The 71,156-nt window shown below is 46.6% G+C and overlaps 1 protein-coding gene across 10 annotated transcripts; it reads left to right on the top strand.

Annotated features, from left to right (window-relative positions):
* Positions 1–13,330: 13,330 nt before the first annotated feature.
* On the top strand, positions 13,331–53,523 carry RGS8 (regulator of G protein signaling 8). 10 transcript variants are annotated; one of them, XM_074322515.1, is made up of 7 exons: positions 13,331–13,598; positions 26,355–26,428; positions 28,349–28,477; positions 30,906–31,007; positions 31,856–31,920; positions 47,040–47,206; positions 48,446–53,523. In XM_074322515.1, the coding sequence occupies exons 3-7, from the start codon at positions 28,452–28,454 to the stop codon at positions 48,626–48,628; spliced, it is 543 nt and encodes a 180-aa protein (XP_074178616.1). In that variant the 5' UTR covers positions 13,331–13,598; positions 26,355–26,428; positions 28,349–28,451; the 3' UTR covers positions 48,629–53,523. The 10 variants fall into 10 exon arrangements, with proteins under 10 accessions (XP_074178616.1, XP_074178619.1, XP_074178612.1 ...); XM_074322518.1 differs by lacking the exon at positions 13,331–13,598 and adding an exon at positions 15,012–15,036; XM_074322517.1 differs by lacking the exon at positions 13,331–13,598 and adding an exon at positions 23,080–23,104.
* The last annotated feature ends 17,633 nt before the right edge of the window (positions 53,524–71,156 follow it).

The following is a 71,156-nucleotide window of genomic DNA, read 5'->3' as shown; positions in this document are numbered from 1 at the left end:
GTGATATAGTCCTGGTGCCTCATCTACTGGCTCAACTCAGGGATCCCACGCAAGGGGCTGTCTTTGCACTTCCTGCTTTGGGACCACACCTGTGGTTGCCTGACAGATGCCTTTGGTTTCCTGAGGTCTGTTGTTCTGTCCAAGGCTAGGTGCCAGGGAGGGCGACCAAAAGTACTCTGTAACCATGGAATATGCTACGGTGGGAGGTTTCTTTTCAGAGCCTTTGTTGATTTCTCTGACAATGTGGAAATAATATTGCTACTACCTACATTTTGGGGGATCACTTTTCTGATAAGGGGCAATGGTGAGATTTGCAAAAAATAAGAATTAACTTGAAAACAGTCTACAACTAGGTATCTTTTCCTTAAGGACATGGCGTAGATAGCTTTTCAGAACGTTACATCTCAACTAGGCAGAAGAGTGATTATGAAAGATAGTGTTATCCAGTGGCAATATTGCTGGCATGTCCCCTAGTCTGTGCTCATCCAGTCTTTGGCCCTACGGGGAAACTTACGTTCACCAACAGCTAAGGAAACTCAGTACCTGGGCTCTAAACACAATTAGGTATAAGGTGCCACATTGGTGTGGAGACCATCATTAGCGAGAGAAAGGCCATCACTGTAAAGTAACTGATGAGTTTGAGCCTCAGTGGGAAGTGTGTGTGTGTGTGTGTGTGTGTGTGTGTGTGTGTACTTCACAAATCAAATTCTTGAGTCTTTTCCCTCCGTCAGTACTTATACCTGGCCTTTAGTGACCAAAGAAAGAAGAACTAAGGAGAGTGAACTTGGTGAGGATGGAAATGATGAGACCCTAGGTTTTGCCACTAAATAAAACTCATAAAATTGGCAAAGTGAAGGAAGGCATACAACGCCCGAGAGAGGATTAAAAAAACCCTACACACACACAAAATCACACGTGCAGATATAGGAAGAAAATCAGGAAAAAGAGGAGCTACTGAAACCAAAACAATAGAGAAAGAGAAGTTGGTGGAAAATGAGAAAAGCCACTTCGATGAGGTCACGCTTTCTAGGTCAGAGGATACTAGCATTCTGTGCAGGCGATTCTTTCCTTCCCCTGTATTTTGACTGCTTAGGACAGCTGTGCGTCAGTTAGCAAATGTTGGAAGTAGCAGCAGTGTCTCCTTGGATGTTCAGAGGTCACCACCTCAGGCCTGTGTTTAGGGAGGAAGTGGTTTTCTGCTGGCACAGCTCTGGAGTATGGGGTGAGAGCTGATGGTAGCCCTGAGCCCTGTTCCCCACTAAGACCCAGATTTACTCCCCAGGACTAGAAGTTCATGGTTCTTAGCAGGATGTCGGGCCTCGGTGCAGAAGGACGCAGTCTGGAGGCAGCCTGCTGGCAGAAGAGACAGAGTCGTGCTAAGGCACACAGAGCTAAAATTATCCTGCCCTTATTTCTGTAGCTGAAAGACACATACTGTGAAAGTCATGGGCATTATGCTGTCAGGCCACCGATGGCTTCAAACCCTTGGTCTCAGCCATTATTTCTTCTCAGGGGTGGGGAGCCCAGGCATACCTCTGGAGAGAGGGCTGCTTTTTAGCGCAGGTCTGACAGCGGCTGTGAGCCAGCTCTGTCTCCTCTTCACACATCTCCTTGAAGGACACCCTAGGGCCCAGGCCAGGGTTTCCTTTCCACTACTCCCTGGAAAGGTAGAATAGGCCAAAATTCTTTAGTCAGGTCACATTGTTCAGGATAAAGCTGGAGTGGAAGACACACAGAAGGAAGCAGAACTTTCATGGCTGCTCGTTCCACTGACTAGCTCTTCTTCCTAAGCGTTGCTGCTGCTTCACCAATTGGTGAAGAGTTTGGAGTTAGACTGCCTTGGAATTCCAGCCTACAAGCCATGTGACCTCGGCTTAGCTTCTCTAAGCCTTAGTTGTATCACCATAAATGGGAAACTCACCTTATGGGTTGTTGGGACGGTCAAAAGAAATAATTCACATAAAAAGCTTAGCACCCATGTGGCATATAGGAACTATTTATTGGTGATGATGATGTCCAGATAGTTGTCTTAGATGCCTCTGCCCTTGGTCTTTTCCTGGCCATAGCATAGAGATCACCTGGCCCCAAGTTAGGGGGTTATCAGATGATTCTTCTGGTGGGGCGGTGGGAAGGGAAGAGCAGTTAAAGGGATAGGATGGCTTGACACATATGAAAGTCAAATTCTTAATGCTTCTGGGCACAACCTACACAGATTCCGACTTGGATTTGACTGATAGCTTCAAAGCCAAGCTCGAATGGCTGGTGTTCTTAGAAAGCTGGCTCGAACCACACTTGTTCCAGTGTTCTGAGTGGGCAGATAGCCATGGGCCAGCTCTGGGCAAAGCGTAGTAAAAAAGGTTGCTTTGCCTCTCCAGCTTCCTTCCTCCGCGCCTTTTACAATAGTAATACCTTCCAAAGTACGTGAGGTCCTCACGATCTTTCCTTGTTCCTATCAATATTCGGTTATAGAAAAGAATCTGAAACCCATTCACATAGACACGTCAATGACTGGTGGTTTAAAGCATTACCTCTTCAGGGGAATTCGGATTTTGATACAAAATTGTACACTCCCATATTAATTTTAAGAGTAGGGAAGGCATGCTGGGGGCCACAGGACTCCCTCCTTAGGTGGTTAATTCTCTCCCCTGTAGCTCATCTCTAGCAAGTGACAGGCTCAGCACCAGTTGAACAGAGGAGCCAGATTATCGTCCTGGTTTACAAGACGTCTTTCAGGAAAGTCTTTCAGAGATATCGGGGCACTGAATCTCATGTCCTCTTTCCCCAACTTGCTCCTAAAACACTTCAGTTATAGGAGAAGCGATTGAAGTTAAGTGGCTGCTTGTTTCCTTGCTGAGTCCGGGGGATGAGAGGCATTTGGGGGAACCTGACACCCACTGCAAGAATTGGGAGGGTGCGACGATTCCCCTGCACACAGCCTTGTTTAAAAAGGAGCTTCACCCTCCCCATCCCTTGTCCTTTTATTTATGTTGTTGTTTGCTTGTCTAGGATGCAACTATGTACTCTTCACCTTGGCATTGATTCAGTGAGTATTATGGGATCATTTCTAAGGCTTTCTCCTTCGTGTTCTCCCACATCAATGCTGTATGTTTTAGATAGAGTAACTTTAAAAAAAAACCAACAAAAAACTGTGACAGAGTGAGAGTATACATAAAGGATGTGTCATTTCACACAATATGTGTCAAAAACATTGTTTAACCCCCGAAACTGAGTTCAGTGATTTCATAGGTCACTTGCAGTTAGGAGGCCAGGACTCACGTTGGTACCTGGCTTGCACATACACAAATGGGCAGGTGTGGAGTGAGTGTTGGTCCTTCGTAAGCCTGGCTGTCGGTGCCTTTTCTGAATTCTTTCCTCACATCTAGCATGAGGTGACCCTCTCTCCCAGCAATATACCAAGGACATCTTGGGTCCGCCGTGGTCTCCCAGGAGTGGGGTAGTGAGGGTGGGTCTGGGACTCACACCCAGGAAGTGACGCACACATAAGCCACACCATCAGTTCTTCTGGCCGTAGTGGAAATGGCAGAGAGAGAGAGAGTGGAAAGGAACCAGTTTTTCTGGGGAGAATCTGGGGTTCGTTTTATGGAACTACATTTCTGTCCCACTTTGCATGTGAGCCCAAGGTGGCCCCTCACCCCCTTCTCTGCTTTCCCAAGTTAGCACCTATTTCTCCTGTGAATGACTGCACTGGGGAAGGCTCCTGCTCTGTGACGGTCAGTAGAACACCAATTCCAGGCACAGGGATAGAAACTGAAAGGCAGGCGGTGATGGGCCCTGACTGGAAATGGTTTAACTGAGGACAACATGAAACATTGAATATGTACTTCCTCAGTGATTAACTCAACAGTAAATCCAGACATGCATTCTCAAGAGGGAACCTCTCCAACCCATTATCCTGACCGCTCACGTACCCTGGGAAATGATTCCTCTGCTATTTTATTCAAGCTGAAAATCTTGTATTATATTCAAGCAGAAAAAGAGAGGAAATTGCAGTATGGTTACTGGAGGAATCACTGTTTATCTATTAGATCAGGAATCACCTGGACCCCATGGCTATATGGGTTAAAACAATGCTATTTAGGCTCACACTTAAAGCTCTAGTGACATCTCAATTGTATAAACGTGAAGTCTTTATATAGTCTTCCTAAGAAGATGGCAGACTTCTCTAGGGCAGAGACTGTATCTCATTCCTACTTTATGTTTCCTGCAAAAACAAGCCAAGTGCTATGCTCTACCATTTCGAGTTGTTCAATAAATATTTGTTAAATAAATGATACGTTTTGTGGTTTAACTCCTACAAATTTTTATGTCAAATCAGCTTCTCCCAACACCCACTGCATGTACCCCCTCCCCCCACCCCATTTCCCAGGCAATGTGTGCTGTGGGAATGCAAACAAACACAATTAGGAAGGTAAATCTTTGAAAAAAAAGCACTCATATAGACAAATGTAGGCCAAACGCAAATTTAAATGATTTTTCAGAATTATCTGTGGTTATTATCCATGAGCCTAGGCTGGCCCAGTTTTTACAGATAATCAGGTTATAGCTGATATTGGTTCTGCATTTCCACTTTCGGACAGAGGGGAAAAAGTAGGAGGCTGCTGTGAGCACGCATCAGGAGAAATCAAGTTATAAAAACCCTGGAGTTGTGATAAGTTGAAGACACAAAAACACCAGGGGCACTGTATTTTTCTTAGCTGAAGTCTATACAAATGTACCATTAGGCCACCCTTCCACAAGCTCTAACGACTTGCAATCTCATCAGGGCTGGGGGTGGGGTGTGGGTGGCAGATAGGATTTGTGGATTGTGAGACCAGAGCAGTTACTCAGATTGTCCTCTGGACAAGACACAACATGCCTTGCCCCCAGGGAACAGTTCTGGTTTACAGCTGTTTCTAACACGTGATCATCTCTCCCCAAAATTTGGGTTGCTGGAGAATGTGCGCCTTCTCCCTTCAGAGGGCAAGGGGCAGGGGTGTTGGAGAGGTTGAAGTCTGGAGTGTAAGGGATCTTTACAAAATGTAGGTCCGCGTGCTGACTGGGAGCTGTATACTCAGCCTGGACCATTCGGAACCCCTCTGTGTTGTCCAGCATTGCAAAGGGCACATCATAGGTTCTCAAAATGAATGGATGAGTGCATGCATGACCTTGCTGGAAATAAAACGCTCCTGCCCTTTTGTCATTTGCCTACACATTTGTGACCCATTGCCCTCCCCATTAGAGGAGGTGACTTACTGGTCTGTGTCCTCGCAGGTAGCGGACTGTGATTGAAGTATGTTAGGTGGGCACCTATTTGCTGTGAGTCAAGGAACCAAAGTTTTAATCTCCTTCAAAACATTGGGTCATCTCCCGGTGACTTATGTCTTTGACCTGGTCTGAAATTCCCATCACTATTATCTCTTAGGGGTTAGAAATCAAAGTCGAAGAATTGAATTTCTTTAGGGCATCATGGAAAAAATGCAATATTTATTTCTTTAGAAAGTCACAGATAATGTAAATATTTTGCTTAGGCTTGGACCTTTAACCCTCTCCCAGGCTAAACAAGCGCTTGAGATATAAGGCATGAGATATAAGTGCATGAGATATAAAGCAGAGAACCTAGCAATGATGAAGGAAAGATCTGAGGGTAGATAACAGCTCAGGGATTTCAGCTCAAAGGTTGACTGAACCTTGAAGGGAAGATTCCTCTGTCTATTTAAATAGAGGGTCCTGTCTCCCAATTTCATGCAGACTTTGCCCCATCCCCAGATGGAAGTCAAAATCCTTCGTAAGTAGCATTCAGTTTTCCAGGCTGCTAGATATGACAGATGCATCTAAAGAGTAATCTTAGGGTCACCCCTGTCACCTTAGCTCCTACTGGGAGCAGCAGCTACCTCTGATGTCAACTCTGCAGGAATCTCCTTTACGGTACAATTTGAGGAACAGAAAGTTGCATTTGTCCCACAGGAAGACTGGACATAAATATGTCCCAAGAAAAGTGATAACTCAGATCTGCCCTTTCTTCTGAGTCTGACACCTTGCTGCCAGATGCAGTTTCTTAAAATGCTGCTGTTGTGATGTCATGATTCTGCCGGAAGACACCCAGTGGTTGTCTATTGTTCATCCACTAAAGTCCCACTATTTCACTCTGTGCCACCAATTTCACTTATTTGCCTCATTTGGGACACAGTTACAGGTAGGGGGAGAAGAGGCCTCAATGTCACATTGGACACATTTAACAGGTTTACAAGAAAACAGGATAAACACATTGGGTAAATTTTTATGACTAATTATTAGAATGATTCACAATATATGTAATTTACTTAATAAAATTGGGAAGCTTGGAAAGAATATTCGACTGGGCTTGGGGAAACTTGAATATGAATCCCAGTTCTGCTATATCACTCACAATAAATCCTTAGCTAATTTGCTTTTCTTCTGGCGTCTCAATTTCCTGAAAGGTATTTAGCCCACTAGGTGGTTGTGGTGATCAACTTAGGTAATTGTGAACGAGTTCTTTCAAATATTAAATTTTAAATGCAAAGCACTTTCAAATACAAAATGTCATCAGTTAACAAAAATGTGAGATTGCCGTAATTTTTAAGCAAAATGCTTGATTTCAGGGTGGTTTTTTTTTTTTTTTTTTTTGCACTTGCTAAAATGAGAAATGTAATTAAAAGTATTCCGTCTTCCTAAGATGCCTATGACTTCCAGCAACTCTGCTCTTTCACAAAAACTATGGAAATTAGACGGTGGAAGATCCATCCTGCTTCTTCAGCCAGAGTCAGCCTGAGGCGGAACCTGGGGTCTCATCTAGATAGAACCAAGGACTGGCACTTCCTTTCTCTTGAAACAGGAGCCAAGACGAGTGATGCTCTGGTTACATTTAGGGGAGGAATGCTAAGGGGTCAGAGATTGGTGCTCTCATTAAAATACACAGGGATGGGGGTGGCCAGATGGCTCAGTTGGTTAGAGCGCAAGCTCTGAACAACCAGGTTGCCGGTTCAATTCCCACATGGGATGGTGGGCTGTGCCCCCTGCAACTAAAATTGAAAATGGAGACTGGACTTGGAGCTGAGCTGCGCCCTCCACAACTAGGTTGAAGGATGACTTGGATCTGATGGGCCCTGGAAAAACACAGTGTTCCCCAATAAAAAAATTTTAAGAAAAATAAATAAAATATACAGGGATGAAGTAATCCAATCAGTAGTAGAGAGTATGTGGGGGGCGTTTGGGGGTCAGGTTAGGATGAATGGTTACACTTGCTTCCTTCCATTTTCCAGGGCAAATGGTTCCAGCTGCTGCCCAGAAACAGCCGGGTCATCAAAGCCTTTGAGAGTAGCTTTGAAAATGTGTCAGCCAATAGCTGGGCAGGACAAGGACCAGCCTCACAGCTGAGCCCCCTCCCTCCGCCGCCCCCCCCACGCTCCCCCTCCTTTGGAGCAGAAAATTGGGAAGCAGCAGATGGAAGCCTTTCTCCCCTTGGCTGACTCTCCAGGCACATTGCACTCAGGACTCAGAAGCTGAGACCAAGGCAGACACTTCACATGCTTTTGCCCTTGGCCCAAAGTCCCCCAGGGAATCTTGTAAGTCCCTCCGCAATCTCTGCAGTGGGGTGTGAGAGGCCGGATCTTATCCAGGGCAGGTACCCTATAAAGGTTTGCTCTCCTATTAAATTTGCATCTGAGTCTTCTCCTGTGTCATTAAATCCAGCAGCTGAGTCGCGCTGGCACTGCTAGAGCACGTTCATTATAGTCCCCAGAGATCCCTTTCTGTAGATCCCAGACCTTTTGGCTCCTGAAATAGAGACATCCATCCTGCCAGGAAGGCCTCGAGCCTGCAGCACGTTGCAGGCCACTCGAGAGACTTCCCCTGCCTCCCCATTGCAATCCCCAGGGTTCTGGGAGTCCCCGTGGATTTCTAAGGCCCCTGCAGCAAGGTAGCTGGCTTTGCAGAACCACACACGGATCCGTATGGGCTCTTCTGAGGATGTAGCCATATGGTGTGTGTCTCGCCTGTTTTGTAAAACATTTTCCACTTTCCCCGTGGCAAACGCCTGTCCCCAGAGGCTTACAGTTGGGAAAATGCTCAGGCCTGCTTCCCTTGCCCTCTCTGCGATGGAGGCCTGCATCTCCAAGCTCGTCTTGGCTCCCAGGAGAGGGGAGATGTCCACCTTCTCCTTTTCCTACACCCCCTGCCATACACACTGTGAAAGCTCTTCCTTTGATTTCTAAATTCAGAGCCTCGCCGAGAAACACACATCGAGCTGTGCGGCCCAAGCATCCCCTTTCACATCTTTAACGCCTGGTGGAATAAATAAAGTGGAGTGAAAATCCTTATGATGTGAAAACCCTCTCGCCCAGGGGTGGGGCGCAGGGTGATGAAAGGACAGCAGGAGGAGAGGCTGCTTTTCATGTGAAATGATGAATTCAAGTATGCAAACCATCACTCCCTCTATGCAATAACTTGTCTCCTGCCTTAACCTTTTCGGGATCATAAAATAAAGTCTGTTCATCCAAATAAATAGTTTATGTCTCTCTGGGCTCTCTCTCTCTCTCTCTCTCTCTTTCTTTTTTTTTTCTTTTTTCTTTTTTTTTGCAGACATACGGTAAGTAAGTCTCTGAGCCCCTAGACATTCCTCTTGTTCTCATTTCTGAAGGAATTTCTTTGCTTCTGAAGTAAGGATTATTTCAGGGTTACACAAAATAATGATAAGCATCTGACTCCAGCTGAGATGACGCTACCCTTTTCTTATTCGGGATTAGTGAAACTTTGGACACTGAAAAAGGAGTTTGCGCTGTACAAATTCACCTTCACCTAGAAAATGATGCTGATTTTTTTTATCACCCACTAAAAGAGAAAGTCTTAGGGAGAGGTATATGTGGTTTTCATCTTAGGGGGAAAGTTATGCATCACGGAGGGACGTAGATTTCTTCCAGAACTTTATGGAATTATTTTTGGGTTTTCCAGAGAGAAGGAATTATTTTTCTTCAAGGAAATTTTAAGTAGAAGGTAGTAATACATAAATAATTTATTGAGCATTTCTATGTGGCAGACATTACCGTAAGTATACCGGTATCAACTCATTTACGACCCCTGTTTTATGGATCTGAAAACTAAGGCACAGCAGGGTTAAGTGACTTGCCTAAAGTCACACAGCTTTTAAATGGTGGATCTGGGATTCAAATCATCAGTCTGGTTCCAGAGCCTGCCCTCCTCACCTTTATGCTGGACACAATAAAGCAAAACAAAAACAAAAACAAAATACAATGATCAGATGATGCCAGTTCTTCATTCAAAGGCTATCAAATCAACTAGTTTGTAGATTTTGCGTAACTGGCTTCTTCTCTCTCTCCGATTTCATATTATTCTCCATTGTATTGTCCAGCAGCCCCTGTGCCAGACAGTGGATAGCAGGAGAAGGGGAACTGAAGCCTGTTTACTTTCAGAGATCATCGGCCATCCTAGTAAATGTCTCATGAGGAAAACGGTCGATTATTTGTGCCATCCTTCCTCGTCTTACCTGTGATGTCCAGAGTTAGAGCCATTAGCGCATTAAAGACTTCGGAAACTCTACCAGTTTTCATGACCTTCCTTCTCTTTGACTTCAGTTTGAATTGTTTTAAGCACTCAGCTGGCATTTGGCAAAGAAGAGTGGAGGCCCACTACAGTGCTTTCTCGGTTACAAGATTCCATCAATTACAAGATTGTGTTAAAAACAGCTTTATTTTTTTGAGGGGCATTGAGGAAGGGGGCGGTCACTTGACCACATTATAGGTGGTAAGACATCTTGGCTATAGAAATGCTAAAACACGAGGAAAAAAAACGTGTTTTAGAATTAAGAAAATATAGTAGTTTATTTGTCTTTCAACAAGGGATAAGCCTTGTAAAGCAGCATTTTGGAAGGGTTCTTTCTATGTGGTGTTGCCCTCTCTGGGTATCAGAAATTTGATTACAGTTGTCAGCTGGAGTTCATCCTGGTTCAGATATCTATTTTTAACAATTGCTGAAGGGTGTGTTTTTTTTTTGGTGTTTTTTTTTTCCAAGATAAGAGAAGGATTACTTAAGAATCTGGGAACTGACTCATGGAAGGAGATCTGAATTTCTTTCTTGTTAGGAAGGGGCTGACTTCAGGGGTTGTCCCCTAATGGGTTGAAAGCTGAGTGGAGACTCTTACTTAAGGCAGAAGGATTAGAAAAGTCAGAGAGCTCAGCCAGGTTGAGACCAACAGGGCAAGTAGAGAGATTCAAACTCTAGAAATCAATTCAGACCTAAGGGTTTAGCTGAAAACAGAGACTAGACCTGGAACAATAGACGTTGAAACACAAAAGAGGATTTCAGAGGGTCAGTGTTGAGACCGGCTTTGGGATGTCTTTGAGGTATCTTTCTGAATAGCTGGTGGATTCTTAAATTGGATGAGTTTTGACAGAGGGACAGAGGCAGAGTAGGGAGAATGAAAACTAAAGGAACCAAAATTGTTTTGTTTTGGGGAGTATCCCTAGCAATGGTATCCTTAGCACAGGACAGGCCCATAGGAGGTGCTAAATTAATATAAGTTGATTCAATTAATAAATAAATCATCTCAGTAATAGAAGGGCCATTTGTTCATTCACGCTGTTAACAAATTTTATACGGTGTAGACAGTCTTCGGTGGTTAGACGTGGGTGTGAGATTCTATGGAAGTTTTGAAATTCCACAGCTTCCAGACACAGAATGTATATCAATCACCTACTAAACATTTATTTCAAGCACGTGCATATGTACCTCAAACTGTGGTGTGTTCTGCTATCTACTTCCAGCCTCTCATATCTAAGGACTGGGTGTGGGTTGGAAAAAGGTGCTACTGTTCAGGCAGAAACTCCTGTTCTTTCATTTGCTTCTGCGTTGTCTATCGACCACGTCAGTCTCAAGTTCAAAGTCTGCCATCTCAGTCATCCCCCACGTGGACTTTTCTGTGGTGTTTGATTCTTCCTTCTCTAAAGTTCATCTTTCCTGGCTGCCATGGCTTTTCATACCTCCAGTTTGCCTACTGTCTCTCTCTGATCATCTTTAGTTGGCTCCTGTCTCTCGACGACTCATTTAAATGTGGTCACCTCTCAAGGTCCTGTCCTCAGCTCCTCTCTTCTTGTTTGCTGTCCTTGAGCGAGTTCATCTACTGCCATCATCTCTTATCTTCAAGTAGACAGCTCCCGGCTTTCCTCTTTGCAAAACTCCAGTGCTATATTTCCATCTCCTTTTCATCTTTTGCCCTGGGATAGCAACAGAGTTTAATCAATCCCAAACTAAACACACTAGCATTTTCTTTTACCAGCCCACACCTGCTCTACCTCCTAGGTCCCTAGCCTTTAAGCCGGTTTTCAAAGGTGAGGTTATAGAATCATTCTCAACTCCTTCCCACCCTCCCCTGGTCTGAACACCCCCTTCCCCCATCTATTACATCAAATCAAGTCCTCCTGACTTGGCCTTCCCAAATCTCTGGACTTGGTTCTTTCTTCTCAAGTTTGTTGCCTTATTTTGGCTCTCATCTTCTCTCACCTGAGGACCCAGCAATAACCTGGATTGGCGTCACTTTCTTCTAATCCCTCTCCATTCAGTGCCTTCTCGGAACACAGATCTGATCATGAAAATGATCTGACCAACATTCCTTTGTTTAAAGTGTTTTGTTTACCATCTGGTCACAACGTACCCTTTAAAGCATCTCCTCCGCTGTGGCTTCCTACCACACTTTACATTCTGCTCCAGTCTCTCTAGAAAGAACACTCATGGTTCCCCAGAACACACCAGGCACCGCTAGACTGTGCCTTTGCCGAGGTTGTTCCTCAGCCTTGAATGCTTGTCTCCTCTAAACTCCACTTGTGAAAAGCCACAGGTACCCTTCACTGCACAGGTCCAACGAGACCTCCTCTGAAAGCGCGTCTCTGATTTCTCAGGTGGACTCAATCTCTCCTCCCCCCAGTGTTTCTGGGCCACTCTTTGAGTCCTTAGTCCACTTATCCATGCATGAGAATCACGTATTTCAATCTTTCCCTCCTTCTCTGGATCGCCTGAGACATGACAAGTATGTCTTGGTCATCTTCGCATTTCCCACAGCACATGGTGGGCTCCACCAATTGTTTGCTGAATTGACCTGGTTTTGCTGAATTGGTGCAGTGTTTCACGCAGCGGTGACATGGTGATCATGAAGTCTACAGAGGACAGAGGCAGTGTCCTAAGCAGAGCCCTGGGTCACTGCTTGTCAGGACCTCGGAGATAGGCCCGAAGGAAGAGAATCAGCTTGTAAGGGGAAGGACAACTCCCTAGAAATCTGTCACCGTCTGATTCTTCGTCCCTCTGCATCCTGTCCCCTCCCTCTGGAGAGGGCCCTTATTTGAGATCTCTTTTCCCATCATTAGCTGCGCTTGTTGAGTATTCCCCAGCTGTGGCTTCTTTTGGTCTTTTCCAGCTTCCACTGTTTGTTTATTTCTGTCAGCCTCTTTCTCTGGCTGTGGTTGTAAATAGAGCCGATCACTGCCAGCTCCGAGGCCTGTGCACTGAACCCACTGCAGGTGGGTGACAGGTCGAGGAGACTCTAGAATCAGACGTGAAGTGTTACCCCTCACTCTCAGAAGCTGGCGCTCCAGCGCCCCAGCTATCCAGAAGGATTTGCTTCTGCCCATCCAAATGGAACTTTGCAGACAGAAGCATCACATGACACACTCTCTCCATTCCCTCCTGGGCCTCCCCTTGCTCCCTTGTGGCTGCCCCAGCCCCCCAGATCAGAGGTTGGGCAGATAGATGGCAGAGAGGGCACCCAGGCTTGCCTGCAGCATAGAGTGACAAATAACACTAAATATTGTATGCATTTTACTCTTTCATACCTGTTTTTTTCTCCTGTTTGAGAAAGTTGCAGCTGCACTTGTTCTAAATTACTTCCATTCCAAATCCCTAAGCCAGCATGGCCTTGCTCGTTGGTTGTGGAAGGAGAGAGAACACTGAAGACAGGCCAGAAGTAGGTGGCTTTGTCCCTCACAAAGCAGATGCTTCCAGCCTGGTCCATTTTTGAACCAAGCAGGTCATCCTCTCCCCCATGCCAGAACCTGCTTCCCCACTGTGCAACCCAGGGACTCTCCTCCCTCCCCCACCTCCACCCTCTGCCACCCTCCTGTGCACTCTGCCTCTCTCTGAATTCTCCAGAGTGGCCAGCCCCTCGGAGGCAGCTGCCAGTGAGGGAGCTGTCAGCGGGACAGCCACACACTCAGGCAGTGCCATCCTGCCTGAGTCTGTGGTCCTCCCCCGGACTCTGCCTGGCAGTGCACATCATCTGTCAGCGTGCCCCCTCCCCTCCCTCCGCCTCCCCACCTCCTCCCCTGCCGCTCACTCTTTCCCTGTTCATGAGCTACAAAGCCTGAGAGGAGACGAGCCAGACTGAGTGAGCAGCACGTTGTAGCTCCTCTGCTAGGGGCCTGAGGTGAGGTGGTCACCCCCCCTGGCCCCCCCTCACCCGCCAGCCTCTCCCATGTGCCAGGGGGTGGCTGACTGTCACTCAGGGCTTCACCAAGCCATGCCCAGCTGGGGCCTGCGCCAGCTACATCTTCTCAGCTGCACTGCCCACCGCCGGACAGGTAAGAGAGAGCAGCTCCCTCCAGTAGGACTTGAGCAGGTCCTGGAACTGGCCATCGTGAGCCACGAGTCGAGTCGTGCTGAGAGGTACAGGATGCCTCAGGGCAGAAAAGGCACTGTCCTTTTGTCATGATCCTCTGTTTATTCTCTAACAGAGCTCCTCAGAGCGGGCTAAGCCCATCACCCCTGCCAGGAGCAGGGGTGCAGGAATCCGTCCATTCTTTCCCGTCAGTGGGTGCTAAGCTGCAAATGTCCTTTCTTGTTTTTTTCTCCTCAATCCCAACTCCCCAGATTCCCTGAAACTGTTTTCTGGTCCAAAGGGATGTTGTTTCTTCCCTCAGGTGCCTTTAGGGACTCTGAAAATATCACAGCTTGATGTCTGGACTAGGACACTGTCTCTTTCAGTCTCATTCATGTTTTTTTTTCTGCTGTTGTTTTAAGTGGGTCTCCTGCACGGCAGTCTGACCGCGCACAGTGCCTGTTTTGTTTCTGGTCAGGGTGCAGGTCTCCGGTGTCATGAGAGACTAACACTAGTGACACATTCCGATGCAGAAGGACTCCCAACCAGAAGGACATTTAAATACGGTGGCGGTCACCAATTTCTTTTCTTCCCCCCAGCTTTGTTGAGGTATAATTGACAAATTAAATTATAATATGTTTAAAGTGTGCCACGTGATGACTTGGTATGTGTATACATCGTGAAAGGGCTCCCACCATGGAATGAACTAACACGTCCATTGGCAGGTCACCAATTCTTTTGCTTTAAATCTTTTTCAACTTTTTATTATTATATACAATGTGGATATAACATCATAGTTAAATGTTTGCTCACATACTGGATTGTTTTCTGAGACATATTCTTAGAAGTAGACTTGCTGGGACCAGGTTTTGTGTTTTTTGTTTTGTTTTGTTTTTTGAAATATATTTGATAGGTAATATTCTGTTAGTTTCAGGTATACAACATAATGATTTCATATATGTATATATTGCAAAATGATCTACACTAACTCTAACATCCATCACCACACATACCTAGCTACAATTTTTGGAGGGGTGGGGTACAGGTCACCAAATTCTAAGCAGTGAGCTGAGGGCACAGTTGCCACCTACAGGAGGAGATGAGACCCTAGTATCAGCTAAATGGGTTCTTCCCAGAGCTGTCCAGGTAGAGACTTTTGAGGATATAGAGGAGAGGGTAACTTTTCTCTTTCTGTGTTACAGCCACTTAATATCAGTCCATTATTTTACTATATACTGACGACCTGGCTTTCAGTTTGTTGAAGGTCCTATCTTGGGGTGTTTTCAATCTAATGAAATAAGAAGGAAAGCCTATTCTGCAACTTGGGTTATTTTTGATTGTTTGTTCCTACAGATTTGGAAAACTTCTGAGTGTTTTTGGAAGATAGAGGAGATGCTGGAAAGCAAGGGAATGAGATAACTGTTAGTATGAGATCATATAACTGCTTGGGAAAAGTTCAAAGCTCTAAGCATGCAATGTGGTATTAAGCTGTTATTATGATGGCTGTTATTATTATTTTGGGACTGATAGCGCCATGAGCCCTCAGTCAATGGCAAACTAGCTTTTATTAACCACTCATTGTCTGCTCTCTCCTTAGAGTAGCTTTCCTGGAGGGGGGCAGTGGGAGTGGGGTGAGTGGGGATTACAGTGTGGTCTGTAGCCCACTATGGCCAAGCAAGCCTTAGGGACTGGGCCCGTCGGGCATTTAAAAAAAAAAAAAATTCACACAGTGCTTAACATGCAGAGGAATCCAAAAACTTCCTGTCTTCTTTGTCCAGTTGAATTAAACCTGCTAATGAAGCCAAGGTCTTTCTCCTATGGGTCAGTGACCTCTGCCCTGCAGAACAGGGGTCCTTAGCTACGATAGCCATTTCACAGAAGCAAGGTACTCCCAGGGGACTGAGTGAGAGTGTGGGTGGATGGCTGAGCAAAACCCATCATATTTCCATTAATAAACCCTCCAAATGTGGATCTCGTGATGTGTCAGCAGCAGCAGCAGCTAAATACGTTAAGGTGTTGTATAACACGGAGAAAGCTCTGGTGGTCCCAGGTTTCAGTCTCTCTGGGCCCTTCACTCAGGGCTACTGAACAATTTTGGTTTTATCATCTGTAAAATGGGCACAGTAACAAGTGCCCAGGTTACCTCCAAAGGTTTCTGTGAGGATCAACTAATAGGAATAATGATAACTTCACATTATCAAGCTATGCTGGGCAACTGCTTACTATTTTCCTTATGTTATGCTGTTTAATCCTCTCAAATTCCCAGGACAAACTGAGACCCAAAAAGGTTAAGGAACCTGATCAAGTTCAGCTAAAGAAGTGAAAACACTTTTTAGGTTGTGACTATGCTATACAGATGCCAGTTTTGTTGTGCATAATGACATCATGGCTTAGAATTTTTGTCCCGTCAATCCTATCCCAGCATCTCTGTTTTGTGCTTTCTTATTTCCTCTTTGTCGAAACACCTACATCTCCCAAGGTGCTAGAAATGCTCCTTACTTCCCGTCTGTGCTTTCACTGTCCAAGAAGCATCAGCATTCTCATCAGGACCTTTATCAGTGCACACTGTGTGGAATTTCCAGAAGGCTTTTGAATTCTTCAACAAAAGGTCCTAGAACCAAGAGGGGCTCAGAAAAGCTAAATAGCTTAAGGTAGATTCCTACTAGAGCCTTGTCTCTCAAGGAAAAGTGCCAGAATTTGCTCAGCACCTTTGTGCATCTGATTCCACCCACACAGCTCTGGTCCCTCCTCCCGCCCCCAGTGCAGGCTTTAATGCACACCCAGCATTGCCTAAAAGCAACGCATCACATTTCCCAGAAGGCTCTGTGAAGGTAGGAGCAGAGGCCGATGGGAGAGCAGTTCCCTGGAGGCCAGGTCTCCACGCTACTATTTCCTGCCATTGTTGTTGCAGCCAGGCCCATCCCTGGGTCAGGTGGCTGTGGATTTCCTGTTTGCATGACTCTAGGTGGCTGGCTAGAATGGAGCTGGAAGGGAGGACATAAAAGCCACTGGCTGAAGTCATTAAACATGGAGGATTAGAAAGAGCTTATTTTATATGCAGAGGAGAGGGTGAGTGCTGAAGCTGCTTTCTGTCCACAGCTGTAGACCCTGATGGTAAAGCTTTTGTTACTGCCTGCAAAGGGGAAGAGATTAATAACCAGCACCCTGGCACTGCGAGATAGGAGGAGAGAGCCCCATTTCAATTGTGGCAGTGCCTCGTGTTGTCATCTCATCCCCAGGGCTTTGAAAACTCTGTCCCACTGCTTCTCCATCTCTGATCCTGCTACCCCTTTCTCTGTAGCCTCCAGCTTCACCCCCATTTGGTGTTGGGCCTCTGCTTCCTATGATTCCAATATTATCAACGTGACTTCATGTTTTCATAAGGATGAATAACTTACGACCCATGTATCCCATTGAATTCTTACAATAAGAAAAGAAGTGGGCATCGCCTTAGTAATTTTGATTTCAGAGATAAGAAAGCAAGGTCTTAAGCCAAGGTGACCCAACCATGAAGGGGCAGAACTGGAGCTTGCACCCTTGTCACCTGGCCATGGAGCCTGTGCCATTTCTGTGACTCCATGCTGCCTCTCCTGGCCAGCATCCTGCTCCAGACATGGTCTCACTCACCTACCTGCTGACTGTTCAGTTAAGTTCAACAAACATTTATTAAGCTTCTTCTTCCTGCCAGGTACTGTGCTAGGTGTTAGAAATAGACAAAAAATATATATTTTACTGATGTGATGTAATGTACCTATGCCTGGTACATTATCTGGCACATAGGAGACACTTAAATGTAAGTTGAATGAATGAATGAATGAATAAATACACATTCCTGCCCTTGATTAACTTACAGTCTAGTTAGGAAAAGAGAGTTATAGGCACCTAATCATGCCACGGGGGGAGAGGTAGAGAAGTATGCGTGGGAGCAGTGGGCACTTACAGAACGTGGATGTACGGGGGAGGCTACTTGGCGGAAGTGGTCCTGAAGTGCAGCATGAACGATGGATGGGCACAGGGAATGGCAGAAACGAGGCCCAGAGGTTTGTGTGCAAGACTGTGAACAGTGTGGAGTTGTTGGAGCATAAAGCACAAACCAGGTGAGTGGTCGGTGACTCTCAAGGTCGGCAGGACTGAGATCTTAGGGAAATTCTGTCTCCGGGTTTTTACTAACGCTTGGACTTTATCCTTAGGGCTAGCGGGGCTGATAAGCTTGTGAGAGAAGGGAACACAGTCACATTTGTGATGTCAACAGGTGGTTATGGCTGTAAAATCGAGTTGAATTTAAGGACATGGGTTGGATCACAGAGACCAAAGACCACAAGGATGTGAACCAGGGACTGTGAACCAGAGCAGTGGGAGTAAGGATGGAGAGGAGGAGACACATGAGGAAACTAGGAAGGAGACTTAATCAGTAAGATTTGGTCATTTGTTGACTAAACGAGATGAGAGAAAAAGGAGTCATCGCTGATTACTTCCCTCTTTCTTCTGGCTTGAGTTACTCAGTGGATGGTGGTGCCAGAAACTGATAACAGGAATTCTAAAGAAGGCAAGACGTGTGTGTGTGTGTGTGTGTGTGTGTGTGTGAGATGGCGGAGGGGAAGAGGGGTAGGGAGAGGAATAAAATGGGTCAGGAAAAGAAAGGGATACGATGTGCTCAATTTTTAGATATATTTGCATTTGTTGCACTTGTGAGATATCTGAGGGTTATATTCGGCTGCCCATGAGCTATAAAAACCCGTATGAGTGGGAGAGGGGCCAGAATTAGAGGGAAATATTTAGAAATGGTCAGTATTCTCAGTTGTTAAGGCTATGGGCAAGGATGAGATTAGTCCAAGAGCATTTCAGGAGGGAAGAGCAGGAAACCGAGGTTACAGGCAGGAGAATACCAGCATGTGTGGGGTGGGCAGGCAAGGAGTAGACAGTGAAGGAGCGTGTAAATAAGGCCCACAAGGTCAAGGGAATGGAGACACCAGAAGTGAATGGTCACCGTGGCAAATACAGCAAAGAGGTTCATGAGGTTGGGCCATTGGACCTCATAATATGGAGGTCACTGTTTCAGGGGAATGTGTGTGTGTGTGCCAAATTGTGAAGGATTAAGGAGGGGATAGGAAGTGTGGAAACAGGAGATTCTTTCAGGCAACTTTGCTGACAAAGGGAGGAATGCTGAAGGGGAATTTTTTTTTAATGAAAGTTATTTGTAAGTATAGAGTAACATGGGGGAAGAGAGTAGATAAAGTAGTAGCTAAAGTAAGGAAGGAAGGATGGGCTGAAGGCCAGAAGGGGAAGGATTCACCACGAGTGGACACATCTGAGAGTGGGGGGAAGGAAGGAAGGAAGAGTGTAAATGTGGAATGATTTGCAGGGGAGGCGACGGGGAAAGTGGTTGGCCACTGGGAAGCTAATTTGTAAAAACTGAGTTCACTGTTTAAGGCTGAGGTTACGATAGGAATGTGGAGGGCTGGGGAGATAAATTAAGAGGTCATCATTTGCATCCACACCCAGAGTTGACTTGTCCTGGATTCTGGATGTGTAGATGGGCAGCTCAGCAGTAGGGTGAAAGGATGTAGCTGGATTCTGCCCGGGAGCTCTGGGCTTGAGTCCTGGAGATTCCTAAAAAAAAAAAAAAAAAAAAAAAATACCTCAGGCATATTCTTAGTGTGTTTTCTGCACATGGTATCTAAGAGTCATACCCACTCTAAGCCTCCATGAATTTTATCACCTATTCCCTAGTAGTTAAATAATAAGTTTTTCTGAAAATGGATTTATACCTGAGGCAGAAAACTTACAATGGAAAATATAACAGAAATCATTTCCCATTCAAATTGCTCCCTTCTTCTATATATATCAGTTTCCTTGCACTAATAGTTTAGACTTCGATGCTCCTTTTACTGAAGCACACACTGGTTACACTATTTGAAAAAGATGTCTGCACAATTTCAAATACACATGAATCAAGTGTCTAGAATAATAAGCCCACCAAACTACCACCCAGCTTCAGCGCCCCATACACCTCACCCTAGATGATTTTGAAGCAATTCCCAAATAGCGTATCATTTCAACTCTAAATGTTTCAGAGTGTATCTCTAAACATAAGGATGCTTAAAGAAAAAACCTCAGTATCGGTATCACACAAATATTGATGTCTAATCCATGCTCAAATTTCCCCAGTTGTCTCATCATGTTCTTTTTTTATGGTTTTAAATTTGAATCAGGATCCAAAAGAAATTTCATATCTTGCATTTAATTGTGTTTCTTAAGATGTTTTTTTAACTCTGATGACGATTGCTGGAGAGAGAGTCCTTATTCGTATTGTGTCTACCTATTTTGTCATATTCCCCAGTGTTTGTATAATTCAATTTTAGGAGACCTAAGGGATAATTGCAGTTTAGACACCAAAGCCTCCTAAGTTTAATTTTAAAAATCCTTCTAGAGACTCTTAGAAGGAGAAGTATCAAGATAATGAGTAAAGAAAAGAGGATAGAAAGGAGAAAAGTTTTCAGCAAGTGTAAGAAGAAAAACGAGGGCTCAAAGAGGAAGAAAAGAAAATGGAAAAGGTAACAGAAACCGTGTAAGCCTCCTATCCACCAAGAAGCTTGAAAATCCTTTCAAGTGTGTTTCATTCATTTTTGTATCACCTCGGTTAGGAAGTGGTAAAGATGAATCTTTAAATAATAACATTCTACTTCTTTAGCGCATTTCCCCAAACAGCTTAGCAAAGCGCTGAGCAGACATCCTTCAAGTAACCCTCTTGGTAATGTAGGGAAGTGGTAGGAATTCCAATTCCCATTTTACAGACGATGAAGCAGTTAATAAGGCTAATAATAGTGGCTCACACGTTTGCCATTCGTCAAGCTTTGTGCTAACCCTCAATTACATGTTCTCATTTCATCGTTATAACAAGCCTAAGATATTGGTGCTGTGATAGTCGTTTTGCCCACGATGAAAATGACACTCAGAGAGGGAGAGAGTAACTTGCCCACATTTACAGCTATGGAAAATTAGGAATGGGGATGGGAACTCAGCGCTGTCAAACAAACCCCCTGTTCTCTTTTTCCAGGTCGGTCTACTTTCCACTAAGTCAGGCATCTTTTTTTGCAAATACTTGCTCGCCGGCAAAATTCCACTGAAAGGGAAGCTCAGAGCAGCGCCAAATAAGTGTCCAGTGTATTGGAATTCGCAAGGCATTTTTCTTCCCACAGCCTTTGTCATGTCTTTCTTACCACCGCCTTGAAAAAGAGACAGGGCAGGTGTGTGAATTTATGTTTTACAAAGGAGGAAATTGAAATACAAAGGTTTTGGTTCTGTTAGTTAGTGATCACATAGCTAGTCAGGGAAGTTACTGTCACCGAGCTAGTTAATGGCAGAGTTAGGATCACAGGCCCTGTCTTCTGACTCCAGATCCTGTGCTTCTTGGGTTGTCTTTGCAGACCTCACGGGCCCACACCTTTAGCTGCGACTTCTTTCCCTGTCCCCTTTGATGTTCCTTGTGAGAAGTTGAGCAGGCTTATTAGAAATTAAATATCCAGATGCTTGAACTGACGAACAGGAAATGAGGCTGCTAATGCTCAGAGGAATGAAATTGAGATGCTTTTTTTTTTTTTTTTTAGTAGAATTTTGGGCCAAGTGGCCTCTTTCTGTCCTTCCCTTCCCTGTGTCCTTCCAATCTCCATGGAAACCCCAAATCAATGCAGCATATGTTGATTCATGTTTCTACTGTGACTAGGAAGCCACACAAAGTGGAAATTGCTTTTAAAAGATTTGTGCAGAGCTTTAGCAAGCTGACCAGAATTCAAATCCAAATGATTTTTATTAAAAGCTTTTAATGCGAGACTATCCAAGGTGGTATGCTGAGTAAATAAACACGCAGAGGGGCATTTGGCAATAAACCTCCTTCACTATCGTGACTTTTAAAAATATTATATTGCAGACTTTAATTCCCTTTATCTTCAATTAAATTACATTTTTGTGGCCTGTTGATGATGCCAGGAGTTCCTTTTGCTCTTGATTAATTCCACCTTGCCCTGACCGGTCTGTTGGGAACAAAAATTTGCAAATGCCTTAGGTACCCAGACTGCTGCCCCTGTGTGTCACTTGCATTGGGCTGGCTTCAATCTAGACCTGGAGAGTGAGGAATTCTAACGAGTTCCTGCCATAAAGGACCCTCGGCAGTTTTTCAGACTTTTTTTTTTTTCACGAACTCAAAATCTAACATAGTCTATATTTATTCCATATCTGCTCCACCCGAGGCAAGCGGAGTGGATAGCAAGGGGAGTCAATTGTAAAATCTGTCTTTGTGGATCATGTGGTCATTTAAGAGGCTCAGCAAACATACACCACAAGGGTACACTACAGACGATGATGCTGGCTGCCAGAGAATCACGTTGGTAGGGTGGTGTTGGGATGGAGACGGTCCTTCTAATGGAGGGAGTTCTGAAAAAGCTTTGGAGAGGAGAGTTTTCAGCTTGGTGGTAGTGGGTTACGAGCAGGAGCCGGGAGTTATGAGGCAGATCCAGAGTGGCAACATTCTGGGCAGAGGAATCGAGTGGTGTGTGTGTGTGTGTGTGTGTGTGTGTGTACAATGGGATATAAGATTAAATAGGTAAATGGGACCAAATTATTGGACTGTCAGGCAGTACAAGGAGCTCAATGGAGTCCATCAAAGATTATTAGACAGATGACTTGCTTTATGGTATCTGTTCAGTGGTCGGGTATGTGCCAGGAGGTTTGTGGGGGACAGGGGTTGATGAAACGGGGCAGGAAGATGAATGATTTAGTGCTGCTGTCGAGACCAAGATGGCCAAGACTATAATTCTGACCCACCTCAGCCTCTCCGCCAAGTACGTTGCCACCAAATATGATCAACAAGGACACACCCTACAATGACACAGTGGCTGTCTGAGATGATGGGAACATGCCTGATAGGCCCAGCCACCCCCAGGACCCCCACAGCCCAAGCTTGGAGTGGCTGAAGAAACTGTGAGCAGCTCCGCTGACAGGGAGGAGGCCCCTTCCCAGTGGGCCCCAATAAAAATGTGAAAACCAGAAAAAAGAAAGAAAGATCAGTTATTTAGGAGCAGTGAAAGGTCATGCACTGCGCTGGGTACCAAATAACATCTGACATGGCAGTGGTGCTGGATGGAAAACAATGAAGTTGAGAAACACTTCAGACACATAAGGACAATGTGTAAAAATCACTGCAGCAAGGGGAATGGAGAAACAGAAGCCAAAAATGCCTGCACTTGTTACCCGGAGGGGCCAGGATGGAGTGATGTCATAAGCACACATAAGGAGCCCAGCAGGAATGCAGGATTTGGAGGGAAAGGTGGTGGTTTCTCGGAGGCAGCAGCATCTATGGGGTCTGAGGGGGTGGGGCTATCTCACAGGCCTCTAGAAAAGCGGTCCAGAGCTCAAGAGAGGGAGGACGAAAGAAACACTGATTCTAGAGAGAAGTGGTGGCTGGCGCCTGGATGGAGTGGGTTTCCCAGAAGGGTAAGTGCAGACTGGGAAGAGCGGAGAGGGGCAGGGTGGCCTGAGCAGCCAGAGCAGGGCTTATAATGACTGTTTGCCTGGGGAAAAAACCTGCATCGTGGCCAGGGGTGACATCCTGTGCGCGGTCAGCAGCCAGCAGCTCAGGAGCAGTAACCTGGAAAGAACCTAGAGCTGTATGCCTGGACCCCGGCTCCGAGCCCGCAGATGCTGAGTCCAAGCCCAAGTGGGTGAGTGGCTTTCTCATCAGCTCTCCACGGCTTGCCTTTTCCTGACCTCTCCTCGCCTTCAGGAAGGGATGCCTTGCCAGAGCGCTTATCCCTTTGGGTCAGCTTAATTTCCCCCCGGAATTCTTTATGCACTTGTCTCTGTAGGAAGGAAGATTAAGTTAGACGCCCCCACCCCCCAGGGGGATGTGTGCTAACTAGGTCTGTGCTTCTCAAACTAGGGTGCTGTGTGGTTGGTTACTTCTTGGTGTTCAGGAAGGTTTTGGTTAAAAAAAAAAAGTCTGGACTAGTTTTAGTTTTCTCTTTTTACACATGCTAGGTGCATGTCCGCACACAATCTTATCCCTCTGCTCTTTACAGTCCTGCTCTTTCTTTTAAAACTCTATTGTCATATCTTTATTTAAACATTTGGGTGGGCTATTGATTTCCTGAGACTGTATGATTGCTCTCAAGGCCAAGAAGATTCTGATACCTGATGAGGGTCGGTCAGCGTTCAATTGAGGCTTGGGCCCATCTGCAGCCCTGCTCTACCTCCTCGGTGCCTTTGCATCCTGGATGCCAGACTGGGCAGCATGAGACTTGAAAGACAGCTTTATGCCACCGTTTTCTCACTGGTACAGGAGTCCCATTGATAGCACTACTTGTTGTGTTAAAGCAAGGGGCAGAGCAGAGGCTGGAAACATGACGGTTGGTATCACACACCAGCTCTGCCACTTATTAATGGCTTGTCTGTTTCTCCACTGCGAAACGGGGTGGATAAAGGTGTCGGTCTTGTAACTGTTGTGGGGGGTTAAATAAGATCACGCAAGACCCGTGTTTTGCACAGTGTCTGGCACATACTGAGGGCTCATTAAACATCAGCTGTGTGAGTGGAACCCAGGGGTGGGTCCGCCTTATGGTATAAATGTGTCTCGGATTAGGGAAGTGGGGATCGATGGGTTTTTTTCTCACCACTTTATCTGTGTGCCTGTTTCTTATGGTGCCTTGTAGCAGGAAAATGCCCAGAAGCGAAGGATTCTCTTTTATGCTTAAATTCTAACCCCTAGCTAGCATCTGGGTAAGACAGGGCTTATAAGGAATGGCAAAGATTTCTTTTGCATCTCATTTTGAAACACCAAGTTCCCTTTACCTGACAAGAGGGGCTGTGGACATTTTCAGAGAGAGACAATGAATCACTGTGGAGGCAGCATCAGAATTTTGATTTCATCCTCTTATCAGGCAACGTGTGGTTGCGGCAGAATCATTTCACTGCGAGAACACAGGTTATGCACCAATAGATCTGCTAGGAAAGACTGGGTCCCCGCATGACGTGGTAGAAAAAGCTCTGCTGTCAGAGTCATAAGAAAACCAGTTCTGGTCTTTAAGCTGCCTCTTAAGTACCGTGTCACTTTGAAAAAGGCATGCCACCTTTTCTAGCCTCAGTTTTTTCATCTGTAACATGGGGATAATAACACTCTGACTGTGGCATGGGGTCGTTGAGTGACAATACAGGAAAATGCTTTCTAAAGTGGAAAAGGTTAAACAGATGGAACCTAATATTTTTATTAAGAAACCATCACTTTCCATAGAGATTTTTGCCACCTCTAGCAAATGCTGTCTTCTGGGTTTCAGAAATGACTGGCAGCCAAGGCTAGGCACCTTTGGAGCTGGGTCTAGCCTGAGGGACCAAGAAAGGAATGAGAAGCTAAGCTTTGTGCCAGGGCAGTGGCTTGCAAATTTCAGCACGATCACCTGGGCAGCTGGGCCCCACCCCCCGGAGGTTCTCAGTCTGTAGGTCTAGGGGTGGGGCCTGAGAATTTGCATTTCTAACACGTAGCCAGGTGGTGCTGGTGCTGCTGGCCCAGGGATCACACTCAGAGAGCCACTGCACGAGGGCAAGCAGGAAGAGTGTCCTCCTGAAACGGGAACAGGAAACGGGAAGGTCTCTATGGGTAAGGCGGTGCAGAAGAAAAAATGTAGAAGACAGCAAAATAGAGCTAATGTGCAGATTGGGCAGAAGAAAGGGGAAAGTCTTGCTCCGTAACAAATGCAAGTGGGGGGAAGTTGCTAGGTGATGGATGAGGGAGAGAGGAGGATTTCCACTGTAGGAAAAACCAGGTGAGAGGCAGGAGCACGGAGTTGGAAATATACATGTTTGGGGAGGTGGAAATTTCTCATTAAGAAGTGAGGAGTGGTGGTGGGCGCTCTGGGTGGGGGGTGGGAGTGGAGAAATGCCTCTGTAGAGTAAGGGGGGAGCTGAGATGTGGCAGAGGGGTTAATTAATTTCAGGGCTGTGTGGTTTGGCTTGGTAGTGCAGCACAATAGAAATTGGGAAAAAGGGGGTGGAATTTAGATGTGTGACCTGCCCCGTAGCTTTCTTGCTCTCTGCATTTATCACATCACATCACACCCAGCAAGACAGCCCCCCTCCTCCTGGCTCATTAGGAGATTTGATTCGGCTTGGCTCCTGCTACCAGCAGCTGTCTGGGGCAAGATCTTTATGCTCCCTGCTCCCCAAGCAGCGACCAGCCTTCAGCCAGCAGCACAACTCATTAGAAGAAAGCCCCCTGGACACTTGATTTTCAGCTCATTGGTGGCCAGAAAGAGTTAACACGAACGGCTCCGCTGCCCCCTGCACAGCCTCTGGCTTGTGGGGACTTCTCCCTGAGCTGCCGCCAAAGGACCAGGGAAGCAGCTTAGTGAAGCTGAGGAGGAAGGTGCGGGAAGAGTGCCAGGCGAGCTCTGCTCAGGGGCATCTCCTGCATCCTGCCAGTGAGGATGGGCGTGCAGACTGTGCCCCAGAGCCGGAGCCGAGCGGCTGCCCGCTGGGTGTAGGCTGCTTCAGTATTTACTGGATGTGACAAGCAGGGAGAAGAGCTTTCCACGGGGCTGCTCGCTGCCCGGCTCAAGTGGTGGGAGGTGTATTGTGCATGCATATGTGTGTGTAGGGGAGTGTGCGCGCACACGTGTGCCTGTGTGTTCATGCACACATGCCCTTCACCCGCCAAGGATTTGATTGCTAAAAGAAAGATCTGCTCTTTCCCCAGAGCTCCTTAACTCGCAGCCTCTCTGATCGTCCCGTTGGCCAAGAGCTGCAGACCATGAGGACTGGTCAAAGACAGTGAGTATTGCTTTTGCTTTTCTCTTTCCTCTCCGGGTACCCGTGTGGGCTGATTGCATTATCCATATTTAATTAACCTGCCTCTCCATATTGATTGCTTTCTCCCTACTGAGGCTCTTAGTCTCCCTTCCCCTCTTGATAAATTTTTGCTCTTTGCTTTTATCCTCCCCTCCCCCGGAGCTTCCTCTGTTTCCATTATGTCCCATCCTATAGAGTCACCTGTAACTTGATGTCCACCAAGGAAGGCACATGTACTGTGGGTGCAATCACACCCTTGGCCTTCCTGGGCTCTGCCTAACCCCAAACTCTGCCCCCCAAAAGTCAAGGGCCAAATGGGATAACAGCCCCCAGGTGCTGGCATGAATGAGGAAGCTGGGGGTCAGAGAACCCTGCAGATTCTTATTTAATGGGCTCCAAGGCTAAGCCAAGGGGTGGTGGACGGTCTGAGGGGCACTGGTGGGCAGTGCTGGATTTGGAAGAGAGGCAGGCATCTAAGCAGCTCTGGCAAGCCAATGTGGGCTGGCAGAGGGAATGGGAAGAGCGACAGGGCAGTGACAGGAGGCCTGGTGATACCTGCCCCAAATGACCTTGCCTGCTCTGTATGTGGGTGGTAGTCCCAGGTCCTGCTCAGCTTCAGGATTATGAAGGCCCTGTCACAGGCTTCCCCCTCCTCTGGGGCTGTGTCCCACCAGCCAGAGAAAATGAGGCTTAGATGCCCCAAATAGTGATTTCTAGAGAGCCTTACAGGTATAAAGAGCTCCAATTTCCTGCCTTCTGAGCAAGCAGGTATACACACATTTAGGTCCAAGTTTAAGGAAATGTCCCCACTGTCAGGGAACACAACCCATGTCAGTTTCCTGGGGATGAGCCTTGCACAAAATCTAACTAATTTTTTTTTTTATTTTTAGCTTTAACAAAGCAATCTTCTTATTGTATTAATCATGCTAATATTGGAGAAGGTATTTTTAAAAGTCTTTGTGAAATGTTCCAGGTAGGATCAAAATGATTTAAATGGATCTTGGAGGGGCCTTATCTATCTAAATTAAGATTTTTTAAAAAATGAATTCTATGTTTGGTGTCAGGCTTCCCCAGGGGATCCCTTTATGGATAGGCTGCTGTCTTCACGTGTTTCTTCCTATCAGTTCTCTTCTGTGGGAACAAAGGGTTTGAAGCCCTGAGAATGGGATCCTCAGGAGAGAGAGATTATCAGTCAGTCTCAGCCTCAACCTCTATATCCCCTTTTCCTGATGTCTTCCCCACCTCAGGTCAGAAACAGGCCAGCGCCTGGGTGGCAGAAGGCCAGGCAGCTTCCATATGGGCAAGAAAGAATGACTTGCCTGTTCATTTCTTCAGCCTGTGTGTGCGATCCCTGCAAAGGGGCAAGCCTGTGTAGTGACAGTGTCTGACAAGCCTCTCTTGGAGTTATCCAATCTTCCTCCTGCTCACATCCTCCCAAAGCTCCCCTGCTCCCACCTCTAGGACAGGTTCCAATCTTGGAGGGAGGCGAAAATCAGAACAGCGGCCAATCAAATTATTCTGGAGCAAGTGCTGCCCCTGCCACCCCCTCCTCTGACCGGCTGGTCACTTGGGCCTCACTAGAGTAAGGCAAAGAGAACAGTAATTTTTGGCTTGCCAGGCCCATGCCTTTCTCCCCTGGGACATGTGTCCCACTTTCCTAAGGATGGCCAGTAGTTGGGGGAAACAGAAACTCCTGACTAATAGGCAGCCAGGTGAACCCACCCAATAGTGGGTTCTTGTCCATCCTCGGTAGGTTTCCTTGGCTCAGACCAAGCAGATGATTTTGGGGAATGGCACGTGTGGGGGGTGGTATTTGGTTGGCAGAAAGCCATCGGAGAGGATTTGTAGCACAGTAAGATAAGAGAGGGTGGCCCCCTCTTACAGCAGATTCTTTGATTTTAGGTGAGAGGACGTGAGAGGGTAAATCCCTGTGCCCCGCAGTCTTATCTCTCGCCCTGACGTCCCTGCACACCTGCCAGAGGGTTAACCGTAAGCGGGTGCCTGTATGGCCGCCTTACTGATGCCACGCAGGTAACTGATGCCAACTTATCTTCCTGCCCCTGGCCCTCTGCTCTTCGTCCACCTTCCCACCTCCCCTGCTGTTTGAGCCTCCCAGGGGTACGCAACTTGCCTCTGTCCCCCAGGATTCCTGTGTGGACTGTGCTATCCTTCTCTGGTGCTTCTTGCAAAGTTAAGGCCTTGCAAGCAGGACCTGCCTGAGCACCAAACCCTCCCATCGACGGGTGGAACTTATGTGCATGAGCTTATGTTGAACCATCTAGGGACCTCCCTGAGTTACTGGGACAAGGAAGAAAGATGAGAATTTGATGTTTTGCTTTCTTTCTTTCTTTTTTTTTCTTTTTTAAGTAAACTTAACCTCTGACTGTTGCTTCTACTCTCATTATTATATAGACCTAACTAAAAGGTCTCAGACCTAACTCAGGTCTCAGAATATTTTGTGGAAGATTTTTGAAAACGATTGGGCAGAATCACGGGTGTCTTGGTAACAAGTAGCACCCTTTACACTGGTCCCTGCTAAACCTTGTTAAATGGCTTGCATGGATCTGCCATTCTTTTGGTAATTCTCTTAATTCATCTTTGGGGGCATTGGCCCGACTGTTCCGTGATGGATGGTTTCGAGGAACTGACTCACTGAAAGTTGGGTTTGGGGCTGGGCTGCAGCCTGAGCAAAACCTTTACTTGAATTCATGGAATGTGATGGCTCAAGGGCCCTTGATCAGTTGCTTGCGTATCCTGGTGTTCGAGCGCCCTGTGATTTATAAGAGGGAGCAGACATGAGCTGTTCATTGGCGCAGGCCAGAGGATGGCTATAGCCAATGTTTTGAAATGCCACAAAATCGATGGCTTCACAATGCGCCTGGCTGAGAGGGGAGCTGGGAGCCCAGGATATGCAGTTTTCCGTAGGAGAGGCAACATTTCTGGGAACTTGGATGTTTCAGCCTTCACAGGCTCCTTCCTTGGAGATGGGCTGTGGGATATAAACGTTGTCCATCTTCGCCAAATATAATACCAGCCCAGTAGACATTTGTTAGGTTTCTGTGAACAATTAGCCCAGGGATAAAAAACCCATTTGAAGTAAAAGGAAGAGATGGAAATGGATGACCTCCAACATCTCTGCCTAGGCCTAGGATTTGTGGAAAAGAGGAATTCTTCCAGGCTGGAAGAATTTCCTTTCAACATGGAGAATGACATCATCTAGGATTATTTCCGTGGCAAGTTGTTACCAATGTGTGCCTTGCAGTCCCCTTTTATAAGTCATTCTTAAGTCCTGATCTGATTATACCAAATCCCTCCCACTTACCTTTACCCTCCATGAGAGGAATTGCCATGGTTAAAGGTCAGGGGTCAGTAAACTTATTCTGTCAAGGGCCAGAGAGTAAATATTTTCGGGTTTGGGAGCCATATAGTCTGTGTTGCAACCACTCAATCTGACCTTCTGCTCGAAAGCAGCTTCTGACAATATGTAAACAGTTGGGGGTTGTTGTGTTCCAATAAAACTTTGTTTGCACAGACAGGCATCTTACAGGCTATAGTTTGCCAACGCCTGGTTAAAGGTGAAAAGGGGCCAATGCTGGGGTTCAGAAAGAGGCATCGTTTCTCATTGGATCCTCCACAATAGATAACTATTTAAGTGTTTGGCCCTTAGGAAAATAAAATATATGAGAGTTTGACACATGCATGTTAAAATTTTAAACATGCTGATTGAGATAAGCCAAACTAGAAATAGGAATATGAGAGCTTGGTTAAGTAAACGAAAGAACTGACAAAGAGGGCACTGGTTCTTCATGGTCGAGTGTACCAGTGGCTCGTCTCACCTGCAGGCCTCAGTCCCTGCTGGTCTGTCGCCATTCGTGTATATCCTCAGGTTTGTGGCATGAGTGAGTGGGAAGAACCTGAGTCAGAATTGACCCGCCTTGAAGCCCCGTGCTTTGTGCTCTGAGACTCTGTGATACGCACCCCTGTGTCATGCAAGCAACCCTCCACTCTCCATGTGGGTCCTACTTCCGGGGTTTTGCCATCAGGAGCTGCTGCTGCTGCCACTTTGCCCTCCCAATGGGAGAGCACACTGTGGAATGTTATTTTATCATCGCTGTATTTCCTTTCCCCACAGAGAATCCTAATTTAGAAATTCTACCAAGCTAACGACCTTCATTGACTTACCGTCAACTTGCATGTCAGCTTTAAAAAGCCTTAGGCCTCTGGGGGCAGGGGACCTATTACCTTTCCTGTAGTCAAGCTAGGGAGTGAGTATATTCCTTGATCTTCTAGGTGTTCCTTCTCTTGTTCATGAACTCTGCAGGGGCACCCTGGGGAGGCTAGGGGTCGGGGGAGGCAACACTGGCTCCTGCAGCAGCGGCAGCTCCAGGGAAACTTGATGGAGCTACTGCCAGCTCTTATCATGACAGTCCCCGTCCTTCTGCCCCTGTGCTTGTTGCAGGAACAAAGGGATGAGGACTCGACTGGGATGCCTGTCTCACAAGTCAGACTCGTGTAGTGATTTCACAGCGATCCTTCCCGACAAACCCAACCGTGCTCTGAAGTGAGTAGTGAGTAGTATGGCCGCTTGGCATCCCCAGGACGCCCACCGTGTGGTACCCGCCATCGGGCTACCGAACTCGTCCTTTTCTAGGGACTGTTTGACCCAATGAGTAAAGTGACGATAAATGCCTGCCTCCTGGTAGCTTCTTTTATACCCCAGAACAGCGAGAGAATGTTTATTTTCCTTTTCAGAATGTACAAGAATAACTTAACTCAGAATACTTTTTGACTCCTTTTTACTTTTTAGAAAACCATAGTATCCACCACCCTTCTAAAGCTGCGGTGAAGGATATTTCTTCATTCTACTTAGTGGCCAATCTGAGCCCTCAGTTTGGAAATGAACATTTCAATCCGCTCTAAAAATCTGCTTAGGTTCAGGTCATCTGGATTCAGTGCCTCTATTATGCAGGCTCCAGGTGATAGGCTATCAAAGATGTTACTTCATTTAACCCTCACAGGGTTCCTTGATGGGCGTCCTTGTCCCCATTACAGAGATAAAGAAACTGAGGTGACAATAAGAGATGGACTCAGGAGTTCAGCCTAACTTTTCTGACTCCAAGACCGGTCTCTTTCCATTGTTCTCTTGACATTTTTAAATCATGGACTTACTTCGGTTTGTTTTTTAGACTGAAAGCCAATATACTAAGTTCACTGAATTCCAATCCTGAGATTTTTGTCCATCAGTTATGAAAGAAAGTACACATTTACAGGGATAGAATTTCAGGAATCCAGGTATGGTCTTCATTTGCCCCCGTTGTTTCGATTTGTTCTACTGAGCAAATCTCAGAGGTGGCTGGAGGAGAGAAGTCATTTCAGAAATATTCAAGAGGGATGTTTCTTCTTTCCTAGGAGACTATCCACAGAAGAAGCTACGAGGTGGGCAGATTCCTTTGATGTGCTTCTCTCCCACAAGTGTAAGTAGAATTCAGGTTTTATCCTCTTGTGGCGAATCATCCATAATTTAGTAAAAGTTGCATCAAAGCCTTCCGTGCTTCAGGTACTGTGCTAGGTATCCCCAACAGCTCTAGTCCCTGTCCTCGCAGAGCCTTCTGCCTGGAGGCACATATAGATAATAAAATATAATTTACATGCAGTGGAAACAGGGCCTTCTTTTCCATTTTCTGGGTTGAAAGTGGTCCCAAGAAGCATTCATGTTCTCATTTTAACAGGAAAGAATTTAGTGTAGGGAGTTGGGGTGATGGGTTCAGCGGGAAGGAGAGAGTCTAGATTCCATCCCAGATGTTATTTATAAAATGACCTCCCTCCAAGTCACTGGAGAACCTTGGGTTACTCTCAGTGAAATGAATGTTCTGTGCACTTTGTTATTCACTTGAGTTGGCAGAGTTTTGATGTTCTTGTTGCTTTTTATTTGGGGGGTTTATTACCTCAGCTGTATTGTGCCCCTCAGTTACTGACACGGTGCTAGTTTTACTAGAACACACTTGTTATCCCTCCTCTTCCATTTTTCCCTTTTGTCGTCTTCCACGCCTTTTGTTTCCCACAAAGGCAGAGATAGTTGTGCATATTTTGATGTGGGAAGGGCACTTTGATGGAAGCCAAACTTTGCAGCCCTGGCTTTTTTCTCATAAGCAAGTCCAATACACAGGGTCTTGAAGTCCTAGTGGCATCAAATACTCGGGAGTGGGAGAACAGGGCTGAGGAAGAGAGAAGGGTCTTTTGAAGAGAAAAGACGTTTTCATACAGATATTTGGCGCTCCTCTTAAATTCGTCTTGTCAATATTAGAAGTCCTGATTAATCTGGGAGCAGAAGCGTTGCTTTTAGTTTAGAGCAGGGGTGTCCAAACTTTTTTCAACGTTTTTCACCAAGGGCCATATGCAGTAAAATACACAAACAGCCAGGCCACTCACTCGAGGTGAAGTACGTATTGCCTCACCTGGTTTATTTAAGTAAACTAAATATATTTTTGGAATTTGCTATGGGCCAATTAAAAATGGATCGCAGGCCGCAGTTGGCCCGCAGGCCGCAGTTTGGACACCCCTGGTTTAGAGAATAGTTTCCACTGAATTGGGGAACACGAGTTTGTACAACGAAGTGCAAGGCATTGGTTGGTAGTCAGACCTGTGTTCTTGATTTTGACTGAGCTCAGCTGCTAGATAGGTGAGTACCCTGTCGGAGTCCCGTGGTCTTCAGAAGATGTCTTTAGAAATGATTTTGCTTTTGACTGGATGAGCACTTCCTTCTGACTATGCTCCTGATCCTAATACTAATTCAGAAATGCCTTTGAATAGATTTTACATTGAAATGCAAAATCTGAGGATAAGCACGTATTGTAACAAGTAATTTCGTGAGATAGTCATTTTACTGTTCTATGGATTACACTTAGGAAGGAAAATAAAGCAGTGTAGATACAGCATATATAACATATGGTTATACCCCCAAACAGAAGCGTATGTGGTGAATTTGCCAAGGTAATGGCATATATACGATAATACTTAGGATTTGATGGGAATGCTTGTTTTTTATGAGGCTATTCTGACTTATTTCCAGCAGTTACATTGGGCTAAACAAGTGTCACTAGCAATTTACGCCTTTTTGGCTGGATTTGATTCAAGGTCATCTTGAAGTTTTGTTTCTATTTCAGACTCATGACTGACTCACTTAGTACAAATCCCTGAGGCTGTTTCCTCATTCTGAAAAGGGGCTAGAAATACCTGTGTGCTACCTGTCACCTGGATACGAGAATCTTCATAGGAGGACCCCTTTGGATAGTTTTTGGTTCTCGGCTCAAAGGTGTTTTGTAAGAATATGGTGGTATTTTCTTAAATGATGCTTTTATTTATCAAATGCAAAATAAAGGTGCCTGGAGAATAAGGTTGCAAATTTTGATGCCAATTAGTAATGTTAAGCCATTATTGAGAGAGTTTTGGGTGGTAAAATGAATGGATGGAAGCTTCGGGGATATTTGGGTTGCTGCAGTGGCAAGGCCTGGAGATTTAAGAAGTTTCCTTTTATTTGATTCAATGACTTTTAGACCTGAAGACGTTTGGTCCTGCTTCTGTTAGGGATGCTTTTGGTTTCCAGGAATTCAATAACACTCTTCTGAGATGGGGATTCCACCAAGGGGTGAGAAGCTGGCACCAGATTGCTTCTTGGGAAATAAACTACAGAAATAGGCTTTTTTGGATTTAGAAATTCCGTGATGCTTCTTGAAGCCCGATGTTCTGTTTTCATTTCTGTTTAGTTTGGAAATAAAAAGCCAGTGGAGTAAACATCTATGAGAAGAAAAGGGTCTTTATTCAGGGGTCACTGGCAGAATTTCAAGGTTTTAGAATATGAACATTTACTCCCCGTGAAGGCTGTGGAGCCCAGGTTACCTTGGAGAGCGTTAACAACTTTCTAAAAGTCTAATTAATTTAGGTTAGTGTTGTGACTCAATTAGGGTTGATTAAGCTTTTCCGAAGGGATTGCGTGTGTGCTGGTCCCTTAGGAGGGACAACGGTTGATCAGAGGTGTACCGGGCTTTCAATTAAGACAACAAAATGTCCTAAAAAGAAAGGAGAATCACTGAATGACAGGGCACCAGAAAAATGTGCGTTAGTTGAGAACTTACTCCCTGGTAATTCTCCACACCTAGGCAGCTGTCCTCCCTGAGTTCAGATAATTATTTTTGTTCCTATTCTGAGTCTACAGAACGTCTTTACCATCCCTGCTTTGCCGGGTGTTTTGGGCACTCATTTCTTTTAAAAAAAATGTGTATCGAGTGTTCATTATGTACAAAATCTATGCTAAGCCATTGGTTGGTTGATGAACAGGATAATCCCTCCCTGGTGGGCAACGCAACTTCCTGAGAAAAACAGACACGCATACAAATAACACCACAGATAATGCCACGTGCTGGCTACAGACAAAGGGGCTTCAGGGTTTCTGATAGAATCTGGACGTTCAGTGCTTGCTCCTCCTAAATTCCATCTTGTCCATATTAGAAGTCCTCCCTTCTGGGAGCAGAAGGGTGCTTTTAGTTGAGAGCATTGTTTCCATTTCATCGGGGAACATGTTTCTGCACAGTTAAGAAGAACCTTGGCTGGTAGTCAGATTTTGACCCAGCTCTGCTACCCACCTGCTGGGAGGACTTGACAGAATCCCTCCATCTTCTTGGAAAAACTGCTTCCTCATTTCTACAGTGAAAGATCTGGAGTAGGACATCTCAGAGGCTCAATCCCTCTTGTTCTAAAATGCTGTCTATAGAAACCACTGAGGTTCGGCAGGGGGTTTGAGTCAGCGCTGCCTGCAGGGTTATGTGAAACTACAAGAAAGCTCAAGAGGCTGGAGCAACCAGAAGAGGGGCTAAGCCACCTGTGTTATGATGCCTTCTCCTCTCCTTGGTCCTTGGCAGGGTCCCACTGTCTAGGGAGCACCTCACAGATTCCACTCTTGGGGCGGGGAGGTTGGAAAGAAAGCAACTTTGCTATTTTTTAAATCTGAGAATAAAAAATATCTGGAAGGCAAATATTTGGAGCAGTTTTATTTCCTGTCACATTTGCTGACAACCACAGTACAAAGCTAAAGAAGCACCCACTGAGGTCTGAGCACTTGCTCAGTGCTCTCTCATTCTCTTCTTTAACTAACAAATGAAAAATGAAATTAAAATTGCTGATGGCTTCGTTAGATAAGACAGGATTTCTAATGTGCATTAACTTGGCATCATTTTCCTGTTCATCCAGTAACGATTAGACTTGGTGTCTGAATTGTGCATGTAGCCCGCCCCCCAGGGTGTGTGTGTGGACACCCAGAAGCATTTCTACCTCTATAGCTCATACCTGAGAGAGTGAAGGCTCCCAAGCTGTGGGAGACCTTTTCTGACAGGCTGCCGGGGAGCAGGCCCAAAATAGTGCGTCTTCTGCTTTTATTCCTCATGAGGGTAAGGCATATGCTTGTTATTTGTCCAGCTTTCAGTGGGACATTCAGTCTTTAATTCTGAATCAATTTACCCTTCCTTCCTTTTTCTCTTCTTCCTTCCCTCCTCCCTCCCTCGTTCCATGCTTCCTTTGGTTTCTTTGGACATAAAAGGTGGATTCATTCCAGTTTTAAGGTGAAGGTGTAAGCAGGGCTCCTTCCTTCTTCCACTCACCCGTTTCAGCCTGATCCCACACCTAGATGGCAGCGCACCTCACCTGGCCATCTCTTTGGCCTTAGCTTTGTTTCATTGTTTGCATGGAGCATGGAGGGTCACTACTGACCTGTCCCCACCAGACCCAGGGAAGGCTAGGTTAGTGCAATAGTACAATTGAAAGCTCTTTTGTGTTTTCAGAGTCAGTATCCATCTCTGAGAAAAGACCAATAAAGAAGCTTTTAATTTTAAAAAATTAGCTTCCTTTGGGATCACGGTTAAGATATAGAAAAATAAAATGACTTGACCTGGTCACACAGCAACCAAACAGAAAACCCAAAACAAACAAACAAACACTAAAATTACCAGCTCATGAAATCCCATAATTATTCATTCTATTGGTCTTTAGCTCTAGAATATACAGTTTAACAATCAGGTTTCCATTCACTGCACAGCTCTCCCCATATCCCTCTCCAAGCCAAAAAGTTTCTAGAAGAGATTAACTCCAAGTGTGATCCAAGGAAAGCAGCACCAGTAGCTGCTGGGAGCTGGTGAGAAATGAAAATGCTTGGGTTCTCCCTTACACCTACTGAATCAGCATTTCTGGAGGTAAGGGCCCAGCAATCTGTTTTTCCTCAAGCCCCCCGGTAATGTGTATGCCCACTGAAGCTTGGGAAGCACTTCTCTGAGATACAAGCGAGTACAACCATGAGCCTGAGCCATGGTGGGGCAGGTGGTCTGTGCTTTCCAAGAAACATACTAAAGACTGCATCGCAGCTTTCCAAAGTTCTCAGGCAGCACATTCCTTTGATGGTAGGTCATCTGTGTGTGGCAGATTCTACATTTGTAGCAGGTACGCTGGAGGGTGTTCACAGGAAATAAATATGGTAGGCGCGCTGTCCGGGTAATTTGAGGATAAGTGTTAGAAAGAGATATGCCATCCTCTCTACCCTATTGTAATTTTTTACTAGCATCCAGGAATGTGGGTGCACTTAGCCTTGAGAGGAGTGCCTGGGACATATAAGGCAACTATGAAAAGTTTGTTGGAAAAAGTTTGAAGGAAAGCAATTGCACCGGCCTCCCCCACCCATTCTGTCAATGACCAGCTATGTGACCTTGGCAAATTACATAACCTCTGTAAACCTCATTTCCTTTACCTGTAAAAGGGGAACAATAAGATTTAGCTTGTCAAGTTGTCATGAGAATTAAATGGGATGATGGTTGTGAGCTGCTAACCGTGATAAATTGTACCTAGCGGGGCTTCATACGAGCAAACTCTTGTTATTGTTTTCCTGATAACACAACATTAAATTCATTGAGGAAACAGGCGTCTCGTGCTTCCCATATGCTAGCGATGGCATCAGCAACTTGTGCCCACAGACAGCTTGAGGCTGAACATTGGGGGTAGGGTGGGGTTGTAGTAGAATCACAGTTGGGCTTATGCAAATTCCATTATACCTCACCCTCTTTGCCTCGTGAAGTTTTGGCAGCTTTTCCTTATCGCTTCCCAATTTCCCCTCAATATGTGTCAGAGAACCCCTCTAGGGATGTCGTTTTTAAAAGCCCGAAAGGTAAATCTGATATATGCCCTTTTTGAGAGTCCCTATGGTCTTCCTGTATCAAACCAACAAGACAAATATCCCTGGACACTTAACTTTTGCAGTCTCTCAGGCTGTGGACTGGTGGACATGGGGTTTTATAATACTTCTCTGGTATTAAAAAAGTCACTTGTGAATGCTATACTTTCACTGTATCAGGAGCACATCTCGGATGCCTCCCCATTAATGGAAAACTCCTTGCTTATGTCTTATAATAGTTGCAGCTCCAGGCTGTAGCTTGCTTCTTTCTGTTATTTGCCTCAGCTTCTGGGTGATAAAATAGGAAAGAACTTTGGAAGGGGCGTTGTAAGACTGAGGCTGTCCTTAGTCTTCTACCACGTCCTGGGAATAGAACCCAGGTAACCTCAGAGTATCACCATTTCCTTGGTGACGGGATCTCCTGTGTCCTTCTGGCTCAAAGACTGTCACTACCATCACATCCTACTACTCTTATAATATATCGTCTTGCTCTATATACACTAACAGAGGAGAGATCATTGAATAAAATTATGTTACTACAAGACAGAGGTATAATTAGCAGACCAATTCCTTGCCAGTAAATGCCAGTAACTGGAAATAGTTGGTTCTCTAAACAATATCCCTACCTAGATCTCGCAGAGCCCTAGTTATTTGTTTGAAAACAAATATTTATTTGTTTATTTTATAGCTAACACGAAAGAAAGGCTTTGATTCTTATGCTAGTCTCATCACAAATTTCAAATGAGTGAACGTGGTTCTGCCTGAAAGTGGTTTTGACTTCACGATTAGTCCACGTATCCTGGATTTGACACGTGTCCTCTGTCTGACCTTGGAACTCATTCACCAGTTTATTTTTTCCAATTGATCAGGGATGCACGAGGACTCTGGTCTTTGAGACTTCACTTTGGTAAACAGAGAGCTCAAAAAAAGGGAGGCAAAAAAAAATCATTCCTGTGAGCTCGTATTTTTCCAAACCTGGGAACTGAGCTAGACTCCAGCCCAGCCCCGATGCCAGCTAAATCAGGGCTCCTGGACCTTGAACTGTTACCTACGCCACCCTCCGTGCTGCACCAGCTGCACTGCTCATTCATAGTGACCCAGTTTCTCTCCTTATGTAAGCACCCTGCATCAAAGAACTGGAGGGAGAATACCAGCAGCCGGTAACATGTGTGGCCACAGCATGTGTTTTTGGAGATTGCTCAGGAGGACGCAAATATTCTGCCCAGTGTTCCAGGAATTCTGGACACAGCCTTTCCCTCCTGCGACTAGAGAGGCACCCTCAAAAAAATGGGGTAACAGTCTTAGAGCCTGGACTTCTTAGCGAGTCCTACGAAGTGAAAGGAAGACATGGAATGAAAAACAGGCAGGTCCCCGTGCTTCTCTCCCAGTTTCACGAATTGTTCACCACCCACCACGTTAAGTGACCAGCATTGTTCCTTTGGCGCCAGTCAGGCCATGTTCTGGATGATGACTCCCTAAACCACTGAAGTGGAGGCGTAATGGTCACAAACACGTGGGGAACACGCACCGTCTGAATGTCAGGCTCTGTGTGCTGTTTCCATGTGTTATGTAAACAGGATTATTGCCACAGTCCCACGGAGCAGGTGCAGTCAGGATCTGCATTTCACTGATGGGGAAACTGAGGCACAGAGAGCCTAGTGTCTTGCCCAAGGTCACACTTAGCTAGTGTGTGTTAGGCCACAATCCCAGGCGGAATAGCTTTAGGGATCAGAGAAAAGTCACTGTCTACCTGCCAGGAATCTGTGGGGATGAGATGGAGGGGAACTCCAGGTCCCTTGGTATAGGGGAGGGAGTAGTGTCTGGGGGGCATGGTGCCAGATGCATCAGGGCTCTGACAGTGGAAGCACAGCTAAGCAAAGCAGGTCGTTCTGAAAGATGCCAGGAGAAGCCGATGAGCCTTTCAGAGATAAACCAGCATCCTGCATGTTTGGACCAACTGCAGTTTAAGAACAAGCAAGAGGGGTGGGTCCTGGTTGAGAGAAAGGGAAAGATGGAAAAGGGGGTGAAAAGGGACAGAGGACAGAAGAAAAGGGAGGGGGCAGGAAAAGATGCTAAGGGGTGAGGGAGAGGACCAGGTGAAAAACTTACTGGGAAAAGGTGGGAAGTGATAAAAGCGGGAGGAGAGGATACAGATGGGAAGAAGAAATTCTGAGGGCTCTGGTCCCGTACAATCCCTTTGCTGGTCACATAAACAGGAAAGGTGGGCCAGGTAAGGACAAATGGTCTGTATGCAGAAGCCCTCTGAGGCCATCTGCTCTGGGAACGGGAAGAGGTCCTGCAGCCCTGGGGGGCTTTCCACCCCTTTGCAAGTCCATTGTTACCCAATGGTTTCTCTTTGCACAGTGACTCTCCGTCAGCCTTGTTCAGCACCCACCCTGGGAATATGAAAGGGAGCAGGGAGGTTGGTGCTGAGACGGGTGGGCAAGCAGAGGAGGAGGGCTGTGGGCAGGCCAGTCTGTGCAAGACTGTGAGCTTTTCAGAGTCTTTGCCATAATCTGTTATCTAGATGCTGCTGCTTCTCAGGTCCAGACCCTCCCAGGCCATGCTCCCCTTCTTCCCCATCTCTCCTTAAGCTCTTCCCTTGAAATCTCTGGCAAATTTCAAATGATGTACTTGCTTTGGTTCCCCTCCGACTCCCTTGGAAGCCTGCCCTGGTAATACAGGTGACCACGTTTTGGGGGAGGGTGCCTGAAAGAGCAGACAGCTTTACAAGGTCATTCAGCCATGCTTTGTTATAGCGTGCCCAGGCCACCGTTGGGGAATGTGCCTGTCTGTTCTGTGACGTGACGCTGCATCTCAGGAAGGATGCTTTGAGTGGGTGTCAGTGCCGTGGGAAGGGAAGGAAGAAAGTGAAGGCAGATTCCAGGTTATCTGTGGTACCTAGTGGCCTCAGAGAAGGTGATGGCGGATGTCCTGCTGTGGGAGACTCCTCAGCTCTGTAAGCCAAATGGCATATTTGCCCTGCTGTGGTATACTTTCAGCATGATTGTCTGATTTGGGGTCATTCATTGTCCATCCCTCCTTTGCAGAAATGACAATGTGGGACCCACCAATGATCCAGAATATAGACAGGCACTGTGGGCTCTGAGGTCACTCAGATATGTGTAAATCTACTTTCCACCTCTTACCGGCCCACGTGACTACAGACATTTAGCTTAAACTCTCCAAGATGGAAGACGTGGGCTTTGAGATGTCAAGGCCGCACAGGACTCAAACCCTGGCTCCAGCACCTCAGCCTTGATCATAGCGTTGGTGTAAGGATGAAGTGGGCTGATATACTCGTATGTAGATTGGACCGCGTAGACCTTGGCCTGGGGCATGTCCTCCATGTATGACGGTGACGATGTGGATGAGGAGGGGGATGTCAAACACGCAGCTGATAGCTGTGTCTGATGCAGGCGCATCGAAGTTATGACGGGGACACAGAGCAGAGTGCCAACTGCACCTGGGAGAGGTCATCACATGCAACCCTCCCCCTTCACAGATGAGGATGCTAAGACTCAGTGAAGTTGAATGCACTGTCTAAGGTCAGAACCTTATATAGGCTAATTATAGGGTTGCCTCTGATCAGAACCGGTGCTCCCGACTGAGACAGAGGTGCTCCCGCCCCACGTGGAATGGGCAAGTTTCGGTAGGCTGCCTCAGTGAAACTGCCAGACAGTCGCGGGCTGGGTATGCGTTCACCAGGCGTTTTACTCCAAATCCCCATCCCCACTGAGATGGTCTCAACTGCTTTCGATCTAATTCGGTTGAGTGGTACTTCCATGCCCATCTTTGCCTCTGTGGTGTTCTTCTACTCTCAGATACTCCTCTGCCTTCCTCGGTGACTTTTCACTTGCTCCCATCACATGCTGCCCTGGCACTCCCTCCCCTCCCCTCCAGCATCACTGGCACAAGCATGGAGCGGGCCCCACCCCCGCACACACTGGACCCCCAACTCACATAAGGATGCTGGCTTTGTAGATTGGCATCCTTGCCACTTACTCACCATATGACCTTGACCTATTTAACTTCTCTATGCTTCATTGTTCTCCCCACAAAATGGCAACATATTAGGACCTACGCTACCACTTTGCTCTGCGGAGCAAATGGGACAGGGACCATAAAACACTGGGTGTGGCACCTGGCCCAAAGTAAGGACTCAGTAAATGCCTGGGGTGGTTATTTTTTCCATTTCTCACTTCAACTTTTTTTTTTTTTTAACTTCCTGTGTATCCTTCTCCCCTTCTTCAGTGTTCTAACTGCCAGGTCCTAAATCCTTGCTTTTGTTCAGGTTCAAGTTTCACTTGCCAGCCAAGAACTGGTGCCCCTCTCTTCGAGTGATGGGTACACCTCACAACTAAAAATCTTTGCTCCCTTCCTGGTGCAGCGTAACCTTCTCCAGGAACTAAATTCTAGGCCTTTACAATTGTTTGCCTGTTTCTTCCTATTCATTTTCCCAAAGTAGCCGTTTCAAACTCTTTCTATTCTTAAGTATCCCCCACTACAGCACACACTTTACTTGTAATTATTCAGTTAATTATTTAAAATCATTGCTTAATGTCTGTTACATGAGACTAGCTTGTGAATTCTGGGAGGTGGTGACTTTATCTGTCTTACTCATACCTTCTCCCCAAAACCCAGCACATGGAGGCAGACCTCCTACTCCCCAAATTTATAAGGTCAGATCAACTTACTGCATCTCCAAGCCATCCCTTCCCTGACCATTTCTCTCTATCTTCATCCGCACCCCTCTTTTTCTCTCCTTTTGATTCTAAGGAAGACAAGTTCTTCCACTTCTTAATCTCTCTCCTTCTCTAGAATTTGCCTCTTCCAGATGCTACACTTTTGCCTCTTGAATCTTGCTCTTTCTCTTCTGCCTGCAAGCACATCTGGCAATTTCTTGCTTTGCAGTCGTATAGACCTGGTAGGGAAACATGGCTCTTCTTGCCAGCTGTGTAAGTGGGAAATCTATTTGCCTTCTGTAAGCTTTAGTTTCTTCCTATGGAAAATGAGAGTGACACCGTGAAAATCAATGGAGCTGGTGTTTGTAAAATCCCCAGCAAAAAAGCATGGCCTATAGGAAATAAATAAAACTCCCTGCCCCAAATCCTAACTCAATCAATAAAAACAAAATCTTACACTCCCTAAGTCCTACCACCTTGTCCAGCTACAATCAGATAGGAGCTCTTTGTCACGCACCTAAACTAGAAACTTCCCTGCATCCACAGGCAGCCTTCCCTCTTTCTCTCCATCATAATTCTGTTCTACCTTCCTAGGGCAACATGTTATCAATTAAACTCTTTCCTTTAACTTCAATTCCTCCTGCTCAACAGCTCTTTTATGATTAGATCAACATTTAACCATACTCACGATGACCTTACCAAAAAAAAAACAAAAAAAACAAAACACAAAAAACCCACAGAAAACCCCAAAGAACCAAAAAAACCCCTCTTTTCTGACCTCCAATTTCCTTCCAGCTATGAGGTCTGACCTTTCTCCTCCCTTCTTGCAAGAGACATCTGAATTAACTGCTTCTACTTCCTCCCCTCATGCACCACTATACTTACCCCCCTATGGCAAGAGCCCCTATGATACCACGAAGATTGTTCCTGCCAGGGGTTGCCGAATCTTGTCACTGAATCTAATGACCACTTCTCAGACCCTGTCTGCTCGTATCTTGACCTCTGGGTAGCACTGGTGCAGAGGCCACTTCCTCCATCTTGAAACGTTCTCTCCCCGGCTTTCCGTGGTACATGTCACGCTATCTCTCTGGCTCTTCCACAGGCGTCTTGGTGTATGTCTATCCTATAAGTAGGCTCGATAATTTTTACCATTATTAAATGAAACACTCGTCTTACTAAACTAGTTCTGGTTACTTAGAGAGTCTTAATTCCAGGCCTTTGCTCACGTGGATCCCCCTTCCTGCAATTCTCTTCCCCATCTTCCCTGTCCCTCTGTCACTCAGCTTCCCTCTCCAACTTCACATCTCAGCTTAGAAGCTTCTTCCTCCTGCCAGTCCTCCCTTTCCTCCTCAGGTCTGGCTCAGGCGTCCCTCCTGGGTACTTTCACAACAACCTACACTCTCCCTATCATATCACTTATCGTATGTACCAGGATTACCATAATTGTGTTTTCTTGGCTCAAATTGCCCTTTCACTGCAGGTACTGTGAGAGCTTAATTGTGCCTTTTTTTTAGCGCCTAGCAGAACGACTGGGTCACATAATGGGTGAAAGAACGAATGGAGATGGTACTATTGCTGTGTTTAACTGGGAGTTACTATACCTTATAGAGATCTAATGCTACATACTATCACTTGAGCGACCTCAGTCAAGCCGCTTCTCTAAGCATCAGTCTCCTGTAAAGTGGGAAGAAGTAAAGCAACATCCCTGAGAGCACTTTGCAGGTATTATCTCTTTAATCACGTGAAGACCCAACAAAGCCGAGACATGAAAAGGGAGAACGCCTGTAGCTCGTGTAGCATGAGGCCAGTTTCCTTCCTTCCTTCACTGGGTTATCTTCCCTAATATCACGGAGGGAGGCAGAAAGGTAATTTTCTTTCTTTATCTGGAACTAGAGTCAGCTTGCTTGCAAGCATCTGTTTTTGCTTGATGAAAAACAAAACAAAATCTAACACAAACAACAAATGAACTTTCCCATTCAAGGAATTAAATCGCTGCTGGTTTAAAAACAGGCTCTTCAAATTAAAAATAAAAACAGAAAAAAAGAATTAAAAAACACGCAAAACAAAACAGGCTCTTCCAAGTTATTCTTCGAAGTCACTTTGCATTTGTTTTAGGTAAATGCAGTGTGTTAGGGTCCTTCCGCCATCCTTTCCTTTCCGCTCCCTGACTACAGTGGAAAGGCAATGGGTTGCAGAGGGAGGTGAATCTAGCCTGTGGTCCTCAGGTCCTGGGGCCACTGACAGTATCCATGGCTCTTGTCATGCATCGATGTGTGGACTGGCCACCACTAAGAGGCCACCTTGCTGAACCAGCACCACCACCCCCTAAGGTTTTAAGGGGCACTGTCTCCTCAGGCTTCCACAGCTGTAGGTGGTTTTCCATCCAACATGTCTGTAGCCTCTGCCAAAGTGGTGATCTCCTGGCAGGCAGGTTAGCTCTCAAATCCGAGTTCCTCAGAGCCTGTGGCAACTTCTGGACCTCGTCTTTGAGAACTTGGAGGGGACAAGGGGCGGCAAAAAGAGCATTATGAGGGATTTTATGGGCAGAGATTTTCTGATTTGTTCTCTGATGTATCCCAAGACTTTAAATAGTACTTTGTACCTTAGCAGTTTAAAAAAAAAAAATTAAGTTGAATGAATGAGTCTCAGGTCATCTCTCTGCCGAACCATTGCCATGTCACTGTTTAACACTCAGTTTGATTCTCAATTTATCTGGGGTTTCTACTCCCTCCTCTCAGGGTCTTGAACCCAATGTAGGAATGAGGTTGGGTGGGGCCCTGAGCAGAACTTTTTCTTATTTGAGTCTAAACTGTTACTCTTTTCCTCCTTCCCTGCCTGGCACAGGAACAATTTTATTTCCACCCTGTCTGATGGGAAACAAGCTTACATTACATTCTGATTTCACCATTTTCCTTGTCTTAGAATTAAGGTGACCACATGTCCCGGTTTTTGCCTGTGGTGGTCATGATTTTTGTCCATTGTTCTCATGTAATTAACAGAAGTGCCCCCTTCATTCTCAAAAATATCATGGCTGGGGTGATTAATTTCATGGCCACCCCTAGTTTTGTTAGACACTTTCAGCTCAGATCTCCAAACTTAGATTTCTTTGTGATTTAAAATTTAGCTTAGGGAGTCCCATCAAAACCCGTTTCTCTCTCAAGTTTGTGTCTCTTGCAATTAAAAGTTTTGGCTTTTTTGACTATTGTTCTAGCATGGACATTAAGACGTCTACATTGAAAGATAAAGATAAACAATGACTTTTTAAAAGTTTTTACTCAATGTATTGGAGTGACATTGGTTAACAAAATGGTATAGGTTTTAAGTGTGCAATTGTATAATACATCATCTGTGTATTGCATTGTGTGTTCACCACCCAAAGTCAAGTCTTCTCCCATCACCATATATTTGATCTTTTTTACCCTCTTTTACCTCTCCCAACCTACCTTTCCCTCTGGTAACCACCATAGTGTTGTTAAACAATGACTTTTTAATTAAGAGAAATAAAAATGTTTCAGAAAAGTAGAAACGAACAGTTAAATACATCAACAGCATGGTGCCACCAATCCAGCAAATGACCCTGGGCAGTGGTGCCCTGTCTTGCTGCATATCGGTGGCCCTCAGATGCTCAGGTTGTCCCATCCCCCAGAATTCAGAACTGTTAACATATTGCCCCCCTAATGAATTTTAGAAAAGAAGTAAAACATTATAGCTGGAGTCATTTTTCATTAATGCAGTGACTTCTTTATACTAGGCTGTATCTGTCCTTCCCAGAGAGTGTTTTGTAGAAAACTATCACAGGTATTCAGTTAGAGAAGCATGTGTTAAGGATTAAAATAATTCATAAAAAATATTGTAAAATAAAAACATTAACTGAATGCGTAGGTTATCAGTGAAGGTTATTCCCCTTTCCAAATCTATGTGGTAACGCTGCTCATCTTATTCTGGTTGGATACTTTGTTTAGCAATAGGAATGGCATTGATTAATAAAAATGAAAGGGTGTACTAATTGTGAACTCATTTAGTACAAAAATGATAATCTTAGTTAAAACACATAATTTGATAGGCAAGATCTTTTCAAGTAAACGATCAATGGCATACACCATTAAAACACAGCGCCTCAGAGGTGTTTTAAAAAAGGCTGGGAACTGTGTCCGTATAATCAGAATGGCATTGCCAGCTAAATTTCAGCACCTGTTTATTTTCGGACATTATTCTGGTAGTAGTGATGGATTTGCCCTGAGGAATTCACACCTCCTTCTAGTTCGTTTTATAAGATTGTTTTATCAGGGTGGCTCACTTGGATTAGGGTTAAGGAATGGATTACATGCATTACTTTGGACTAATTAGAAACACAGACTCACCCAGTAGACCCAGGGGACAGCCAACTCTGCATTTGGGGATAGGCAGTGGCCACCGAGGGCTGATTAGACGTGACCAGGCCTTCCCATACTTGTTATTACTGTGGTTTCCTAAACACTTCCCCTTCATATCACTATGATCCTTGAGTAAAGAGCCGGGCTTGCCTCTAGGAGAACTTGTGTGTCTAGAAGCTTAAAGTCTTCACGAGGATGTGGAGGAGGAGCCGGGGGGCAAGATGGTCAGAGCCACTTTCACGTTATTACTACCTTTCTCTTTCTTCTCAGTTCTTGAGCTTAAGCGTCTCCCTGTCTCTCTTCTTCTCCACCTCCCTCCATATGCACAGGTGGGGTGGCTGCCTTCCGCGCCTTCCTGAAGACGGAGTTCAGCGAGGAGAACTTGGAGTTCTGGTTGGCCTGTGAGGAGTACAAGAAGACCAGGTCAACTGCAAAACTGGTCTCCAAGGCCCATAGGATCTTTGAGGAGTTTGTGGACGTACAGGCGCCGAGGGAGGTGTGTTGGTGGTGGCAAGCATCTTGTCAGACCTCCGTCCATGGCCCTGGGCTCACAGCTCCCTCCTTGTGGGGGTTTGAGCCAGGCGTGGTGGGGACTTTCTTTGGAACTGAGCCTCACTGCTCTTTCTGATGGCTCTTGATGAAAAGGGGATCATTTTAAGGGGCAGAGCCAAGAGCTTGCATAAAAGGAGCTCCATTAGGCGTGTTTTAGCTGTCTGTCAGTTAAATACGTGCCTGAAGGGAACTCTGTTTCTAAAGCGATTCTGCAAGGATGGATGCCACTGAATCCATGTGAGCTGTCCGAGTGGAAAGCAGCATGGTTTCATGGAATGAGCATCCACTTTGGAATCTGGGTCCAGTCTCAGTCCCACCACTTACGAGCTGTGTGATCTTGGTCAAGTTACCTCGCTTCTCTAAGTCACATTTTTCTTGATGTAAAAGGACATAACATCACCTACCTTTCCAGACGACTCTGAGTATTAGGGATAAAGCACCTATTGAATATTTGTCACTGCTTATTAGTGAGTAATTACAGTAATTTATTTTATGATCACTTATAATTCCTTATAAGAAGAAAATGGATTTCTGTGTACTGCTGTTCTGAGATAAACAACAAAATTTTACTTGGGAGGGTTTTAGAGAAGAAAAATATTTGCCGTCTATGAGTTTAGGTGCACTACATACCTAGACCTCTTCAATTACACTTTGACTTGGGCTGCAGGACGTCTTTGGTCAGTGGCCAGGATGCTGTAGGCTTCTTTTAATGATGCTTGGAAGAGAGATGTGCGTTCTCGTAATAATATCTCTCCCAGGGCCGTTTGTTTTCTTAGTAGTTAATAAAGGACAAGAGGGCAAGCTTACTTTGGGGAACCAGCATTAAAACTTGTCTCTAGTCTAACTCTGCCTGACTTTGTAAAGGCCTCTGGGTTAAGAGTTAAGGGAATTGGGGTTTGCCTTGGCTGCATTCCTAACTTTCCATATTATTTTAGACCAGCGTTTTAGTGTCTCTTTACTTCCGTGTCCTTATCTATAAATGAGGACGAGGAACGTCTGGTCTTCAGACCTCACAGGATTCTTTCTGGGACCCAAAGGGAGGAACTCCATGAAAACAGCTTGAAAAGCAAGAATAACCTTACGTATATAAGATGCTGTCACTGGTTATTACATAGCTAGGACCAGCTGCCGGGTGCCTTGGCCCTTGAGAGCCTATGACCATGCTCTCTATTTGTGTCTCCAGGTAAACATAGACTTCCAGACCAGAGAAGCCACGAGGAAGAACATGGAAGAGCCGTCCCTAACTTGCTTTGACCAAGCCCAGGGGAAAGTACACAGCCTCATGGAGAAAGACTCTTACCCCAGGTTCCTGAGGTCCAAAATGTACTTAGATTTGCTGTCCCAAAGCCAGAGGAGGCTCAGTTAGACCTCAGATGGGGACTCTCGGAGATCATCAGCTTTCCCCTTCCCTTGCTGCCAAGACCATCTTCTAATGTGAAATGTCATAGGTGTTCAAAAGCAGTGGCATTTAGGTTGGGAGGCTGGGGGTGAGGAGGGGATAAAGGGCCATTCCAAAGCGTGATCCAGCCACCAGAGCTGGGACGCTGTTCCACGTATCCACGTCTGTGTTTTGTTAGCGGGAGCACGTTGCTGTTGTCACCCTTCCTTGGTTTAGCAGCTTGTCCTCCATAATGCCTTCCTTGGGTCGTCTCCACTGAGAAGGCAGATTTCCTAGGTCGGGCTAATCTGTAAATAATGCAAATGCAATTTCCACCCCTTCCACACCCTCCTCGGTTAGGATTGCTGACTCCCTAGCATCCTGTATCCCTGTGAGGAATAGTTAGAAGACTCTGGCTCACATTTGTGATTTGCTATCACAGTGTAATGGCCAGTCCTGGGTGCTCTCACAGTTTCGGAGAGAGGTCTCTGTGAAATCCCGGATTTCTAGCATTGTCATTGACAGATGGTTTCTGGGAGAAAGTGCAAACTCCATGGAGTTGGCTGTTTTATCCATTTCCACAGGACCGGTGTGAAAAGCTGTGCTCACTGCCCATCTTAGTCTGAGAAATTCACAAGACTCCCCTGACTTTGCCGGACCCTTCCAGAAAGGGTCTTGGAAGATGTCCTTCACGACTTCGGATGTGGAACCACTATTAAGAAAGAGACAGCTTGCAAATCTTCCTCAATTCTATCAAGAAGTTTTTCAGAAAACGAATAATCAGGAAATGTAGCACCAGTAGACTTTTGTGAAAAGGGCACCATATAACTTTTCTGCTGCTTAATGTAGTCTCTGCCCTCACCTCCCTATGGCATCTACATCACTGATCTCTCAGAATGACAGACAGCTTGGCAAGGGAGGTGAATTCCCGTAGCGTAGACAGCTCTCACGGTGTCTAGTACTTTCCCCGTCTCTCTCCATCCACCTTCCATGCAGGTCATGTAATTATGATGAGAGAGAATGGGAACTTAGGCTATAACTCTCTAACTTGCTTCCTGAGAGCACGCTTTTGTAGAATGGTCCTTCTTGCGAGGGCCACCTTGGCTATTCAGCAGCTTCCTTCTTGGTCTCTGACATTTGGGGATTGAACATGAGGCTAAGAAGATCACTGTGAACATCTGGTGGTGGAGAAACTTCCTAAAATGCTTTCATGGCACCCTGGGGCTGCTCTTGGTAATGTGTCAGGAAACTCTTTCTTGGAGGATGAGTGAGGTGCATGGAACCTCCTCTAGCTGCCCAAGGAAAAGCTGACTGTGGCACAAGCCTGCAGTGCCAAGGAGATGAGTCCTCGTCAGGGAGACCAGAAAGCAGAGAAGGACCCTGGAAGAGGCTGGTCTCCAGGTAGATTCAATCCCAGAGAACGTACTGGAGGAACTATTGGGATAATTCACAGCTGATGGATGTGGAGTCACGGCAGATCTTCAGAACGTTCCGCTTGACTCAGTGTGACAGCACCTGATGAGGCATGAGCTCTAGAGTGCAGGTGACTGAAAAGGGGGCAGAAGCATCCTCCTCTTGCGGAGGTGATGGGCCTTTTGGAATATGCAGGGCTTCCAGTGTTTGCCTTCCTGTCCAGTAACTTTGTGCATCTCATCCTTCCTTGGCTGCAGTTAGACAAGGCCAAGAAGGCACTTGAGTCCCACCGGTGTGGGGCCCACTGCCCTGCCATGGCCCGTCGTCTCTATAGGTGACAGTTTGTGTGTCTGTGTGAACCAGCAAGGAGAAAGGACACATGCCTCCTAGCTCTCACATTGAAGAGCCCTGGGGAATTTCACGTTCAAGAACTCTGAAGCCTCAAAGGGGGGTTCCTAGTTAGATCAGGTAGTATTCCCCTGCCCCCACCAGTAAAAAAACAAACAAACAAAAATCCTTAGCTAAAGCTGCCAGAATTAATTTAATGATCAAATTCTCGAACAGGGTATTTTAAACATTGTTTACATACGAAATGTACATCTGCTGCCAACTCTACTGCTGAAACAAGGTGCATATAAATCGGAAGAGCATGGAGTTATGGAAATATGAAACGTCCTAAGAGGGGCCTTTTTACCACTTCCACTCTCCTCAGGAGACAAATCTGAACAAGAGTGTTATGCGGTGGCTTCATCCGGGGTCTTGAGTTCTTGCCAACTATCGGTGAAGTGAAGGTTACAGATGGTGGTGTCGTGGTACAGGGTGACGTCCTCGCACAATGGGGAGGCATGAAGGACCAAGGTTGGGTATCCCGAATTTTGCTGCTAAGGGAGGGTACGTGGGCCGTGTGTAGAGGAATGTGATGGCTATATTTATGGTACTCCCATGGAGTGTGTGTGTGTGTGTGTGTGTGTGTTTGTGTGTGTAACAATTGTGAGCGTTAAGCTAGTAACCACTGAGATGATCTCCCCGAGGGGTAGAGCTGTCCTCAGACCTTTATGTCTTGCTTCCCACAAAAGGCACAGAGCCCTCCGCTCTCACGGCTGCTTGCAGGCACTTTGGTCATGCCAATCCAGATTTTGGTCTGTGACAAAACAAAGAGAAATGTTTACAACATCTAGAGCAATATCCAAGCATACCTCATCCCTGACCTCTTCCATTTCCTCTTCCATAAGCCCTGATCGCCTCGCTAGCTGGGCCACCTGCCGGGGCCGCTTCTTCCATTTAATGTCTTCCTTTGCTCCGGCTTGTGCTGTGGACTGCCTCCTGGGCTCGAGGTTTGCTCTGTGCCCGGGACCTTCAAAGGCCCAGGGCAAGCCAGGGCAGTAGGCCGGGCAGAGCTGTGACTTTGAGGACTGTTCTCCACCCTGAGTGGCCTTTCGGCCCCACTCGAGTGTTAAGCTGTTTGGGGGCTGGTGTGGAATTTCCTGTTGCCCTCCGCAAACCAAATAGAACACAATCAATGACCACCATTCACAGCCCTGGACGCCTCTGCTGTGAGGAAGGGTCCTCCGAGCAGTATTTATCATTAAACGTGAGCATCCAGGAATTCCTCCCTTCAAAAAGCCTGTTACAAGGGCTAATTCCCAGGGTCCACATCCAGAGATGCTGATCCAACAGACCTGGGGTGGGACCCAGACGTCTGCATTTCTAATAAGCTCCCCGGTGCGTATATTTGAAAAAGGACAGGAGTCTAAGACAGTGGTTCTCACCCCGTGGCTGCTCATTGCAGTCACCTAGCGAGTTTTCACAACCCAAGTGTCCAGGTCCCACCCCAGAACAGGTTGGTGTCGGGACCCAAGGGATCCCCCCACAGGTGGTTCAATGAGCAGATCAAGTTAGGAAGCTAGGGCCTGAGGGGGAACACAGCTGAGCAGAAAACACCGAAGTGTGGACCCAGAGGGCTGGAGCACACCCAGATGCAAACAAGCAGGGACCAGGAACCTGCCAGCCCTAAGGTTGACTGTTGGGGTGGCTGCCTCTGTGCCCATTCAGTCTGACTTGTTCCTTTGAGATACAAAGGCCATGCGTTTCTGCCCCAGCTACATGCATTGTCGAGCGGCAGGTGTGCCAACAATGGGCAGGGGGGGACTTGATGGAGAGAGGTTTTGCCACACCTTCCCACCTTGTTCACAGTGCTTCCTCCAAGCTGGCCTCCCGGGCTGTTCCCCCCTATTTGTTTTCATGTACTCCTGTGTGTGGGCATTTTGTGTTAGGCTGTGCCTCTGTCCCCAAGGCCATGTGACATGGTAGTTGGAACTCAGGCAGTGGGTGAAGGTGTGTGGTAGTGATAACAGCAGTAGCACAACTTCCAAATTCCTCAGAGGAGGGCGTTACATCGTGGGAATGTTAAGCTCTTTGAGGCTTTCTTTTCCAAGGCCACGGTGAGGTTTGGGTTCCTGCTCTAAGCCCTCACCATTCCCTCTTTCGTCTCAGGCGGGATGGGCAACCAGAAAGTTCCTAGCTGATTTTACTCTCGGGTGCTCGCCCCAGAACTTGCTGCTCTCAATCAACTGAAGCTGTGAAATGGTGTCCTGCCCAGGCTCCAGCCTCCGGGTACAAATCTGGGAGCGTCTCCTATGTGCAGTGAGGGGCCAGGCACTGTAGGTGCTGGGCTGGGAGGGAAAGGCATGAATCCCATTGGGCTGAGAGCCTGGGGAGGGTGAGATGGGGAAGACTTCAGGGGAAGGAGCTGGGGGAAAAGAGAGCAGTCAGTGTGGTGTCTGTTTCTCCATGAACCAGAAGGAGGGGTGATGGGAAGTGCACTCGGAGGCCGGATGGTCTCCCATCCCCAGGAGTGCCCAGAACTCTCCTGACCCTGTCTGTGCCACTTCCAAGGAAGGCAGGGGAAATACGGTTTTCCATCCAAGGCTGTCCTTCCATCGGCCAATGTCAGCCCTCTTTAAATCTGTATCCCTTCGGGTTGGAAGCAAGAGAGGTGGCAAAGACACCCCTGTCGTCGAAAGCCTGTGCCACTTGGCATGAGACTGTGGAGGAAGAACCCAAGAGCAGAGATGTCTTCCTGTTACTGTGGCCTCTCAGGACTCCACAAGATGCTGTGGACCAAATGGAGACTACAGGATGGGGCCAGAGGCCTTCCCAGGTTTGGGGGCCGGGCCCTGTCAATCAACTTTTCCCTTCTTGGTTCTGACTCCCTTTTGCCCTGTCTGTTCCCTCCCCTCTGCCAGGTGCAGAACATGGTGGCTGGTCTTGGTGTGCTCTCCAACCATGGTAGCATTAGCTGAGTCACGCAGCGTGCACGACAGATTTGTAGCAGCTCATCTGCCATATAAAGCGCTTGGCTGACGGAGTCCTCATTGAGTTGTTTCATTACCATGCAAAGTGGAATAATGTCATTCACCTTGACTATAAACAAGGCTGTGAGACATAATAAACAGAACCTGAACATGCTGCCCTCCGCTCTCTGCCCACATTTCTGGCTGGTTGACTCTTGATGAGGAAACGCTTCACGTAACACATGGACTTCCCAGGGGCGGGGGCACACGGCCTCACCGAAGAGAAGCTGGCACGGGCTGGCCACCAGAAAAAGGGGCCGTGGTGTGGGTGGAAATGGGATGGGAATGGTTTGGGATGAGTGTGGGGGTGGAGAATGACTTTGGGTTATGAGCGTCGCCTTGAAAGTGTCAAGTGCTATACAAACAGGAGGTAGTGTTTTTATTAGTCCCACCTACTGCTTGAAAATGCAGGGAGAGAAGAGGCAGAGGGATGGTTTGTGTATTTGTTCAGCTGGGGCAATCCGAAAATGGAATTCATCTGGCTTGTGACTGCACTCTTTATACAATCGGTGTGCCCCTGAAAAGGGTGCATTTGTCACTGAATTTTTGAGTGTCTCTGGTGATCGGGTCCTGCAGAGGGGGCTGAAAGGAGAACAAGGGGTATTATCTGCTCACAAAAGCTCATTTTTCAGGTGTAGTAATAAGATAGAGATATATAAAATCGTAATAATCCAAATAATCAAAATACACCAGAGAAAGTCTTTCTTTAAAGGAAAGCTGACATTTCTTCTAAGGAAAATGCTTTAGGTTAAATGAAAAAGTCTTTCGTAATGCAAATGATCACCCCAAATTCTAGTTTCGTGGACTGGGCAAGGCGTGGTGGCAGCCTGGGCTGCTGCAGACAGGTGGCACGCCACCGGGGAGGGACTGGGATTGGGTCCTCTCTTCCCAGCGTTGCTGTGCTCCTTCTTATCCCAATTGCGTACAGGGGTGGTGGTGGCGGCGGGTGGGGGTGGGGGGGCCGGGTTCCTGACCACTCCAAGACCAAGAAGAGCAGGAAAGGAGGCCAGGTGAGGGATCAAGGGGGTTATACTTGATGCACATGCTTTCCGGGCCAGGCCTCGGGCTCTCTGGGTCTGGGAGGAGGCCCTATCTTCAGGATTCCTTATTCCCTCCAGCTCTTTCTACAAGGATAAATACTCTTCTACTCTGGCGGGTGGCTTGCTCCTTCCTAGGTAGTGCCCCAGCTTCTCTCTGCGGCAGTCTGTTTGTCCCTCCAGGACACCCTCTTGGATAGCTCCAAGGATGACCCCATGCCAGTGTCTTTGTCTCAAGAGGCCCATAGTTGGCCCAGTGGAAGCATTTGGGCCTTACTTGCCCAGAGAATCACAAGGCAGCATCTGCTCTGCCTTTGCTCTACAGCCAGAATACTAAGCCAGCCCACTACGCAGTTTTGATTTTCCAGGCTGGTATCAGACACCAGTCTACTGAGTCTACAAGTCTCAGGGGACATGTGTCAGGCTCTCCAAGGGACCCACCATACCCGTTCTCCCCAGGAGTGAGATGAGAGTCAGGCACCCCGCCCCTTCCTCCTCCGGTGGGGTGGGACTCAGAGCACACTAGCAGCTCTCTCCACAAACCTTCACACATTCTTCCCAGCCCCTGACCTTCTTCTCTGGGGGACAGGTTTTGAGTGCCCTCTCACTGGTTCTCCACTCCCTCTCAGCAGTGCTGTCTTGGTCTGGAACGCCTTTGGTATCTGAGCTCTGTCTCCCTGGCCTTAGCAGAAGTCTCTTCCAGATGGAAAACACTTAACCTTATACGGGCATCTCATTAACACAGTCAATGAGGGGAAAAACAAGCAAAGTCCTTTCTGGTCCTATTATGTACATCAACAAAGTCAGATCCGTGGCCAGAGGGAGACAAAAGTGAGTTCACTGAGATAACCCCTTCTGTAGGTACACCCGAGCTGGGGTCTGTCCCAGTCCCCTGTCAGGATGTGTGGGACAAAGCTCTCCTGACGGTTGGAGGGAAAGAGAGGGGGTCTGTCATGGTGCTGCCTCCCTGTCCACGTCTCATTCCACAGCCCAGAGGGGAGTCCGACCCCACCTCCCCATGTCACAGTGGCGGCACGTCCAGCCATGGAGACAAAAGCCACAAGCTTGAACTATCATTGGCCAGGGTTTCATCAGTACTCTTCTGTATGATCTGGGCTCTGAGGCTAGACTGAGTTTGAAATCCCAGCTTTAACTCTTACAAGCTGTGTGATCCTAGGAAACTTATGTCCCTGTGCCTCAGTTTTCTCATTGGTAAAATTCGAATAATAACAAAGCCAATCATTTGAGGCTGTTGTGAACACAAAGTAAGTTAAGGAGGAAGACACTTAGCATGATGCCTGACACACAGTGGGCACCCAGTGTGTGCTAACTGGTCTCTTCTCGTACCCTGGAGTCACCAGGACTCAAGCCAGCAGCTCCGTTCAAAGCTCCCTTGCTTCTTGGTTGAAAGCAAATGATACGACAGGATCAATGTCTCCTCTTTCCCTGAGGGCAGAGACTGTGTCCACCTGGTTCCCTGCTCCAGTCCCTAAATATTTATGGACAGACTAATGTATTTGCACATGTTTTTTGAGCACCTGTTATAGATTAGGCACTCGGGTTGAATGCAGGTGGATGCAAGAATGCTACAACTTGGGCCTTCCGAGAATTTACCTCTTACAGGAACTTAACCCTTCTCAGCCCTTCAGACTGGGAGATAGATCTCAGATCTTAGAACTTACCAAATAAGTGGCAAAGAAAGTAAGTGGCTGCATGTTCAGAAGTCTGAGCTCCTGGAGAAGCTAGAGGCCTGATGGGAAATGATTGTGGCTGAAAGAAACACTGCAAAGCCTGCTGGAAATTGGGTTAGCCAATTATCTGCCTGAGTCATTCCTTGGCCTCGCCTTCAGGCGCAGTTATGGGGATTTGTTTCTGTCCTGCCCTGCCCTTCGTACTCTCTCTCCATTAGGACGGTCAGTCTGATCAGTCCTCTGCCTTCTCTCACAGTACATCTCAGCCATCATTCTCTGAGCCCATCATTTTTCCCTGGGAGGCTGAGTCACGGCCCCTCCCTCAACCCAGGGGCAAGTTTTGGCTCCATTGCCTGCCGTCTGCCATGGAGAGAGCGTGTCCATGTGGGTGCAGGCTCCAGGAAAGCCTTTCCCAAGGAGGGAGAAATAGCCCCATTTCCCCAGGCACTAAGACCAGCCTTGTAGGTGCCAGAAAGGGCAGGGGGCCTTCCACCCCACCGCAGGGTAGAAAACAAGGGATTTGGATGCACCAGCTTGAGACTGAATCCCGACACTGTTGCATACTCTGTGTGTGACCCTGGGGGGGCAGCTGAGCCTTTCCTAGCCTGTCTTCTTATCAGCCAGAGGGGGATCATCCCCTACATTTCCAGGCAGGATGTGCCAGGGTTAGAGATGACACGGGTAAAGCACCTGGGGCAGGAGCTGGTATGTGTAGGTACTTAAACAGTAGCGGCTGTAAGTATTAGAGAGCCAGGCCCTGGTTTCCAGACTTTCCAGGGCTCAGTCTCTATACCTTTTCTGGGGGTCAGAACCTATTATGGAGTTCTTGGCAGGAGAAAGTCTATCAGGGTAGGTGGACGTAAGCTGTGCTTGCAGAAAACAAGGACCTCTGTCAGCCAGAAACAAAACAAGGTGCTTCCCATTCAGGAGGGTGCTGCCCTGGCCAGGGTATTAGGACCACTCCATGGGGCCCTATGAGGTAAATATAACAGGGATTACTCCCTTGTCACATGGGCTTTTCCTTGCGGCACTCAACATGCAAACAAATTCACTGGACTTTGCATTGGGAATTAAAAGAAAAAATCCCAGGGTCTTTCAAAACCAAATGAATTGATCAGGGCCCTTTTGTAATTGATCCCAGCAGCAACTCTGCAGGACCTAGACTGGCAGCCTGTCTCCCAGGCAATGGCAAGGAAGGGGTGAGCTGTGAGCTGGGAAGGGGTCTTCTAGGACCGTCTGTATCATAATCACATTCAAATTACAAAAGCCCTGGAGACAGTAGCCTGCTGGGTCAGGGCAAACACCCCCTCCCCCCAATCACAGGGAGGAGGGCCTTTGACATCTGGGGAGATGAGTGTGGGGCAATTAGGCAGGAGGGCAAACAGGTTTGCTTTCCTGACTCAGGGGTGGAAGTTGCTGCGATGAAGGGATTTGCAAGAGAAGAGAGGGGAGTGCCTGTGGGCAGCGAGGGGAGTTGAGGGACACCCCCCCCACTCTACCCACTGGCACATGGCCTATGGCTGGCAGCTTTGTGAAGGGCCTTGTCTCAGCCAGGAGGAAACATTCTCACGCAGAGGGGCGGCATCTGGGCCTGCTCTGCAGCCACAGAGACAATCTAGCTCTGTCGAGGGAGCAGCTGTCGGCCACCTGCTCACCAGCCTGGGTTAAGCCCGCTTTTCAGCAGAAACGGGGGAGCCTGGCCTCTTAGAATAAAGGCATTCAGGGCCATTAGCTTCTGGAAGTGAGCCGTGAACAGGTGCGTGAGGTGGCCCAGACGCCTGTCATATTCCCACCCCGCCCCACCTCAAGTCCCAGGCACAGGGTCCCCTCAGCAGCTGGCAGTTGTCCCATCTTTTTTGTCTCAGGAGCACCTGCCCCTGCTCCCCCTTTCCTGTCCCAAAGGAAGTGTCTGTCCCAATGCCAGACAGACTAGCAGCAGGCTGGGCAGAGGCTGGCCATGCCAGGCTGCTGCAGAGAGATTTGGGGCTTCGGCCTGCTGCCCTTGCCCTTCTACGAGGGATACATGCAGCGGACGCTGCAGGCCCCAGAGCAGAGCCAACCGCCTTTGGGGGTCTGTGTTTATGGATAGGGGAATCGATGGGGCGAGAGGAGCAGGGAAGTATTCTCTCTAAAGCTGTAGAAGAAATACCATTGTACACATTCACCACCAAGCAGGAAAGAGAGGAAAGAAACAGACGCGAGGTGAGGAAGTAATGCATCCTACGATCCCTGAGATTGGGCAGAGAACTTAATGGCAGCACTGAGTTCTTGGCGTAGGAATTGCTGCTGTCTATGAACCGTGCTTTACCAGCATTTTCTTATTTAATCCTCACTGCGGCCCCAGGAAACAAGCATCATTATCCCACTTAATAGAGATGCCCTGCGTGAGATTCTGAAGGGTTACCTGTCGTTTCTCCAGGTAAATGGCAGGACGGAACTGCAGACTCTAGCAGCGTGCCCTTAGCCCCCACCTTCTGCCCCTCCTGGGTTGGGGTTGCCTTCCTAAAGAAAAAGGCCTCTTTAAACCACCTCTTCTACGAGACAGCTAAGCCATTTATTTAACTCTTCATCTCTTGTTCCTTTTCCCTCTTTTGACCCGGAATGTAAACTCTCAAAGGGCAAGAGCCAAGTCTGATGCTTCTTGGCAGGCAGCTCCTGCTGCCCAGGTAACTGCTAGGCTACAGAGTTAACACCCGAGTGCTCCCCGAGGAGCACCCCGAGGTAACCCTGGGCTGTTCTTCCTGTGTCAGATGACACCCCTGGCCCTCTATCTATAGAGCTTCAATATTAGATAGTTTTTCCAAGTGAGACCCACTTTCTTTCCCCCAATTTCCCTTAAAGCTTTCAGCAAATTCCATGAAAAAGCAAAGGCAGGTCTGTGGCCTTGGGAAAGGGCGAGGCAGCTTCCCCGGGGGAACAGGCTCTGTGCCCAGGGGCACTCTGGGAAGGTGTTTTATAGGCTCTGCCATTCCTTAAATATAACAGATCTGTGACTCCTGCAAGCCTGAGGCCAGTACACAGCTGGTCTGCCGAGGGCGTATTTGCCTGGTAATTCTGATTTTTATTTGAATGCCCATCTGCCCTGTCACTGACATCACAGCACAGCTGCAAGCCTTGTTTTCTTTTCCTATTGCCTGTGCCTGTGGCTGGCCTTGCACTCAGGATGATTAAATGGCTCTGTGGGTGGCCTCACCATGCAGAGTGTGTGTGTGTGTGTGTGTGTGTGTGTGTGTGTGTGTGTGTGTGTGTCTGGGGTGCGGGGGCAGGTGGCACAGCAACAACAGGGGAGGCTCTGTGTGTGTGGGAAGGTGGGGCCAGGCAGGGGCAGAGTCTGGGAGCATCTCATCTGGTGGGGGGCGGGGTGCCCTGGGAACAGCGTGCTCCTAAAGCCCAGGAAGTTTTGCCACTTCTGTAACAAGGTGTCAGCTCTAGGGATTAAAGTGTCAAGTGACTTTTCACCCAGAACCAGAGCCAGGGTTTTCCCCACCCTCTGGAGCTTCCAAGGCCCAGTATACTCCAAAGCATATGAGAACAGCACATTCAGTTAGATGGAAGTTCTCATCTCAAGATAAAATGGTAAAATCAAAAGTTTCCGCATTACTCTGATTATGCCTCATTGCTCCCACCCCCCACTTTTCCCTCACTTTCTGTTTTTCAGAGAATTCTGGATTCAAATCCTGGATCTGGTTATTGACAAGCTGTATGACCTTGAATAGTTTCCTTAACCTCTCTGAGCCTCAGTTTTCTCCTCTGTAAAGTAGGCCCAGCATTTCCACTCCCATACATAGAAATCTCAAGACACGCACAGGAGTTTCTTAGTAGCACTGGTAGCGATAGCAAAGACTGGACACCACACAAAAGGCCCTCAAAAGAAGAAGAATGGATAAATTGAGGCACAATGGAATATCATATACGTGTGAAAATGAGTGGCCTATAGTGATATCGTAGTAACCATATGAATGTATCTTAGCAAAATAATGTTGAGCTGAAAAAACCTAGTCCTTTTATTAAAATGCAAGTATAACCAAAATAAATAATATATTTTGAGATTCCTATATATATGCAATAAAACAATAAAAAGAAAAAGGAAATGATAGGAGATGGGGCTGTCCTGGGGAAGGGGAGGATAGGGGAGGGCCATAGGAGTAGATGTAAGTTACCACCAGTGTTCTATTTCTTGGGTTGGACTTAGATTCAAACTGTTCATCATATCACTAAAATAAACAATTGAAAGAAAAATGCGTAAAACCCTAGCATAAGGATAGTATGACATGTATCAAGGATTATAAAGATTAATTCAGTTTTGTGCACTGAGGTCCATTCAAAAATAGATTTGCAGAGATTGGAAGATTGTGTTAAATGAGATCCTGTTCATTACAACCTACTAGTGTTCTATCTGGCATCTAGTAGGTATGCAAGAAATAAAGTTAATCTCTCTATTCTCCCAGCCAACCATGGACCTTAGCTTGCTCTCCATAAATGAGGATTCTTAATGTTTTGATTCTTTAGGGCTGAATTCTAAATCCCTCATTAATTTCTTTCCACTTCCTTCCTCCCTTCCTCTACTCCCCTCTTCATCCCTAGAGTAAATAAAGCTTATCTATTCCATGTCACAGAGCTATGGGGGCAGTCAACATGGGAAGCTTTGAGACTGTTAAGTGTCCCCCTAAAAACTGTTGCTTTCCTACCTACCCTGCATTCTATCAGTAGATGAAAAGAATGAGACAGAGCTCCTGAGCCTGGGCAGCTTCTCAGGTGAAATGGACACATGGTGTTCAGAGAGGAGAGAGACTGACGGGCCCTGTAATATTCTAGGAGGATGCTAGAGGAAGTGGCCTGGGGTTGTACCTGGAATGGCCTCTGTGGTCTAATAGAAAGAACCTTGGACTTGGAGCTGTGAAACCTAGGGTAGCATCCTGACCTTCCCATTCACAGGCTGTAGGTGGGCGAGTCAGCCTCAGTGAGCCCTGCTTTCCTCACCTGTACAATACAATGTGGAATGTAAATTACACACGCAACCAATACAATGCCTGCCTGACACATAGTAGACATTCAAAAACTGTCTGCTGAATTCTGAATCCCATATCCTCTCCAGATCCCAGGTTTCCCACTGGAGGATTGGTATACTCATTCCAGCTAGAGTGGCAATGGCTTAATCCAGATTTGACAACAAAGCATCATTTTGAGTTTCAGTGATGATAAATTGCTGGGCTAGATGGGTGACATTTGTCATGGGGTTGGAAGCAGTTCCCTGATTCCCATCCTTGCTTATATCCACTGGAGCCCCATATACACTACAGCAGGATACCTGGAAGAGACATGACAAACCACATGCACTGCCCTCTCTGTTGTGAACTTTTGTGTCAGATAGAACCAAGAGAAGAAGTCCACTAAACCAGTCCTGGAAGGGAAAAAAAAAAATCACTAAAAAGTAAATCTGGAGAACCCTAACTAATGGTGATGAAAGTAGGGAGGAAGGTTTGGAGGTAATGGTGATTTTACAACCCATGGGCCTTTGAAAAATCGTTAAGCTTGGCCTGAAAAAGCTACCTTCCTTTTTCCTCAGAAAGGTGACTTAGCCCCGCCCAGCACAAAATTAGGTCGAGGTCTGCGGGACAGACTAGAAGCCTAGCAGGAAATCTGTTACTTATTTCGAAAACAGATATACTGAACATCCCTTATGTGCGGGCATGGTACTAAGCTTTTTGCATACTTAAAAAAAAAAAAAGATCTTCATAGTATCGAACCATTGCGGTGTCTCCAAATATTCATTTTCTAGGTGTGAAACCAACTTGGGACAGTTTCTTAGATCAGATGGGGTTACCCCAAGATAAATAGTGAAAATGTCGGGGCAGACACCAGGCGTCTGGATGGAGGTGGCTGCCACAGACAGGAAGCATGAGCATCCTGTGTCTGAGGTCACACCTGCCGGCCTAACTCAGAGGTGAGGGTGGTGTCTGCAGATTTTGACCAGAACACAGTCGTAAGTCTTGGGAGGAAGGCCATTATTGACCGTTTCACACAGCTAATCCCACCATACCACATGGAAAATGAAGGGTGGTGACTAATGTTGGCCTAGCATCCCAGTCACGTTTGCATTTAACTGAGATAAAACTCCTGAAGGGGGAAAGTTTTGTGAGATTTTGAGCATCAGTTGGAATTTGGGGAGCGGGAGGGCTTAAAAAGGGCCCTTTGGTGGTCCTTCTCATCACTCAGAAGGGCAGAATTCTGTCCTATTTGAAAATATGGCGGCCTCCTTACTCCCCCACCCTCCCACATATTTGAAATTATGGACTATTTGCTTGTCTTTGTGAGTAGGGTAAGGACTTTTTACTTTTAGGGGCTTTTTTTTTTTTTTTTTTTCCAGATAAGGTATATGAAAGTGTTTTATAAATAGTGGAAGGTTATATAAGTGTAAAGTGATGCTTTTCTTGCTGCTTCCTATGGAGCCTACAGCAGGCAGAGGCCTATGAGCTCACGCCCACTGGGAGCCTTTCTCCCTTCATAGGTGCCTGACCCAGATTTGAAGCCCAGGAATACATCTTATGTAATATTTGGCCAAATGGAATAGAGCCCCTCTTCCCAGGCCATATTTGGTTAGACTGATTTCAATGAAAACTTTCCATTAAGTATTCACAATGTGCCCAAGCCCTGTGAATAGCTGAGGAGCTAAAGAAGAATATATATGTGGTTTCTGTTCACAAGCAATTTACAGTTCAGTGGAGTGGCTTTAAAAAAAAAAAAGGGAAAAATGTTTTGTTAAATGAAATTTTAGTTGAAACCTCCAAACATAAAATGAAGAGGGACAGCTTTGATTAAGCTGGAGGGCAAAGAGGTGGAAGGTCATGGGTCACGTGGGTTGGACATCGTCATTTCCCCTGGAGGCCCTTCGAGGGTTCTCAGGGGCTGGTTCCAAATGCAACAATTCCATAAGGCTTCTAGAAGAAAACTGGAAAATGCTTTCACGGCGTGGAGATAGGCAAAGATTTCTCAGGACACGCAAAGTGCTAAGCATCCAAGGAAAAAATTAAATTAGACTCTGTCAAAATTAAAAATTTCTGCTCATCAGATGATAATTGTTGAAATAAATGGGGAAGCCAGACAGGGAAAAGATATTTCAGCGTATATATCTGACAATAAACTTATACCCAGAATATGTAAGGAACTCTTACAACTCAATAAAAAAACAAACAAGATCAATTTTAAAAATTGGTCAAGTAGATCCTTCACAAAAGAACGTACATTAATGGCCAATAAATCAAGTTAAAACCTGGTCAACACGATCCATCTCTAGGGAAATGTCAATCAAATAGTTTGCCAACAGCTTTGTAAATAGTGGAAACAGCATTTGAAATATCCTTGTGTCCTTAACACTTCCATGGGATACCCAAGAGCTTTTTCTTATTTTAGTTATAAAACGTTTTCTTGTATCCCTTTTCTGCCTCCAAATTATTTTTATGTACAGCACTGAAGCCAGCAGCTAGATTACCCAGAGATGTCAGTGGTTATGTAATCCTTCACTTGTCACCTCTGAGGCCTCCTTTCTACGTTCACAAATGACATATTAATATTTCTCCTTGCCAGGGAGCGATTTCTCCGTGGGCTGCAGTTACCAGCCTCTGTAAACACACAAACCCACACTACTATTAATGTAGCATCAGAATGATTCTCTCCGGACCACAAACAGCCGCACTTGTGAAGTACAAATGACAGCCCCAAGGAGTCCTAAGAGACCCCTGTTGAGAGCTCTAAGAGGCTCTTGCAGGGATTAGGGTACATTTGGAAAAATTACATCAAAACCCACAGCGAGGTTCCATTCCACACTCACTAGAATGTAAAATGAAACTCCTGATTACGTCAAGGGCTGGCAAGGATGTGAATGACCGGAATTCTTGTACAGTGCTGGTGTCAGTGCAAAATGGTACAGAGCACTTTGAAAAGCAGTACGACAGTTTCCTATAAAGCTTAATATGTATCTACCCTTATGTAGTACCTTAGTGGTCCAGCTACTCCACTCGCAGGTCTGAAAACATGTCCACAGATGTGCATAACAGCTGTAGTCACAATAAGCAATAACTTTCAAAAGTCCGAGTAAATAGGACAATGGATAAGCAAATCATGGTGAATTCATACCACAGAGAATACTACTCAGAATGACAAATTAACAACATGGATGAATCTCAAAACCATGCTGAGTTAAAGAAGCCACTACATTCTGTATGATTCCATGTATGTGAAGTTCTACAACAGATAGACTAATCTAAGGTTAAAAAAAAGAAGAAAGAAAAAAGAACAGAAAAGAAAAATAAGTACCTGGTTGAAGATGAAATAGGGTGGGATGGTAGCAGGAAACTGGGAAGGGACACAAGGGAACTATCTGGGGTGACGAGAATATTCTAGATCTTAATAGCGATGTGGATTATATGGGTGAGTGCATTTGCCAAAACTCCTTGAACTAAAACAGTTAAGATCTGTGTGTTTTGCTGTTTGTAAATCATGTCCCAATAAAAAAATGTTAAGCAAAGAAATCACTAGTTTCCAATTTCAGGAAGGCAGCATAAAGACATTTCTGTACCCTTCTTCTTTTAAGAACAACTTACAAATAGTAAGTAGGAGAGCAAGAAACAGTAAAATAAACCTTAGCTCAATGAAGCTAGGTAATATCTGTAACCCACCATAATAGACGGGACAGAGAGCAGATGGAGGAATGACAAGTGACTTACCGCAGAGGACAGAAGCCAAACCTGGCCCAGGGGAGTAGGAGTGAAGGGGTGGGGGTTGGTTGATTGACAAGAGGCAAGTTCTTTTGCCTGAAAGCCAGAAAGCCTCAGGCGCTAGAGGAATCAGCAGGGAGGTGGGGGGGGGGATACTTGAGCTGAAGGATTGTTTGACAGCCTGGGGAGAAGTGTTCCCTTAGTTGTCTCCACTACGTCCCCAAGACACCATCATTCTGAACCCACAAACTCCTTCCTCCCTCTACGTATCTGCGATCCTGAACCCTTCTTAAGGCTTAGCGTCTGGGAAATGCAAAGCCAGGAAGATCTGCACGCTCCTTCTGTTTTCCTGCTCTAGACAACACTTCCCTGACAAAAGAACGCATAGAATCAGTTATTTACTTGAGGGGAGGGAGGGAAAGAGGAAATTTTAGGTAGGAAGGAAAACATCCCAGATTAATATTGCTATCATCTAGCTCCTTACACTCACGTGTGCATTTTTCTGGTGTCATACCTTATGCAGTATTTCCCCCATCAATGAGTCTGTGAGGTAGTGCAGACACTATTATTCCCCATCTAACTGATAAGGGAAACTGAGGCACAGAAGGGCTGCTTGACCTGTCCAAGGTCGTACAACATGTTACTGTCTACTCAGAACAAGGGCCCTGGCCCCTCAGCCCCCAGGTCAGCTGTGATCTCTGATCGTTGCCTCTGTGGAGTATTCGAATTGTAGCTTTGAATGGTGCTTCCCCCAGCAGATTGGTGATGCCCCCGCCACAGCCACCCCGGGAAACACAAGGGACTCGTGTTCCATGACTCACGTCCACAGCAGAGTTCCTGAAAGCTTGCCCTTTGTTCCCTCATCCCCAAATTTTGCTGCCTAGCATACAATGGCAGGAAGGAGGTCGTCAATGGATGGGGAAGGTTACCACTTGTTGGCCTGTCCGGCATCGCACTTGGCCACTTCCTTTTCCAGCTCACCTTTGGCTTGGCGGCTACTGGCACTTCTTTGTCACCTTCCTATTGCCATGGCTAAGGGTGCTCTCCAGCTTCTCCTTTCACATCCTCCCACAGCAGTCTCTGCACTTGAAGCTTGAATGAGCCCCAGCCACAGATGCCCGGGCCTTCCCCCACACCCCAGAACCTCAGGCTTTGCTGTCTGTCCTTACATCCTATCTCACAGTCCAAGTCTGTCACAGGAAGGCAGAACGGCTCTGTCCTGGGCCCGGGTCCAGAGTGTATCTCAGTGCAACCCAAGGGATTCCTCTGGGTTTTCCCAGCTTCTACTTACCAAATGTGTCAGCAGACCAGGGACTGTCATCTTTTTTTTCTGTTGCCTGGACTAGAGTGAGGAATAGGAGAGGCCCTTTCTATTACTAAAGAAATGATGGTTTGCAACATAAGTTCAACTCAATCCATCATGAAGAAAAGGGGGTTTGGCCAGAAGACTGGGACATCCCATGGATGGGAAGAGGAACAGTGAGCAGAGCCCTACGGAACCGGGAAGCCCTGCCTCTCCTCCCCCCTCTGTTTCTCTCTGTGCACCCGCTGTGCCCTTTGCTCTGGTTGCACTGATTTTCTGCTTCTCAGTTCCCATGGCAAAAATGGTCCATAGCTCTCATGCTTACAAACGAGTCCTAACACAAAGACATCGAGAGGAAGAACTCTCTCTCTCTCTCTCTCCGTCTTGGGTCCACAATTCCCAGATAGGAGCCAGACTGGCCCAGCTGGATTCAGAGGTGCTCCTCGGGTCACAGACAGGCTCTGTGAGAGCTGAGGCAATGTGTCACCGTATTGTCAGCAGTTCTGCTAAGTTGTGTCTCAGAGACGCAAAAGACAAATCTCCAGAGGTCTGCATGTTGTAGTCACTCCTGCCTCAGCAGTTGCTTGCTGCCAGGGGAAATACTTTAGCAGCAGCCATTGAGTCTCCAGCCTTGTAGCTATTTTGCTTGTTTTGTTGTCTAGGCCTTGGGGGGAAAGTGGAAAAGATGCGATGCCAACCGTCCTTGCTAGGAATGACTCAGGCACTGGCACTTTGGGAAAACAGAACCGTGGCCCAGGAGAGGGCACTCAGCAAGCAGGGGCACAGCCGTTTCATCACACCCACAGGTGAGATTCTGCCTCCTGAGAGGCATACAGGCTGCATGCTAGGGTTTTGTGCTCATCTCAAAGGGCCTTAACCAGAGAGCCTTGTTAAAAAGCTCATGACTGCCTCATGAAACATACAAAAGAGACTATGTGTCTCTATTTCAAAGAGAGAAACGGAGTTCCAAATGGCTGGCCGGGTGGCCCATGAGTAACCAGTAACAGAAAGGCCAGAAATCCATATTCATTTTCACTGCCTCTCTCTTCTCTATCTCTTTGACCAAATGACCCATTTTAAAGTACTGGTTTCGTACTAGACCACTAAGTATAGACATGTAATCTGAGGGGGAAAAACGAAAACAGGAAGAAAAAAAGAAAAAAGATCATTCCTCTCAGGAGTCCATTAATGGCGAGCTTCCCTGGTACATTTAAACACTGACGCAGGGATCTTTGTTTGCTGGGGAAAGTAGGGAAGGCAGGGGGCGACGTAACTGTAAGCGGAAGTACCCCGTACCCTGTCATCAATGAGCTCTGAAGTGGTGTTGGAGATTAACCATGATTCCTGCAATGATGGTATAAACTAATGAGTATAAAGAATTGATTCACACAAATGCAACTCACATGCATTTTATGAAAGCGAGCCTAGCCTATAGCAGTGTAAACCCAGAAGTGTAGACCCATAGAGGGCCTGGTGGGGTCTGTCTTGACTAGAAGGCACCAGAGAACGCTGCCACATGGCCTCATAGAGCTCGGCTACAGGGGGGGCTGGGGCAGCTGCAGTCCTGGGGTATTGATAGGGGCCAGGTGACTGGCAGCTAAAGGGCTTATTATAAAGCCACTGGTCCTCATTCAGATGGAATTTACTGTCTCCCGTCTGCCCCCATGTATCATGGCTGGGATTTGGAAGTGGGGATCACGTCTGTGTCGTAAAGACTTCTGAATGTCAACCCCCTTAAGAAGCAGTGAGCGTGTGTGCCGGACAACATCACAGACCTGCGTTCAAATTTGAGCTCAGCGATTTCCTAGTTTGGAGCGCCTGGGCGAGCAAGATCTATAATCTCTTTAACGCTCTGAAATTCTGAAAATAGAGTGAATAACTACCTTGCAAGGAAGTAGTAAGCCTTAGAGACGATAGCTGTAAAGGATTTGTGTATAATAGGCCCTCAGAATTAGTAACTATGATTTTGATTGGAACAGAGGCTGAAATCAGGGGGAAAGAAAAAGGGTGCATCAGCCCTACTGGGTTGGGAGGGGCACTTCAATAATGAGTGGATGGGTGGGCAGTGCCCCTCCCCACTCCCTGCCCTGCCTTAAGCTCAGGGCTGCATGTCTGCATATTTATTCATCTGCACTGAGACCAGTGGCAGCAGCTGCCCATGTCTGCCCAGCACAGCTTGGAAATTTGCATCAGAAGCAGCAGGGGGCCAATTAGGTTCACCCATCTGGGACTTGGAGTCCGAAGCTGGTGATGCTGATGCGAAGAAACGGGGTTGTGGAGAATCCACTTTGGGGTGAGTGGTGGCGCAGCATCCGGTTTCCAGGGCAGCTGAGCCCGCAGGGTTGTCTGGGGAGTTCCAGCATCGGCTGTGTAGCAGGCGTCTGGCGTTTTACCCCAGGCACCTGTTGGCTCCTGTCAGTGTGGTTTCCTGGAGGGATTTTTGGCTGCCGAGCTTCCCTTTGTTCTTGTCTGTGCTCTGAGACTTCCTGAAAATTCTGTGGGCTACCCAAAACTCCCTTCAATCACTTTTTTTTCTCTTTAAGTCAGAGAAAGTCCATTTCTGCCCTTAGCAACAGGAACTTGGTTAATACACCTTTCCAACCACCTTACTTAAAAGTAGTTCCCCTTTGACTCTCTCTTTCCTTTGTTGCATTAACTACTGTTGACAATTATTTTACCAAGGTTACTTGTTCACCATCTGTCTTCCCTCCCTGAACGCAGAGAGTTAACAGTTGTTTTTCAGGATTTTATGATCTCTGTCCCATCACGTCAGCCTTCACACTTTGAGAGGACCCTTTCTGTAGGGTCCGGCTGAAACGTTTACCAGATTGGATTTGGGGTTTGCTGGGTCACAGAAGCAAGGACCCAGTCTGTAAGTGTGCTTCAGGTAAACCACCTTGTGCTACATAAGCATTCCAAATTAAGCACTCAGAGCCTGGGAAGTTAAGCTGCTCTGAAACCATTCCGGCACGGATATCACCGCTGGCACCAATCCCAGGCCTCTCACTGTCTTTCCCCAGCCTGCTGGGGTCAGGGGGCCTGCCACAGCTTCCAGGAAGAGCGGCTCCTTCAGAGAGCCCCAGGCCTTAGAGGATACTGAACGTTAGGACAATGCATCTTACCCGGATGCAGCTAGGGCAGGGCAGCCAACCAAAACACCACATTCCTGGATGACTGCTTTCCTCTGGAATCAGTGTGTTACTTTTTCCACTGCCTGGGCTCTTCTGATGCAGACGACTAGGGAGCCACATAAGCCAACCGACGGTGCAACCAAGCTTGGGGCTCTGAGTCCAGATATTTGCTGCTCTATTTTAAGATTCCTAGTTCTGTTTCCCAGCAGTTGTCACTTGGTCAGAGGAAAGGGAAAGCGGGGGGGGGGGGCAGAAAATACTGCCCAAGCCACAGGCACCTCACACTCATTATTTCCAGCTGGGTGGAAATTCCCATCCTTCATCAAATTGAAGCAGTGCCTCCACCGCACCCCCCACCCCCCACACTGAGTGACTCAGAATTCTTCACTGGCCATGTTCAGGACAAAGTCTTGCTCATTTTATAACAAAAATGAGGATAGCACCACATTATTTGTATAAATCTTGGACTTCTCAGAGCACACTCATGCACTTTCCCCCCATTTGTTGGCTAAGACAGATTTTATTACTCCTTGTTTGCAAGTGAGAAAACTGAGGCACAGAGAGGTTGGTCACTGCCCATGGTCACACAGCCGGTTAGTCATAGAACTAGTCCCAGAGGCTAGATCTCCTGAGTTTAAAGCATGTTCTGTCATGGAGTAAATAGCCACTTATTATCTTTCGCCCATTCCATGGTGCCTTTTCTGCGCTCGTGAACATGTGTCTTACGGAGAATGAAGCATGTGGCTGTCTTATGGTGGCTGGTGTGCGGTGACTCCTGTGATTTCGTATTCCTATGGCTTATTTTTCCTCAAGTTCATCCTCACAGGAGAGACCGTTCATTCATGCAAATAAAGTTATTGAGTACCTACTATGTGCAGCTACTGTGCTTTTGCAGGTTTACAATGTATGGAAGAGAGAGCTGCTAAACACAAAATTACGATAAAACAGTCAGGTGCTGTGTTGTTGGGGAGGGTAATCGCTTTGTCGGGGGCAATGAGGAAACTCACAGATGAGGTGATTCCCCCCCACAGCCCCCCCAACTTGAAACGTTTTAAGCACAGAGAGTTGAAAGATGATAACAACCACCACCTAGATTCAACCATTGTCAGCATTTGCCATATTATCTTTATCTGTCTCAACATACAGGTAGGTGGCTATAAATAGCTAGATATATACAAGTACATACATTTATGTAGGCATATAGCTGAATCACTTGAAAGTGAGGGGTGTCCTGACATTCACTCCTAAACATTTCAGCATGCATCTGCAATAAATAAGGACATTCACAGAGGTGGATTTTGAATAGGGTTTTGTCAGATGAATAGGAGTTTATCAGACTAAAGAAGAATGTCATTCCAGTTAATGGCAGTGACAGTGTATGCAAACGCAAATGGGTGAACAACACTGAGTGTCCGGGGGAACGGTTGTTGAGCATGACCAAAGCTAAGGGATTGGGGAGCAGGTAGAAGAGGAGATTGGAGCAACTAATTGGAGCTAGACTGTGGAGGAACTGGAATGACCGAAGAGGAGTTTCAGTGTGACCCTAGGAGAGGTGGGAGCGACTGGAGGCTTTAAGAGGGTGATGACATGCTCTAATTTATCTTTATCTGGCACTGGAGTATGATGGAAAAGAAATAGGCGATGGAGAAGATGGGCCAAGGATGCGAGAGGGTGAGGACAACGGTTGTGAAGATGGAGGGGGAAGATTCCAGAGAGCAGATTAGAATAGGTAGGACTTGGAGGCCATTTGGAAATAGAGATGGATGTGAGAGATCACTGATGGTGAGTGTGATTTCTTCCAAAAGCAACTGAATAAATGTTTTACTGACATAAATTAATGCCATTAATCTAGTCAAGTGTGGTGGTGTGTACAA

This window comes from Rhinolophus sinicus, linkage group LG17 (genome assembly GCF_036562045.2).
Source record: "Rhinolophus sinicus isolate RSC01 linkage group LG17, ASM3656204v1, whole genome shotgun sequence".
In the NCBI taxonomy this organism is placed as follows: domain Eukaryota; kingdom Metazoa; phylum Chordata; class Mammalia; order Chiroptera; family Rhinolophidae; genus Rhinolophus; species Rhinolophus sinicus.
The sequence above is the reverse complement of the archived record's forward strand: the minus strand, read 5'-3'. Positions and strand labels throughout refer to the sequence as shown.

Coding starts and splice junctions, on each gene's coding strand:
- RGS8 (XM_074322512.1), top strand. CDS start 23,170: ATGACTGTTTGCCTGGGGAAAAAACCTGCATCGTGGCCAGGGGTGACA. Junction 23,332..26,354: donor CTGAGTCCAAGCCCAAGTGG/GTGAGTGGCTTT, acceptor CTCTTTCCCCAG/AGCTCCTTAACTCGCAGCCT. Junction 26,429..30,905: donor ATGAGGACTGGTCAAAGACA/GTGAGTATTGCT, acceptor TGCTTGTTGCAG/GAACAAAGGGATGAGGACTC.